The sequence below is a fragment of the Ornithodoros turicata genome, chromosome 4 (genome assembly GCF_037126465.1).
Source record: "Ornithodoros turicata isolate Travis chromosome 4, ASM3712646v1, whole genome shotgun sequence".
NCBI lineage: Eukaryota > Metazoa > Arthropoda > Arachnida > Ixodida > Argasidae > Ornithodoros > Ornithodoros turicata.
In genome coordinates this window covers 45350626-45422525 of record NC_088204.1, presented here as the reverse complement: position 1 = coordinate 45422525, position 71900 = coordinate 45350626, and the positions used below count along the sequence as shown (strand labels likewise).

At 45.5% G+C, this 71900-nt stretch overlaps 2 protein-coding genes and 2 long non-coding RNA genes across 5 annotated transcripts; 3 read left to right on the top strand and 1 right to left on the bottom strand.

Annotated features, from left to right (window-relative positions):
• The first annotated feature begins 944 nt into the window (after positions 1–944).
• Positions 945–4598, top strand: LOC135392397 (forkhead box protein J1.2-like). Its single transcript, XM_064623112.1, has 3 exons — positions 945–1093; positions 1590–1779; positions 3815–4598. The coding sequence occupies exons 1-3, from the start codon at positions 945–947 to the stop codon at positions 4544–4546; spliced, it is 1071 nt and encodes a 356-aa protein (XP_064479182.1). The 3' UTR covers positions 4547–4598.
• A 7824-nt stretch (positions 4599–12422) lies between these two features.
• LOC135393084 (thioredoxin, mitochondrial-like) lies at positions 12423–31171 on the bottom strand. The gene is made up of 3 exons (XM_064623645.1): positions 30945–31171; positions 26575–26698; positions 12423–12626 (listed from the first exon to the last, which is right to left on the bottom strand). The coding sequence occupies exons 1-3, from the start codon at positions 31166–31168 to the stop codon at positions 12510–12512; spliced, it is 465 nt and encodes a 154-aa protein (XP_064479715.1). The 5' UTR covers positions 31169–31171; the 3' UTR covers positions 12423–12509.
• A 5623-nt stretch (positions 31172–36794) lies between these two features.
• On the top strand, positions 36795–38476 carry LOC135393083 (uncharacterized). Its single transcript, XR_010422439.1, has 3 exons — positions 36795–36928; positions 37493–37553; positions 37957–38476. It is a non-coding gene; the product is annotated as an uncharacterized LOC135393083 (long non-coding RNA).
• Positions 38477–39591: 1115 nt separating this feature from the next.
• Positions 39592–42057, top strand: LOC135393082 (uncharacterized). 2 transcript variants are annotated; one of them, XR_010422438.1, is made up of 5 exons: positions 39592–40439; positions 40503–40628; positions 40704–40796; positions 41082–41242; positions 41301–42057. It is a non-coding gene; the product is annotated as an uncharacterized LOC135393082 (long non-coding RNA). The 2 variants fall into 2 exon arrangements; XR_010422437.1 differs by having other exon boundaries at positions 41082–42057.
• The last annotated feature ends 29843 nt before the right edge of the window (positions 42058–71900 follow it).

The window sequence follows — 71900 nt, the reverse complement described above, 5'->3', positions numbered from 1 at the left end:
AACTCATAAAGAACTACGGTAAGGCATAAAATGCCATTCGTTTTATTTATTTAGAAATACTGCTCGTGCCGAAATTCGTTGTTGTAGAAATTGGATGAACCGACGTTCCTCGCCAGCTACTACTCCGTGCTTTGAAGATGGCTATAGTGCAGGGTAAAAACATAAAGATATGCCCAGCTACGCTAAAGGGTACACCACCAGGGGCGGATCCAGGGTTTTTCTTAAGGGGGGAGGGGGTTGCACAGTATTCTACATGCATCACCTAGAGCCAATTGAAGCACTATGTGACGATAGAGATTGAAAGGGGGTGAGGACATCCCCCACGTTCCGCGCCTGGACACTACTACCATGACCTACGGGACTGTGACACTTTCATGACATCTACTGCATGCCACGATACTGAAGAAAGAATTATTTTATCTGCGTATCGTAGCATACTCGCAGGTGACTTAGGCGTCGAGCTCTGACAGCAGAGAAGTGAGAGCCATTCCTATGGTTCACTTAAGACTGCCCCCGAATACTGTTGTTACACCCCTTTAAAAAGTTGTCACCCACAACTGTGGCATCACCCTTGAAGGCAATGCATGCACTCTTAAACGCAACTTCACCACATAACACATGGAGGACCGTTGCACACAGCGATACAGTCTTCACATCTGGGACGACTGAAGCGTACTCTTTTCGGTGAGAATCACAGGATATGCGAAGTGTCACGGAAAGTTGTAATTTCTTTAACAAATCAGGAGCGAGAGCAACGTCATCCAAAATGTCTATGAGCGTGTTATTTAGAATGTGTAGCATCCACTCATATTTGCAATGTGCGATACCATGTCTGCAGGGAGCATAATTAACCCATCATGTCGGTCGGCGGACAGCTGACAAAGGAAGAAGCAGCTTGTCAACTGGCTCGCAACTGGAAGCAGAAGGGCTGCTCAGTGTCTGCTATGGGGGATGTAGACGACGCTCTGACTAGCCTACATTGGCTGCAGAATCTGAACCTGATGAATCGCATTGGCGCACCGACACCACCGACGCCTCCCGCAAGTCCTCCTCCAACGCATAGTAGCGATTCACCCAAAGGAACTGCCATAAGGTAAGAAGGAGAATATCTTAAAGTTTAGGTGCAGCTTCTACGAAAACCATCACGCGAGCTCATAATGGCGTATTTGTTGTTAATCAGCAAATCAGTTGTCCATCAGCAAAGAGCATATCGAATTCTCTTGTCCTCCTCAGTCGGTAACGTGTTGGCTTGTTGAGCTCAAGATCGCGGGCTCAAACCCGGCCGACGACAGTGGCAACGTGGGGGAGGTAAACTTTGTTTCCAGCACCGTGTGTCGGAGATTTCCGGCAAAAGAATCCTAGGTGGTCGAAATTATCCGCAGTCTTACCCTGCGGCACGTGCAACATCTCGCCATACCATAGACAGAGAAACCTTACGTGTAACATCGCGGCACCATTATTATTATGTCGAATCGGCTTAATTAATCGTAAGCTTCAATATTCCAGCGCTTCAAGTTTTGCGTGGTGTCATTAATTCATTGAGACAGTGTAGTGAGTTGGAGTAACTATTGCAATGTCTCTTTATGCAGATGCTGCTCTGAACCTGCGGAAGAAGCCGTTGATTACCGAAGCAGTAGCAGCAGCAAACCTCCTTACTCGTATGCTACGCTCATCTGCATGGCCATGAAAGCTAACAAAAATAAAATGACCCTCAGTGCCATTTACAAGTGGATACGGGAAAATTTTCTCTACTACCGGAACGCAGATCCAAGTTGGCAGGTAATACACGGTTTCACTTATAGCGGGAATAGATGTGCATGAAATAAAACGCAGGACGAGTCTCTCGGAATTCCGCTATGCTATTCGTTTCGTTCTTGTAGTCCTCCTCTGAAACGTTATTTGTGAAGCACTCCGCCTGCCGCTGACCCGTGTTTCCAGTGTTGTGCTAGAGTTTTCCTAGTAGTTTAGTTTGCCATTACCATTCGTCATGTGCAGTGCCGGATTTAGAGGAGGGCAGACGGGGCACTTGCCCCCGGGCCCCCACCACAAAGGGGCCCCCACCAGTAAAGGTATTGTCCAAGGGAAATCTGTTTTGCATGCCTGAAACGCATCCCTGAAACGGAAACTTGGTAAAAATCTGTCCTCCTTCCACGCATATCGACCCCGAATAACACACTGGATAGACATGAACAGAATATTTATTTCACTTGTCTACGAAATGTTCAAAATATGACAAAACCTGACAGCTGAAAAATGTGCCATACGGCCGCCGTCCTTTAGAAACAAAACGATGTCATTTATAGACATATAATACACGAATACATAGAATAATACATAGAATACACGAGGGAGCCCCAATAGCACAGTGCCCCGGGGCCCCACCATTGTAAATCCGGCACTGGTCATGTGCACTGAGCTTCCACGAGAACGCCTTCACTTTTAACGTGGTGTTCTTATGTTCGCGGTACCAGCGTCCGAGCGTGCGTTACTTGTGGGATGCTGAAGATACGGGTGTTCTGAATGGGCGTTGATGACAAGGGTTTCACAGCTGACATCTTACCTCAGGGCTACGCAGGTTGGTCCTGCGATTATTGTGAACACACCACATTGTATGTAACAGTACCTAGCAAAATATATGTCATCCCTGTGCGAATCACCATGAAAATTTCAAATGATCCATTATAAAACATTGAAATAAGGCATTTCTTGCTGCCACTATGGAAGAGGACTAGAGAAATGTTGAAGCGTGTGGTATACGCGCTTTTCTCGTGCAGAAAAACACCATGTGCCTCTTTGATGTGGAACATCGAGCTCGCAGCTTATTTTAGGCTTTAGGTGAACAGACTTTTCTGCACAGATTTATAATGACGTTGCCTTTCACATATTCGATAGCCATTAGTCTGCTCCAATTAACGTCGACAGAATCACTGGCATCCCGCCTTGGGTTCACAACGCTGGGAATCTCACGACAGACAACTTATTCATTTAATAATCGTTATTGAGGACATTAATACATGCTACCGATCCAACTGGAAAATTGGTCATACTGACAGATCCCCAAAAACGCTTGTATTGCCAACTGTAGGAAGGGACAAGCGCAATGCCTGCCCACATCACATCTAAACAAAATAGTACTGCTCTCGCCCTAGCAACGAAGAGCAGGCATCCACTACTTTGTCTCCCTCCCCGGCGAATATTAGAACGCCGATTTCAAGGGCGACGGCCGTTTCGTCCTATAGGTTGAACTCGTCGGCGCGGCACAGGCAATCATGCTGTGGCGAATCAGTATTAAGGAATCAGTCTTCGTCACGATCACGCGCTATAACGATACAGAGTTTTAGTACATCGTATGCTATCGCCTTTGCGTACGTAAGGGATAGCATTGATGGTTCTGCGCACGCCCATAACAGAAAGAGAGCTTCGCGCAGTGCGCAGAACCACCAACGGTATCCCTTACGTACGCAAAGGCGATACCGTACGATGTACTAAAACTCTGCGATATCGGAACAATACCCGAAGGCATCAGTCGTTCATCGGGAGTATTTTCTTGTTGTATATACGTTGCGGCGTACAGGGTTCCGTAAATGGAACACTGGAATTCCATTCTGCCACCGAGCGAATGCTCTGAGCACAGAGGACCTTTCTCCATTTCCGTAAAGCGGTAAAGGAATGGATGAATGAACGGCCAGGCTGATTCATCCACAAGTTTCCTAGCAAAGTCGGTCGCGGACATTTCAGTTCATTCGTGTTCGGATGTGACACATGTCTTACGCGCGATAGTTAAATATGCGCAGTTACCTAAAAATGTTTACATTTACTTTCGCAGAACTCCATCAGACACAACCTTTCTTTGAACAAATGCTTCGTGAAAGTTCCACGAAGCAAAGACGAGCCGGGGAAAGGTGGATTTTGGCGTCTGGACCCGGTGTACGCCGACTCCCTCATCGATGGAGTGTTCAAGAAACGTCGCAGTGCCACCAGTCGCTCCACAGTTCCACCAAAGCGTGCTCGGCGTGCACAGCAGCCTGCACTCCAAAGCTCGACCCAGGGAAGCAGCCCAGCTGTGATCGTGGAACATGTGGACCCTGCAGCAGTTGTCGTCATGGATTCCTCCATGGTAACTGCAGCACAGACCATAGACGATGTGTGTGACTTGAGCGATCCTCTGAAGGCAGACCTGTCGTGGATTTTGACTGAGAACGACCTGGACCTCGATCAGTTAAGAACGGAAACGGCCGTTTTACAACTCGAGGAAGATTTGTTTGGGACGGACAACCTCGCTGTGTCCTCTAGTGCGGATTGGTGGACGGGCTTTGGGCAAAATGAAGCCGTCTGCGTGACACCACAAGCGACCACGCAGCAAGGCTTTGGACTTTTGGGTTCGGAACCTGAAAGCCCGACAACTGCGTTTGAGCAACAAGGTGTTGCGTCCTATGGCGAAGTCTCAGTGTCCACTGCACCGTGGGCTGACTGCAAAGCTGCCTTGGAAGCTGCTGCGCTAGAACTTGAAACTTATGCAGAGATGGACCCGGTGCCCACGTACTGATTATTTTTCTTATGGCCTTCCTGTCAGAGAAATTATACTGAAAGTAACTGCGTGGTCATTGGTATTACAAGCTGCAGATGTTTCACTGCATGTAGCGGATTTCCGCTTGCTCCGCAAAATCTTGCTCCATCTTCTCCAATTACTCCATTAGCTGCTACCATTTGACATTAGCTGGTCGACACTGTACGATTGTAGACTGCATGTCCACAATCGCGTGCTGGCTTCGGGAAATCTTGGTTTGTCACAACATGAGCACACAACAGGCTCATGTTTGATTGTGGTACACTCAGCGACTGTGCTCAGCGCAGAATGAATCAGAATTGTATCTCGCACGGCGGCAAGCGGGAGATCCTTACAATGAGGAGTCCTGTCTCACAGTAGGGTGATTTCATGCCGAATCAGGCAGGGTAGTCCGGTCGACATCTCATATTTTTTCTTTCAAACATATATCAAAGCCTAGACCATAGGAAGCATATATTTAGGAGTGAAACTATTTGAAAATAACTGCTAGTTATTTTTCATTCAGATGCGGACGTTTCGACCACAGCGCTTCCTTGTTTGACGCCAGTATTTTCATAACTATTCAACATCCAGTTGATTATATATATTGAAAAGTTAAAGTTGTGGTCGGATGGCTATGTAATTATAGTGAACGTTGAGATAAATGGGAGACAGAAGACAAAAGTAGGGGAAGTAACAAAAGAAGGTCTATTAAAATTTAAGTCATAAAAGCTAGAAGCGACGTCCACGTTGCGGCGGAAGCTCCTCCTTCGTCAGGACGAAATAGCTAAATGTGGCCACGAGGATGATAAAGGGCTTTACAATGAGGTATATACAGGGTGTCCCAGCTAAATGCGAACATATAACAAAAATAAATATAAAATATATATATAACTTTTTCCGAGATGAAACAAATTAACTTAATTAACTTTCAATAATTAACCTTTTAATTATAAAACCAACGAAGTTGTCCCAATGACAACATCATGTACCTTCGGTCACCTGATACCGGAGCAGTTTTCAGAAATCCGTTCGATACCGCAAAAAATTCGTGAAGGAACACCATTTTTTCCTTTATTTTGTTCATTGCGCATCTTCGGAGACGCGTCTTTCCATCTCCCCCAATGCAATGCGACCGACTACAGACAGTAAGTGAAAAAAAAAAAAAAAAAAAAAAGGAACCACTGAATTTGATGGACGGGAACCCCGAGACAAGGGAAGACGTACACAGAATAACAAACTATTGTTCGAATTTCTGAATTTGTTGTCCTGTGTACGTCTTGTACACGTACGTGTATTCATTGTCTCAGGCTTCCCTTCCATCATGTACAAACAGCTAGCTTGCACCTTATCTCTCCTTCACCTTATATTGAATCGTTATGAAGATAGATGCATCAAATTTCATTGGAAGCGCTGTGGTCGAAACGTCTGCATCTGAATGATAATTAATTCAAAAATAACCACCAATTATTTTCAACTTTCACTGCCAATAAGCTTCCTAGGGACTAGGCTTTGATATATGTTTTAAAGAAAAAAATCAGAGAGGTCGACCAGACCGCCCTGCCTGATTTTGTGTTGTCGCCTAGTATTTATAATGACAGAGTAGACCTATATGTAAGGTAGAGCTGGTCGGATCATTTCGAAAACCTGGGGATAGGACACGCGCCTGAAATCTGTGACACGGTGCTGGATCCAATGTGTACGATGGCCACTCAAAGCAATTTCCTATTTCTTACATACAGACCTGGAAAGATTCGCTTTGATTCTTTGGGCATAGCATGCGGTCCTTTCCAGCTCACTGACAAATTATTTTTCAACGTGCTCTTCACACTACATTGTGAATGCTTCTAATTCAAATCAAATGCTCAAGCGTACAAACCGCGTGTGTTTTGCAACTGGTACCCATCATTGTGTGCGATACAAAGTGCATGCCGGGAATATTTTTGTCAACACCATCACCTCGTAGGAAAACAGTGCTCTTTCAAACGATTTGGCCTAGCCTTCTACTTAGTGATGTAAGGCAAGCATGCTAGTCATTGTGTGTCTCTGTACAGAACAGCCTTGTGCAACCTTATATACTCTAAGTGTTCCTGATGTAGTGTCGACGGTTGGACCTGTACATAATATACTATAATACTCGGAGTCCAAAGTGTATGTATCTGCCGTATCCTATCTTTTGGTGGTAACAATGGTTAGGTCTTAGTTGCTGCATGTAAAATGTAGGCGTGAGATTGAAGGACGAAGGGTAATGGCATGAGTCAATCAAAAGATGGACGGAAGAGAAGGAATTCCTATTGTGTACCATTTTTGGTCCTATGCGCTATACGCATATGCGTTGCCAGGATAACATTCGTGAAGAGTATTCTTGTCCATTTGGTTTCCAAGGGCTGTGAACAACATGTGCTGACACTGTAGAACAGTTTGCCCTGAAACTCGACATTTCTCTCGCCTGCTGCATATACTACTGTACAAGGGCTTCTTTTCCCTGTAAAACTATTTTTCGTGTGAAAATTTAACGCGAGAATGGCCGTTGATATGGCACGTAACACATTCGATTTTGCGTACTAAAGATGAACACTCGTTTGGGCATTCGTTTGGTTGGGACCACCATTCTGCAAGTCGGCTTCACCTCTCACTTCCTGCAACGCCGCGTTAGTTCTAGTTAGGTTAGTTCTGGTTAATTTAGTAAGGCAGGTTAGGTTTGTGCACTTCATTAGGGGTCCCCATGCACCTCCCTAGGCGATGTCGGCATCAACTGTGACAGTGAGGAGAAGAAGACTTGCATAATGGTGACGCACCAACCAAACAAGTGCCCTTTTTTTCTGGTGCGTTTAGTACGTCCTCCGCAACGCTTTCCACAGGACGGAAGTAACATCATGTAAATGCTGAATTAATACAGCTGAATTGAGAACTGTGCTCACACACTCGCAGTTATAAACGTACAAATTTATTCGGAACTCCGTATGGTAATACAGTCTGGATGTTGCAAGCCAGTCTCCTGATGCCCTTCTTGGCCGGAGAGTCACACCCGACTATGACTGAAACCCCTCAAGTGAATGAACTTAAAGCCAAACAGTGCCTCCAGTGCGAACAGTGTATCGAGCACCTTATGCGAATGTAATTTTGTGCGAATCACCTTACCGGGCAATTCTACACAAAAACGCGAAAACATTTTCCACATGAAAAAGCAAAAGTACTTCAACAGTAATTGCAGCAATTACTACCTTCTACTCTATTCATACAATTAGATTCACAAGCCAGTGAGTTCCAGGAAATTGCTACTAATTGTTCACTCCCATTTTTTTCTGCAAAGTGCAAATTTCGATGAAACCGTTTGAGGACCTTGTGACAAAGTCTCACACACGAAAAAGTGGTATTTTTCTGTAAGGTGCGTTTCTCGCTGGAATCAACTCTGAGATCCCAAAGTGAAAGCATTTCTCTAAGAGGTGTGAAAGTTGCAAGACAGAAAGGCTTCATATGTTTACTCTTCTTCTGAATGTCTATGAGCATGAGCATGATTGTTTATTATTGTCTGCCCCATGTATGACGCTCTATGTACGGTTGGCACTGCTCCACATTCACTTGTACAATTATGCACGACACATTGCTGCACTAATACATGCGCTGTACTGTAAGCCAGTCAACACAAGTGTTATGAAACCTTCAAAGAGAACTTGTTACAACATCAACCAAAGCCGCAACAAAAACACAATCCTACAGTGCAGGTGCAACTCATACAGCGGTGCGATTATGCATATACAGTTATTTTTAAGCACACATTTTCTTATAAAAAGTTTTGAGAGCAGGACAGACATCATTTTACTGTCCTGCAGGTGGGTTACTTGGCCAGGGGGTAGAAGAATTGGAGGCAGTCGGTGTTTAAAGACAGCCCACTGTTTAAGAACCCTGAAATGAGCACATACCTTGAAGCATTCATCGCTATATATTTTGTCACGCAAATCTCGGAAATCGAAAACATGCGCATCGCAACCTTTGCTTGTGAATTTTAGACAAATAGTCATCTAGTAGTAGTTGCCTACTCTTCCACAAAATGTCTGCCTGGCTGTATAATTCACCTCCAAAAACGGCACAGGTGATGCTCTCGTAGTTTTTTTTAATAAGAATTCTGATTCCACTACAAAGAGAACCCTGTGTAATGGTCTGTGGATGACGTGAAGCACCCCACACTTAATGTAAATGTGGTGCGCATAACATATTCGTTATGCACGACTGGAATTGTCATGTGAAGGCGTAAGAGCCAACACCGAACCAGTGCCGTGTATGCCAAAGGGAGTCCTGCCATTAGGAGGAGCCTACAAGAGAGGCTCAACCTGCCAATCAAACTTAGGCGCATTTCATTGGTTACTGTTTTCCATGGGAGCTGCCATGACACCAAATTTTCTCGATCATGGAGGATGGTGCTTGGAACGGAAAAGCAGATATTTCGTGACAAAAAAATTTTCAGACTACTGTAGTATTTTCACTACTTTACTACTTTTCATACTGTGAACATATATCCTCATGTACGCATCTGCAAAATCAGCTTCAACCTTCGCTTCGCCATCATTATTTACGCGAAAATGGGGTGTTTCTTCACTAAAGTTAGGCCTAGGTAAGACCATGATGCCAAGAAAATAGCAAGGACGACCCCTATACGTAGGATTTTGCATTATATAATTGCATTTTATTTATACACACATCTTTGCTCATTTTTGATTCGATCTACTTACATTACGCGATTTAAAACTTCATACCAGCAGTCGTTTGCTACGAAGAAGCGGTTGTACCGCTCTCCTGGCCAATCACTTCTGCCAGCAACCATTTCTGCAATTCTGAGCCTTCTGAACATGCCTCTCTCCATGCAGATGGCGTTGAAAAAAGTGGGCACCAAATCCGTCGTTTTGGTCCGTCACCAGTGATATCCGTTTCAATCCGAATCAATCGAGTTTCTCCAAAATGGTGGCACGCAGTAAAGAAGGTTGAGGTACAACTATTCGGTGGATGTAATAATAGACAACTGTATTTCGACCTGTGATTGGCTAGGTACCTAAAAAAGTGGGTGGAGCCTCAGGTATAGGCAGGTCCCATTAATGGCCAGACTCCCTTTGGCATACACGGCACTGCACCGAACCATACTGAATGCTTGTGTAAGAACAGTTGTGTGTTTAGTTGAAAATGGCCTTCGCCAATTATGTATCTGTCGAAAGGAGCAGAAATGTCTGTTATGATCGGCTGCTTTTAACGTACATAACGCAGGCAATGAACCGACGATGGCGAGTCACTCAATACAGTGGGTTAGTGTTAGTAACTTATTAAAGAAGCACGTTCAGACATGCTTGCATTCGTAACCAGTCTTACACTTGGTGGAGCATTGTTGCATTTATGCATGAGTCACTCGAACGGGTCACTCCACTAATGAACATCAAATTTAATACTGTTGCACAAACTCAATTTGCTTTGGCACGTTCTAACCTCTTAGTTGATGTGAAGTTGAATGCTGGTATGTTGTACGTATTGAAAAAGAAAAAAGAAAAAGCCTGGTATTGGATACACCACCTCCAACACTAATTGCAATGATTATGTTTCCCCCGTTTCTATAGAGTTGCCTCAATGATTGCATTGATGTCATGAATCATATATCCTTAATCGCTCTAAGTCACCAAGGAATAGCTTAAATGAATCTCATTAGATGGCAAAACAAGATGACAGAAGTTACACTAGTCAGAACTGTTTCATTCTCATATTTGTTTCATACAATGTCTTAACAGTTATGTTCCAATCTGTGGAAGGTGTTCTTTCTTTGAATGAACTATAATGCTTCCAATGAGAGGTGCCAAAGCAACGTTCAAATGAAACGTGTAACGAATGCTTGGCTAGCAGGGCATGATGGGATGTGCAATGCTGATTTCCTATGCGTTTGTTCAGACCGTTTCTTCCTACTGCACGTTCTTTCATTTAGTAGTGATGCAGTTTCAAGATAAATGTGTGTTCGTTGTAGATCATAGTACCCTTCCCTTTCCCTATACAGAACAGCTGCATTTCAAACTGAAATCTTCCAACAGCCAACAGTGTATTGCTTAGTTGCAGAGCCGGTAGTCCATTGAATAAAGCTCCTCATGTATTATATGAAGAAATGTTTGTGTTGGTATCTGTGTCACCCTTCATTATCTGCAGCATACATATCTGGAGACAGAATTTCCATTGTCACGTAGACGTGGCTGTCACAAAGGAGCTGTCAGAACACGGCTCGTTTTGCTTTTGATGCCTACCAGTTTGTGTACAGAAGGTTGTCTCAAGTATAGTTAACTCACTCACTGTACACTAAAAGTGCTCTGAGGCCAAGATACAATCATGACCAACACCATTCATCTATGAGGATCATAATGGAAACAGCTGAGATACAGAACCATACAATACACATGTTGTACTGCATGCCAAAATGCCAAAAAAAAAAACAAAAAACAATGTTGCCTTTAAAGACGGATAACTGGATTTCATCTTTAGGAGGTAAGTAAGATTTCATTGGCTGCAGTATGGGAGAGCATAATCAGCGCAGAAATCAAGAGGAAGAAAATGGTATACATGGTGGTCGAATGGTGTACCGCGCTACTCAGAGGTAGGTAAGTCGAAGATAACTGCTCTCAAATGTGGCAGCTCCAAACAGGTTGCAAACATTCTCGTTATTTGATTTTGTCAACTGCAGCCTCTCAAATCTTGCTTACCTCCTGAAGACAAAATGTGTCCTGGGGCTTTGATGAGATATACCATCTTCACTGCACTGCATAAATGACAGATTACATCAGAGGCACATAAGCCTCAATCAACTAGTTCTCACAAGCGTTTTGCGAGAAATCAGCTATCTGAACAGCAGCAGGCTGTGGTGTCACGGAAGCATGCCTTAACTATGCGTCTTGGTGTTTACACACTCCCTTTGTGCACAAAGAGCATTAGTACCGATGCACCCTTGTGTCACCTGTCACGCTAGCCAAAATCAGCCAGACATGCTCCAACAATGTTGTTTTATAATTTAAGTCGCTGGTAATGAAGGTTTCAGGAAAAATGTTTTGCATTCCATGTACAGGCATCCATTTCATTCAGTTGATGTAGTTTTGAGTTGAGGGTACCTCACTGCTCTTTTAGGATTCTGTTTGCTCACTACATGACTCGTTTCTGCAATTGTTACATCTGCGGAACGTTGTGGAACACTCGCAGAAAGATGGAGGTCCAGTTGCCACTGACAGCAGACATTAGAAAATCCGCTCTAATGGACAATTTTCCCATGGGCACAAGGCATGATGCAATGTGAATTATTATCCCTTTTAAAGTAGCTCTAGAGTCGAATGCTCAGTGAGAACCCATGCTATGATGCAGCTCACAGGAACACACCCATCATGTAGGCGTTAAACTCAATGGAATAAAGTATATGGTGGCAGTCATCACTGTTCACAATGACTAGTAATTTGTCATAAATGCATTATTCGGCCCAGATCTCACCGCCAGGTCATGAAATTGCCTGGTTGTCCTCAATGTACTGCTGCCACTGGCTTGGGTTCACTTGAAGCACCATGAAAAGAACAAAAAATTATAGCATGGGGGTTTGCGCCACACCTATGATTATGAGCGATGCCACAGTGGTCGGCCTATGAATTAATTTTGCAAAAGCTCTGACAGTGGCAGAAAAATCTAAGAGCACTTGACTATTCAGTATCTGTCTGCAGTACAGGGCATGTTTCTTGATGGTGTTTACTTCAGGACGTGTTATACACATCTGATGCCTGTACTGAATGTGCAGGTGATTACCCAGGGCACAGGTCAGTACTATAGTGTGCAGGTAATTTCCGGCACAGAATGCACTTTTAGAAGTCGTACTTAGAAGTTATAACAAAGCAAGATAATTTATTCTTTCAATTAAGAAGCAGCAACTAAATAATATATGAACAACTATAGCAGTTGGGAAACTTTATCAACTAGCGACTACTTTTGCCAGGAAACTCTTAATCTGATCATCATCTTTGAGCCCAACAAAGCGGTCTGTCACTTTTCCATTCTGAATCATCACCACTGAAGGCACAGCTTCCACCTGTATGAGGAAGAAACAGAAGATAATGGGTAAGATAATAATGTACACACAATTTGATATGACTAGGCATAAGATGTTGAGGAAACACACAACCAACTCCCACTTTTTCTGTAATTTTCTAGTATTTACGGAGCTCTCCCCGTCTGAGCTTATCCCCAGAGCAACACTGAGCAGGAAAAGTAGCTTCATCCAGGGGCAACACATTCAGTCTCCAAATGGCAAAGAATCAGCAAAATCCACAATGATGTATTGTAAAGGCAGCACTGACAGCAAATCGAGAAGATCGAAAGCTTATTTCTTGGTGGTTAGCATACTAGCTTTTTGTAAGCTACCGGAGTCTACGCGTGTAGTGGTGACGACCACTGAGGCATCAGCTGGAGGCTCTCGCACATCTGACCATCAGCTGACCGAGCTAATCATACCAGAGTAAAGCGCTGCTCCCACACGAACCCTCGTGTATTGTGTTTATTTCCTAGCTGTAGCATCACGGCTGTTACAGTGGTGACGAGGATGTGTGGCCTCTGTGACGTTCACAGACAACTACTTATGCTCCTCTGTACCAAAAGTAGATTTCACGAAAGTGATCCACACTTAAGAATGAGCTTCAATTATGTGTGTTTCGTTCAAACTTTATTGAAGCTTAATGAGACTGAGGTAATACAGTATCAGTTTCCATCCTTCACTGAAGCTCACGTACTCATTAGTTCCTATACGATAATCTCTGTCCTAAACTGACTGCAACATGGGGTAAAGGCCAGTTCCCACACACAGCGCTTCGCTTTATAGCACTAAAAATAGCCCTAAAAATCTGGCGCTGTTTTTCTGCTTACCGTTCTCACATACAACCGAGTACACAGCGCTATCCTGCTCAGGTTTCGGGAAAGGTCATTGCGACTTGATGCACCGGTACTACCGTGATTGTTTGTATTTGACTGATTAGATGAGTCACAGAATTAGTGAGCCCATCTTTCTTATCATTTTAGCCTACCATTCCCCATCATCCGTGCCAGGTACTCTCAGCACCATGGCGGGTGACACTTTCGATGCTGTGGCCACGATACCAAATAGCCATGCACTGGCAGAAGAATCTTGTGGCCACTTTCACGTTGTTGTCGTCATTCCGAAAAATGACATTTGACAACACTGTCAGACGGCAGCGTAAGGGCCCTTTTTAAAAATTGCCCTTAATGCCGAATGGCCTTTACGAATCAAAACAGAGTACTCTCGACAACAGTATCCGACCACATTGCTTCTGACAATGCTCAAGTGATTGATGAAACATTAAACAATAAGAGTCCAGATCCAGATTATTACCAAGTTGGCAATGTTTGGTAGGATGTCAACCTTAGCACAGGGGTACAAAATGAAACGGAAACGAACCAGCTGATGCAAGGAAGTTAGCAAGAAGAGGTCCCTTTACAGCTCACCTGACTGTGGCTGCTCCATATAGGCAATTTCAAAATCGAAAGGCCCTTTATGTTAACTGCCATTTAGAATACTGTCTGACAAAGGTATAAGACTCTTAAGTTATTGGCACACTACTGCAACATACTTGAGAAATGAGTATGGCCCATTACTGTTTTAGCCCACCTTACACCAACAGAAGAACTGGTAAGTTAGGCAGCACAAAAAAGGTACACATCTGCCGCATAAATCCCTCTATCGCTACTACCAAACACATAAGAAATGTCTACAATCCTTGCCATTACATTATGTCATGCACCAGCTTGTCAGCACCATAACACTTTTGTTGACCTCTACATTGTATTTAGCACCATTGTTGTTACACACTACTGTGCACTATTATGAGTCACTGGAATGGACTAGGTGGAATACTATGGGAAAGAGCGAACGAGTGGTTCCCACTTTTGCATAGTACTCCATGGCCTGCCGTGAATTCTCAAAGGCCTTGCTATTCTATGCCCGAGCTGAGCTCTGGGGCGCCCATCAGTACACTTCAAATCATTGATTGGGAATGAACACATCTTTTCAATTTGAGATACATCTTTTTGGAATATATTTCAGAATCTTGTGAAAAGTCAGTCCTTTTCTGCTCTAGATCTTTCATTGCCAAGCCCATTACTGCTCAAAGGCGCAGAACGGGCAGTGCACGAGAACTACTTCCCAGCTATATGTAAAAATTTCCACATCCCATTAAAGGAGCTCTGAAAGCCATCTAAAACATTTTCAGTTCCGAACACATTGTGAAAGCAGGTCAGTTAAATTTTCTCTGTACACAATATTTTTCATATAAAAAAGACACTTGAACAGTGCTGCGCACGTTCCCGCTCAGCTCGCTCCTCAAGGTGAAACGAAGAAGAGAAGGAAAAAAACGTCATCAGTCATCAAACGGTCAGTGCTGCCTTTTTCCCCCCTTGCTTTCTCCCTGTCAAGTGGTGATAAGGGAGCACCTCGATATTAGTCGTGAAATCTCCAATCTCGAAGTTAACGTTTCCACTAAACCATTAAAATTCATGTGTTTTCGATGTCTGTCCAGGTCGTATTAGCAATGAAAGCCACATTTTGGCAGCCGTAAGGCTAAGCAGGACAGACATAACAGTGTGCATCATGTTGGTTAGTTTATTATTAGGTCAGGTAGTCCGTTGTTTGCATTGTTTTATCCAGGTTAGTCAAAGTTCGCCATTGGTAGTTTCCTGCAAGCAACTGTGCATTTTATAGTCAGATAACATTTATTTACAGTAGTTCATTTTGCAACTGGGATATTGATCACTTTATTTCGAATTACACCCGGGAGGGACTTCGAAGTGCCTCCGAAATATCGACACGTGTTGCCAGTTTCAGTGCACGTTGATATGTCGGCGGGCGCAAACTTAATCGGCGTTGTCAGTTACTATGTGGTAACCAAACAAAAGGCGCAGAGAAAGCACAGATGAATTCAACCTTGCGTGTTTATGTCATTCACGTTTGTAGCCTGCATCGGCTAATTCTCGTTTAGCTCGATGATTGGTAAGTTGACCATAAATTGTGGTGGTTTTATGACATTGCTTGGCTCCGTTGGTCTGTGCAACAGCCCATGGATGTTCAACGCCTGATGCCGCGACGGCATATTGTGATAGACTTTGCTGGATTGTGTCTGACAGTCCTCCACCTGAATAATACATTAACTGAATGACTAGCAAAGGTGCTCGTCGAAGTGACAGGTAAATTAGTGATCATAGCAATGCAGAAATCATTTTGAAGCATGAACTAAAGCCGAGCTTAGTGCTGCCCTATGTTTATACTTATTGCTGCCAACAACAGGGCAACAGTAACAATCATCACGATGAGGGACGACATATAAAACACAGACACGGACAGAACAGCGTTCAACTGGCACCTCAAGTTTATTTTTATAATCCACCTACCCCGGAAGGTCGCAGGAGAGAAAGCGAGCTCAAGCGGCGACAGGTTGACCGATTTTTGAGTAACGTTGTTCGTGGAGTTCAATGAGGATGGCCTCCACAATCTCACGGGGGTAGTTTCATTTTGAATCGAACAACGTGTGAAAGTCGTATTTTTTAATTCGCCTAGAAAAAATATATGTTAGATGACAGCTCAAACAACGCATATCACGCCACGTGCGACGCTCGTGCGTGGGGTAGTTTCCGCGAGGAAGAGGAGGAAAGTCTGAGGCTGCTTGAGCGCGCTTTCTTCTGGACCGACTTTGACGGGATCTAGCACCGCTAATTTTATGCCTAGGAACTGGAGGTTTTTTTGTGATTATAGGCTGCACCATAGACACTGTCGACAGCCATCCACAGAACTCTGAGGGCCATAGATTTTCTGTTAAAAAATGCCGAGCTTGGCGTAAACGTTCAAGAAGGCCAAACTTTGTCACCAATTTGCTTCATGACGGAACGTCTGAGGACATTGAGCTTAGTGCCATACGATAGGACATTGAAAGAACTTTCGTGCTGTATAAAGTTCATTTTTCTCAGTCCAGTGCTTTTTGTGTTATTAGCTTGAGAATTGCTCATGGTAGGCAAAAATTGCTAACGTTGCACCTCAATTTTCTCAAAAATGCCATCTTCGATTTCCTTGATTATTTTTGAAAAGGTGGCGTCATGTCTCTACTTTAGACCACAAGTGAGACAATCTTTTATTTTTACCTCAGAGATGTGCAGCGATTTTTTTGGTCAGGCATGGTTCACGAGACTGCAGCCTTGCGTGCCCTACCCACGAGCACGCGACCTTCAACCTCTTCTTTGCTACAGGTCTCCCGCTGACGGAGTAATCAATGACCGCACTGCGTGAGCTTGTTGCAGTATCCCCTTAGCATTACTTTACGTTTACCCAATGGTCTCCCAGTTCCGTCAGGCTCATTCAAACCGTGGGAGCGTACATGAGTTGCCTGTGTACCCTTGATGAGAAGCCCCAGTCCGCGAACATACTGACAAAGTAGTGAGAAGAAAAGAAACATCTAAAGCATAAAGTATGACGAAGCATTCGTAAAGATCTTTATCCAGTGGGAACATCGTAGCTTTTGTTTCAGGTTGCCGCCAGTCCCACAGGCAGTGTGAAAGTCACATCCTTTTCATTGGTAAAAGAACGTTGTGGAAGTTTCGAAAAGCATAAAATGTGCCCATTGCGAAACCCCTGTAGATGATGGCTGCCACCATTAAACTAGTATCATCCGAAAGCTTTACAGGACCTTTCACATGAGATAAAGTGACTGGGTTCAAGCGCATTTTTCGTCCGCCTAGTATCGCAAAACCATGAGTGGTACGCGAAAATTTTGCATGTTCGATCTTAATTATTTCTAAAACGCCAGAATATTTTTCACGATTTATTCCACAGGGGCAGAATTGTGCCTGTACTTTGCGCTGCTGGTAAGGTAGGTACCTTTTCTCTTTTTGATTGAGACGCTGGGCTACCTTTCCGTGGAGCGATATTTCCACACAAAGGCGCTCCTCGTATGTTTACGAGCGCGCTTTGCTTCGTAGTCTTTGCTTTGTAATTTATTGCCCAGATGTTGCATTCTGTACTTATTTTGCACTTATGGTACGTATGTTTATTTTTGCCTTTGGAGACGCAGGGCAATACTTTCGTGGGCGCCTTGAACTTGCTATTATGCACACGCACGACGTGTGCGTATGCACGTACGCATATTCACTATTCTCCCGCACATGTGCTTGAGGCAATGTACATACGCACGCCATGAGGCTGTCGTGCGAGTTAATATTAGGAAGGCAGAACTACGGCCTCAGGGGACAGAAAGTTATAACACGTGAGAATACAAAGTTGTGGCCGCCTGGTTGCAGCCGTCTCTTAGCTTGGGAGCAATAAGTGATAGTTCCGAAGCTGTGCATGCTACCTTTAATTAGTTTTATGCCCTGTAGCGTTATTTCGGAACCAAGACGAGTACTCTATACAAAGCCCGTAAGACTGCTATGATGACAGCATGTTGCTGCTCTCAAGTATAACACGTTCGCCCTCCACGAGCTGTGCCAGTGCCACCGTGGGAATCAAAATTTCCAACAGAACAACGCACAACTAAAATCCCTCATTTCCGGTAGCCGTAGGTACCTTAAACCCTCAGTGCGGTCTTCAGTAATCGTTTTGGCATCCATGCGCTTGAACCCAGTCACTTTATATCATGTGAAAGTTCATATCTAAGCCTATCGGATGATGCTAATCCAATGGTTGCATCCATCACCTGCAGGGGTCTCGCAATGGGCACATTTTACGTTTTGCGAAACTTCCACAACGTTCTTTTACCAATGAAAAGGATGTGACTTTCACACTGCCTGGGGGACTGGTCGCAACCTGAAACAAAAGCTACGATGTTACCACTGGATAAAGATCTTTACGAAGCACTTCGTTTCTTCTCACTACTTTGTCGGTATGTTCGAGGACTGGGGCTTCTCGTCAAGGGCGCACAGGCAACACGTGTACTCTCCCACGGTTTGAATGAGCCTGACGGAACTGGGAGACCATTGGGTAAATGTAAAATGATGCTCTGGGGACACTACAACAAGCTCACGCAGTGTGGTCATTCATTTTTCCGTCAGCAGGAGACCTGTAGCAAAGAAGAGGTTGAAGGTCGCGTGCTCGTAGGTGGGGCGCGCAAGGCCGCAGCCTCGTGGACCCTGCCTGACAAAAAAAATCGCTGCTCGTCTCTCGGGTAAAAATAAAAGATTGTCTCACTTGGTGTCTAAAGTAAAGGCATGACACCACCTTTTCAAAAATAATCAAGGAAATCAAAGATGGCATTTTTGAGAAAATTGAGATGCAACATTGGCAATTTTCGCCTACCATGTGCGATTCTCAAGCTAATAACACAGAAAGCACTGGACTGAGAAAAATTAACTTTATACAACACGAAAGTTCTTTCAACGTCCTATCGAATGGCACTAAGCTTGATGTCCTCATACGTTCCGTCATGAAGCAAATTGGGAACAAAGTTTGGCCTCTTTGAACGTTTACGCCAAGTTTGGCATTTTTTAACAGAAAATCTATGGCCCTCAGAGTTCTGTGGGTGGCTGTCGACAGTGTCTATGGTGCAGCCTATAATCACAAAAAACCTCCAGTTCCTAGGCATAAAATCAGCTGTGCTAGATCCCGTTAAAGTCGGTCCAGAAGAAAGCGCGCTCAAGCAGCCTCAGTCTTTCCTCCTCTTCCTCGCGGAAACTACCCCACGCACGAGCGTCGCACGTGGTGCAATTTGCTTCGTTTGAGCTGTCCTCTAACATATACTTTTTCTGGGCGAATTAAAAAATACGACTTTCATCCGTTGTTCAATTTAAAATGAAACTACCCACGGCCTAACCTTGAACTATGCCTTGAATGGTGTCTGTAGAGCCATGTTCATAGACCAAAGTGAAAAGAGACTACTTCCACCGCTCTGGCTTACGGTGTGGTTCAGAGTGAAAAATAGCAGATGACGTTCCTGTTTACCAACCTGCGGCTCCCCTTTCCTGAAATCAAGATGACGTGGGAGTCTTGTCAGCTCGTTCCAGGCTTTGCCACCGCTGCGCACGGTTGCTTTTTTCAAAATTGAATTCTGTGCATCTGCTGATTGAATTACCGGTGCATTTTAATAGGCAGGATAACAGCTTGGTTTTAAAAAATGGTAGTGCTTTAAGTGCTTTCCGATCTCCTTTAAAAGATAAGGACACAACCACAACAGTGGAAAGTGCTAGAAGCAAATTGGAGTATATTTGGGGAACAAATAGATATCCCACAAATTTGGACGAAGATGAGTGCAAAAATTGATAACCAAGGAGGGGGGCAGACACAGAGTAGCACTCACAATCTACAACTTTATTACAGACTAATACTATTGTTTAAATCAGAGAGTCGAACCGAAACATTTAACGGTCCGGTTCGGGTTTAGGTTCGACGATAAGGGTGCGGTTCCGGTGCAGCTCCAGAAAGCAATTATAATGGTTCAAGCCGGTTCTTTCCAAACGGTTCGGTTCCCGAACCGGTTCAGGGGCGACGGGTGCGAATGAAGCACAACATGCAAGTTAAAACAAGCTTCCGTGTGTGTGTTACGGTGCTTGAAGTGGGCAGGAAAGCGTCAGTAGTCATTCAGGATTTTGAAAGAGTTTGTGCAATATAAAAGACAAGATTAGTAGCGGTTACAAGAGGAGCATAGCCATGAATTACTCGTTTGGGTTGACTTTCCCCGCCCGTAGCTCAGGTCGGGGAGGTTAACTCACCCACTGGATTGTTCGCAGAATCTCACCAGGAATAACAGTCAACCAAGCCTCCTACCTTGGCCTAAGTCATTTAAGTAATTGAAATTATTCGTTACGAGTCAGAACCGCGATTACACGTTAATCAGATAACGACGCTTCATGGTATGTAATTGGATTGGAATGGTGCGATCCTGAGCTCTGGGACATTACGTGTACTAAAGGGCACGTTATTGTGTTTGCATTGACCGCCGCCGTGCTCGGCGTTAGAGTGAAGTGTCTGTGGAACAAAGACAAAGCAAGTGCAAACAGACAGTTCGACTCATTTCAGACCCACTGATGATTTTTAGATACTGTGTCACTATGGTCGGTTTTGCTTCTTTTATTTTAAATCCACAAAGAAAGCCAACTTGGCATGTTCTTTTCATTCTGACCAGCATGAGTGTGGCCGGTGCTTTACTTTCTAGTACCCTAGGCACGGCCGGGCAAACTTAATAAACGAAACGACAGTAACTTCACCTCCTGACCAACCATCATCCCGAATGACACAGTTTTTTCAACGCGCCCCTGCTTTCAACAAACCAGGAGAGAACGACCCCACACAAGATGATAGTTGGTGAGGAGGTAAACTTGCCGGCATTCCGTTTCATTAAGTTTGCAGTGTGGCTAGCGTATAAGGAGCTTATGTAAGTTCACACGCGCACACGTTGGGAATTATGCTGCAGCATTGTACATACGAATACGTGCCAGAACTGAGCTCAGATAGTTTGCTTTCGCAATGCACTACGTACAAGAGAACGGAAGAAGAAAAAGAAAAACGAAGAGAAGAATATTTGAATGACCGAAGGTCGCACAGCCGACGACATACGTCGGTTGGTCCGCGTATTCGCATTTATCAGGATGCCTGCGATAACGGTAGAAATGATCTCGAAGACATAGCGCTGTCAAAGAAAAACTGACAGGTTTGTGTTACAAACGGAGTGATCCTGAAGTGCGGTGCCTGTTTCTGACGCAAACGTCATAGGAGAGTGTCAGTTTCCCATTGACGGTGCAATGTACCAGCGATCATTTCTGCTGCTAGGGTGGACACCCTGTGTATAGCTGACTCTGATTAGTATATTATAATATGTCACTTATTGACTACTATCCAAAACTGTCCCTCATTTCCTGTTGATCCCTAATTGATATATTTATGTGTATGTCTTAGATGTTAGTAGTCCAAGCAGTTTTAAGTTACTATCTGTTGCTATTTCGTGACTCGAGAAGATCCAGATCATTGTTGGGAGGGCACGACATTTTTGCAAGCAAGAGGATGTCTACAAAGCTAATAAATGAAGAAAAAATACGAAAAATAGTTTTTGTGTTGGTGCACAACATCCAAAGTCTCGCATTTAATTCCGTGTGAACCGTTATTTGAACCAGAAACCGGTATTTTTTTTACCGGTTTAGTTCCGGTTCAGCTCCAAGATGGTGTCGACTCTTTCGGTTCGGTTCAGTTCCGGTTTGGCCAAAAATAACGGTTAATAACGGTTTTCGGTTCGGGTTCGGTTCGACTCTCTGGTTTAAATAAACACGAAAATAACAACGTTGAGATGCAGCCAAAAGACACAGACAGAGTTTAGAAAAGTAACGTAGAGGACACTTCAGCAAACTCGCAACTGAGCACTTAGAGGGGCTCTAAAGGGGTTGGTGTTTGTGCGTCTCATAGGCTACTGGAAGCAGGTATATTCTGTACTCAATGCGCATTATTTCAAGTACCCTCCCAATGCAACATAGGAAGACTAACAAGTGCGCGCTATATCGCGATGAGTGCTGGTTGTGAGGTGTATGTAATGAGGAGTTTCACATCAAAATGACGAATGGACACGTCGTAATGACAAAATGTCCCATCTGCCACTTCGAGACCGCGTTAGCATGTGCAACTCGGTGGCTCCACCCACAAGCAACGTTAAGGCAATTGGAGAATGTGGGTTCGAATCCAACCAATGGTGTCTTTTCTTTAGCTGCTGTTTACCAAATCTTAGTCAGTTTGTGGCGGCCCGTGTGTGATGACGAAGACGTGCCTCTGCTGCCACGCGCTACGGCTCTGGCACGGCAGTTCTACCGGCACCGTCCTAGCGTGAGGCCACGACCATCTGCCCGCTGGGACATTCCATCATCGCCGGTCAGGACTCATGTAGAGGGACACCACCTCCTCTACATTTGGTGACCCGAACTATGAACACCATGTTCGGCGTAATTCGGCCCAATACCATCCGAAATTCCTGCAAGCCCACCTCTGAAGTCATCTCTGAAGGTGCGGTGCATCGTTCAACCGAGGAACCGCTAGGCGACGACGCCAATCCACCGCGGCTCTACTCATCGCAACGCCCGGCCGCGAAACACCGTGGTTGTACCCATCTACCCAGCTCACGTCACAATGGTCCCACACTCCACGTCACGTCGCCACACGCTTCGTGATGGCACTCCTCGGGCTTCCACCAGCGGCACCTTCCCGAGCTTCACGCTCCTGTACCGGTCGCGGTACGCCGCTGTCGACCGCCCCACACGCATCTGCTACGCTTGCGGTCCAAGAACCCTGCCCGCCTCACCTTCCCACCAGGCTTCCATACAAGACACTGGCAGCTCGTCCAGATGCGGTCAAGGGGCACCGGGACCAACGTTCCACCGGGGTCACGCACGGAGGCCACAGTGAGTTTTACTCCCGGTCTCCCCGTGCTTCACGATGGTCCTCCCCGCAGTCTCCTTGGCGACAACACTACGAGCCCAGCGCTCACGAACCGGTCGCGGTTCTGTCGCCCCTCTCTGAATTACTTCGGCATACCTGCCCTCACACCGCCCCTGGAACCCGCCCGGTCAGCGCTTGCCCGCACCAACCATTCTGCTGCTACTGCGATTTCTGAACAAGTCGTCCCTGTTCCACGTGTCGCCCGTCTTCCTCCTCTTCATGTATCGACGCGGACCCCAACCGCTAGCTCTACACCGCTCCGCATCTGAGGGGGGGAGTGATGTGGCGGCCCGTGTGTGATGACGAAGACGTGCCTCTGCTGCCACGCGCTACGGCTCTGGCACGGCAGTTCTACCGGCACCGTCCTAGCGTGAGGCCACGACCATCTGCCCGCTGGGACATTCCATCATCGCCGGTCAGGACTCATGTAGAGGGACACCACCTCCTCTACAAGTTTATTATGCCTGTGAGGCACTAGTAAAAAAATTAAAATACCTCTCAGCCGACCCTGCATGATTTGAACCCACGAACGAAATCACATCATGCCACCGGGAGTCACGTGGCAATTGATCAATACTTCACCCGGGGTGCGATGCCCAGCAACTTGGGTTGCTGGTTGTTCCTGGTTTCGGCACTGACAGCACAGTTGCTGAAAAAAGTTGCCTGTATGAACGCTGTCTAATTCTGTGCCTGTTACCTTGTTGTGTGGCAGTATTAGCGAAAGCTTCCGCTACTACAGGTGCGCCCTGGCGAGGTGTGTAGTGTGTGTCACAGCCAAGTCAGAGATTCCCTCGCACCACGTCGATTGGACAAAGAAATGTGGGAACAGGCAGTTCTCGCAATATGTTTGCTTTGATAACTGGATATGCTGGTGGTGACGTTCTGTGCAGATTTGGAGGAAGGAAAGAGGAACCTCCAAATTGGCACCTTTATTCATATTTTAATTACAAACGGCGCAATTGGTGAACCTAGTTCCTTTTGCATTATTCATATCTCAAAGAGATATTTTTTCAGTTTAGTACCCCTCTAATGTGTGATAACATGGAATATATACACTTGGTCACCCCCTTTCTGCATCTCAACATTATAATCCACCATCAAGTACGGTGTCTTGCTCACCTTTCGAAAATAATACTCACACAAAACTAATTCCCAACTTGCCTGATGTGCTGAGGCATGCTCAGATAACCCCCAACATGTTGCAGATATCAGACTACAATGTTTGCAATTTTAGTTATTTTTCTGAAAATGAAACAGGAGCCAAACTGTTTCATTTTACCAACTCAGGAAAAACCGGCTCTTGAAGTAGGCCAAGAAACACAACCCCGATACCTGGAGTGCCTATTGCTCTTGCGTCTTTCAGTATAAATCTGCCCTAAAGCTTGCTGAATAGTCAATAACCCCAGGAAATTTTGGAAGGTCATATCTCCCAAGTCGAGTGACCTCATTCGTCTCAACAACAACGAGATGAACGGGGAGTTTCATCGCACCAAGCTCATTGGGACCAAGCAATTTTGATAGAGAGAAGGGGCAAGACCACGCATCCATCGTTCGTCTCGCTGACCCAGTGGGTAATCTAATTCCAGTTTCTAACACTGCGTCTGTGTTTGCTTCGTATTTCTCGTCGTTTTTTTCTGCTCATACTGTGTGTCCTGTCATTTATGCCTCGCAGTGTGGATAACATTCTGATCACATCCCAGGACATAAGCAAAATCATCAAATTTTTGAAACCATCCACCAGGCCCTGATGATATTTATGAAAAAACTCTAAACATAAACTGAAAAACTGAATGAAAAATATGAATGTGTATATGAAAAACCTCTAAACATATATCCAGCTTCATCTTGACGTACACGTATATCCTCACAGTCACTTAAGGAAGTGGTTCTGCCTGCCACCTGGAAAGTGGGGAAAGTTGTCCCTATTTTCAAGACAGGTAGTAGCAAACTGGCAGCTAACTACAATCTCTCTTACCAGCAATAAGATTCTTGAACATATTATTTATTCTCATGTTGTTAAATTCCTGGAACAAAACAGTTTTTTCTACCCTGTACAACACGGTTTTCATCTGAACTATTCTTGCAAAACACAACTCACCGGCTTCTTACACAACATTTTTTCTAGTCTAGACTCTTTACACCAGACAGACGCGTTTTTAGGCTTCCGAAAGGCCCTTGACAAGGTCTCCCACAAGTATCTCATCCAAAAGCTGTCAACAGAAAACGTTGACCTATCCATTTTCCGCTGGGTATGTGAGTTTCTTTCCTACAGGTCTTTGTTTGTCATGTGTAATAATAATCTATCCAACTCTGTGGCTGTAACTTCCGGAATCCCACAGGGTTCTGTACTAGGTCCTGTTCTATTTCTAATCTATATTAACAACCCCCCATGCCTTTCCTCAACTGTGTGCCTCTTTGCCGATGACTGCGTTATTTACCGCAGGGTTTCTTTTGTCTGTGATCAACTTCTTTACTTTCGAGATACTATCTAATTTGCTAACAAACAGATACAAACAAAGAGAAGACAAAAATGGATGTCGTTCGGATACTCTCGTTTTCCCGCGATATCTTTGTGGTACATGCTCAATACATGGTAGCCGATGCTGCACTCAGAAGAGCCACAAAAAATGAATGTAAACGTGGAAACCATCTTGAACTACACCTATTGTTTTAATCAACCGTTCATTTTAAGCATTAACACTTGTAACTATCCTTGCTCGATATTACTCCGTGAAACACAGACCTTGTGTTTCACCAACATGCCCTTCAGCAACAGCCCACTTTTGCAGGCACACCACAGAATGCACCCTGGAATATCTCAGATTAAATGTATGTACATGTAAGCAGCATTCCTGTCTAAAAAGAAAGGGGAGTATCTTAGGAACATCTTAGGAGATAAGTATAAGTTACTGCCAAAAAGTATTTCAGTTAAGGTACTAAACACTGAGTATTAAAAGTGTATTTGTAATATACCAAGCTACTCCCACAAGTACTTAAGGTAGAGTACTTAAGTGACGTACAAGTCACTTGAATTGAGTTTTAGGCCATGTATATCCATTTCATCTTTTCTGTCACAATGAAGCACCACATTCATCATAATTCAAATAAAGTTTTGCTGTGACCTTCTCTGGTGGTCATCCTAATCTTACAAGTTGTTTCGCTCTCCCGCCCATCGCTGCTTTGCACATGCCCTTGCACCATAAAAGCTCCAGTCATCGTCACCATTGAAAATGCTCTTAAATGTTTGCACTTGCCAGACAGAATATTGATTATGCTTGCTTGATTAACCATGACGAACCTGAACTGAGCAGGGCATACCTCACAACTCACTCATAAAACGTTCCTGAAGGTGTTATGCCTCATAAAGACACTGAAAGGGACGGTTGAGCGGTCAGATTTGGCCATGCCAGCTATTTCGGCATTGAACACAAAATGATAGCTATCTTATGCAGGTATGTCCTTTCATGATAGGTACATGTTATCCGTGGCTTTCGTGAAGCCACATTGTAGAAAACACATGTATGTTTTCTTTTCAGTTAAAACTGAAACCACACAAGTCCAGATAATTTTATAACCTCACCTCATATTGCATTGCCAAATCCGCCTGTTCATCGATGTCCACTTTAGCCAGGTCAACTTTGTCGCCTATAGCATCGACAGCCGCTTCCAGCCTCGGTGTCAACATTTTGCAGGGTCCGCACCAACTACAGAGAATAAAGGTCCATTGCAGGCATGCTTTATATGAGGTAGGCCAGTTGGTACGTCTTATGTAGCAAAGCAGTGACAACGAAGGGTGACAAAAGGCACACAAGACACGACGCACAATTTCCTTTTAAAATTCTTTGTTATGGGTGTGGACACACAGGACAGAAGAAAGGAGTGGGGTTAGTATGTGTCCCAGGCTGACTTCGGGCAAGTGTACCAACATATGTCTGGAAAGTCTTCAGAAAACCCAGGGAAACCCTCGGACAGCACAGCAGGTGGTAGGATTCGAACCCACCACCACCGGGTCTTCAGCACGAACTTGGCTACCACTAACAAACGAGATGCCTTAGCCCGCTTGGCCATGCCACTGGTCACACAATTTTAAACCACCTTACAGAAAACACACACATGAAATGACACAAACCACTCTTTCTTCCCACACACACAAAAAACACAAAACATGTTCTGTTCTATACATGTTCTATACATGTATATGTTCTATATATGTTCTATACATGTTCTATACATAACCCAAATGCAAATATAAGCATTATGACTATCAAAGGCTTATCGAATATTCATAGGAATGTTCAATAAGTAACATTCCACAATTCATCAGGTGTGTATGTTGTTTATGAAGCCTTACCAATCTTGGCAACAGCTGTAATTTTTGCCCACCCTTCGAAGGGCACTTCATGAATATTACCCGAAGAATGGACATCTCCCATTGACAGTAACTTCATACCTTCCTGTTCCTGGATAGTTAATTCCACAGTAATTCTACTTGTCTAATCTTTTGCCAGCTTTAGTGGTTACCCATAACAACTACTTTGCTGCCACATTTTGTATTTTGTAGCCATGATGCAAACCTACTAGAAATGTATTTTTGATTATTACAAATACCGTTGCCACGACTGGCTGCGTGAAGGGTGATAAAGTTGAGAGGCAGTGAATCAATGACCAATGGTAACTCGATCCTTTTTTTATGTTATGCACTACCATGAGTCCACAACAGACAATTGAGCAGGGGAATATGCACTTATTCGAAGAAAAAGAGCAAGGGTCAGTCAAACGGTAGGTGAGCTTATTCTAATGGGAAAAGGAGGAGAAACAAAAATAATGGAAAAGATGGAAGATGGACAAAAAGGAGTATGCAAAGAATATGCACGCTGCTTTTTTGGCAAATTCCCTGATAATCCCCTGACTTTTCCAGTCGCATCAAAATTCCCCAATAATTCCCTGTTTTTAAGGTTTACCAGGTTGGTAGACACCCTATCTCGCTGACTTCTATGGTGTGGTAGCTTGCTCACTAACATCCCAATCAGGACCCTCTGCCAAACGTTCAAGCTGCCTGAACAAGCTTTCCTGTATGCTATGTTGGTAGCTCTTTCCAGCTGAGGAACAAACTATTGGGGACAGGATTCCCATTTTCACAATCTTGCAGAAGTTGGAATGGGAGGACCGGTTTCTTCAATGTGAGGATGAATGCCCAGCAGAGATATGCACAAGATGCTCTGTTCTGAAGGAATTCCCTCGTGAGCAACAACCAAAAGGGGTTGCCAACGAAAACCTGAACCACTGACTCACAATTAACATCTTCTGTCCCCATTACTAAAAAATAGTCTACATGCATAAGTGTGTGAACCTGAAAAAATGCACCAGCTAGTCTTTCATCATTGACCCACCTGTCAAGTGCTGGCATAAATATAGCCAACGATAAGTGCCGCAGGTGAACTGACATACACTCTTGCCTTCCGTCCTTACACGCAGGGTTGTTAAAGTTACTGGTCAAAAGAAACTAAGTTACAGTTACAGATACTCAGCTTCAAAAGTAATTAAGTTACAGTTAGAGTTACTGACAGGAAAAAATACCGAGATACAGTTACAAATACCTTGGAAAAGTATCAGAGTATGAGTAGAGTTACTTCCTGCAATTCTGTACGCAGACCATATCTTTCGCCTTTGGCTTATATTAGGTGTCACTCTAGAGCCACAGAGACATCCCTTCATGGGTAATCGTACGTAATTGCAGGCAAAACATTTAAAGGAACGCCTAAACTGGGGGTAACCGAGACAAGGATAGGTGAGACGCTTAGAAACTTCGTCTTCGGCTCACAGCGCAGACATTTCAGCTCAAGATTCCTGTTCTCCTTCGTTCTGATGATTTTAAAGTGCTCTCAATATTGTGGCCACGGTACCTCTGACAGAACGCAGGCAACTGTGCTCGGGCTGCTCGTAGTTACAGCCTCACAGATGGCGTCCGCGCCCGAGGTGGCGTCGACGCCTTCAAACTCGGCCATTCTCTTCACTACCGCCAAGGCCGCCAGAGAGTGGCGAGGAACAAGGAATGTCACGTGCAAGTGCACATGCAGCAAGGGAGAGGAGGAGTGGAGCTCGTGCCTGGTGTCGGCTAGGGAGCCTCGACGGTTTGCTGCAGCTTCTCACGCACATGGAGGTTGGAAGATCCCTAGTGTCGGCGCGCCCTTCACGCCACTTCCTGCTCGGCGACAGTGTTTCGTCGTTTTTACTAAAAAAATACTCAAAAAGACAGATACAAGTTACTGAAAAAAGTAATTAAGTTACAGTTAGAAGTGTGTGTTTAAAAATGTATAAACCAGGGGGCCCTCTTTATGAATCTTCCCTGAGAAAATGTCCAGGAGTCTTGCAGAATTCACCTATGATGCCACCTTCTGCAACCCAGTGTGTTCTATCCATTGTACCACTTCTGTCTTGTGTTTGTATGGACTATCCTCCGGACTTCTTCCAGGTTATTTTAGACAGCCTATTGTGTCTTAGTTGAGAACGTCCCCATGTGTAGGACCACAAATTTGCACTCCTCATCTGCCTGCTAAAATCTCTGGATGAAACTTCCTCAATGACATTCTTTTGGTTAAAGGTACTGTAAAGCAGTAGACAAGCATGATATGCCGGTGATGTGACTAGAGACTTTGTTGCTTCTAAATACCATATGCGGAACTATACGACCGACAACAAGCTATAAATATTTTTAATTTGCCATGAAAGATGCGGCGTAGTGGAGCGGTGCGACGCCTGGTGTCAAACAACCCCCTGTACAGCGGGCAACACTGAAAATTGGTATTACACACTATGACATCGGAACTTCGTTATTTTAGTAACCATATTATTAGTTTTCCTGTTTACCTATGCATTCTGAAACCCCTGTTAACAGTTTAACCTGTTAACCCCTGTTTTTTGCGAAGTAACCCAGTGCTGGCCGCTGTTCGATGGGGGCTCTCCCTACTTCTCTGCTGCGCCTGCGCGCCTCTTTTGTTCGCGGCCTCTTTCGAACGAACAAACTCTCTCTGTGAACCTCTGTGAACAAACAAGTCCCGACGCTGTCTGGCTTCTTGGACGTCTGACACATTTCTTTTTCAACGGCTCAGCATTTCATTTCAGTTCGCTTATCCCTTTATCCTCAGATGTGGATCGTTGTGTGGATTGCAGGGGCGGATTTTATGGTGGATTGTTATGTCGGGCCCAGTGTTATACGCATGCAATGTGGTTGCCGCCGTATGTGTCAGAAGTACAGATTCATTTCGAATACCTAGTACAGTGTTGCCCGTAATCTTTAATTGTAATTTTCTAATTAACTGTACTGTCGATTGGAATGAAACTTGCAGTTTTTGTCCTGGTGGCTTGGACTATCGAATAGCCACACTAAATGACATTTCATCGGTGCTGCTTTACAGTACCTTTAACACTCCGACCACTACTCTGTGGCCGTCGGAGACACACCACAACCTCAATGCATTCATCTGTGATAGCTACTTATTGATCAGGTGGGCAGCTGAGGACTCCCTTCCTGGGGAAAGCTACAGTTCCTCGGGCAGAACGCCTCCGCGAGTATTGCCCAAGTGCAAAAGCATGAACAGTAGCCTTGCCCAAGACAACACGCCGACGATTTGCGGTGGCAATGCAACGCATTGTTGTTTTTGCTTTCAGCGCCTTTGTTTCTCGTGTCTTGCCTTGCTACATAACAGTCGATCCCAATTAGTTCGCTACTCTTCTCTTATTACTCGTTTGTTTCATTAAAATCACCGATTTCTTGTTGCTTTGATATTCGTGCTTGTGGAACACACGCTGCTCGGTCGGTTGGAACGAGGACACGTACTCATACAGACACACAATTCAACACACACTGCTCTGTTGCGTTTACAGCACAGCTTTCACACACTGAACTTCTGAAAATAAATAGGCATTGTGCAAACATGGAGTGACGGTTACCTGGCTCGAAAGTTCACTACCACCGGCTTTTTACTTTCCAGGACTTTGGCTTTAAAATCTGCTTGGTCTTGAACTGTGTACTGGTCGTTCACAACAGAACTACATGAAATGTAACGGCGATTACACCGAACAGTCTGTTTAGATACGCGAAAAAACGATGAACGAAACGCCGCAATGTACGCCGCCATTTCTGCAGAAGCAAACTGTGCCAGCGTTGCCAACATGCACCTGCATTTGTTGCCCAGGGCGGGCACTGAAACTATGGTTTCTGAAACTTCCCTCGATTTCCCTAGACTGCGTCGCGAGTTCACTAAGGTTCGTCGGCTCTCAAATTTGCCACGTGTTGTAACAACTAACAGTGCACCACTCATGTGCAGAGGTGGGCAAATGTCCTCACTATTTTTGCCTTCACCTCAATTTCCGCCCAAAATATCTTTCTGCTCCCCTCACCTCACCGCAATTTTTTTATGGAAACTCTTCCTCACCTCACCTCATGCTTTCTGAAAATATTTGTCACATCTCACCACACCTCAACCTCTCTTCTGGTAATTTTTCCTCACGTCTGCTTCTCTTCAGGCAATTTTTCCTCGCCTCATCCTTTTCTGAAAAAAAAAAAAAAAAAATCTTCCTCGTCTCACTCTCACGTCACCCTCTCTTGATGTAATATACCTCTCCCTGTTTGTAAGCAAATGACGTCATAGTGTTCGACAGCGAGCTATAGGGGCCAACAAGGTCGCGCCCGAACGCCACGATCTGGAGGGGATTACGATGGTCCCTGAAAGGGACGCGACCTTCGGTCTTCTTTTTCTTTCAATAGCAAGCAGCGAACAAGTGTCCATTCGTGGAACTCAGCCCTCCCCTTCCGATTAGTTTCGGGTTTAGTCTGTCTATCAACGTCATGATGGCGTTTCTCGGGTAGAGGCCTATTTTACCTCACCCTGTTTTGAAGACATTTTCCTCTCCTCACCCTTTTGTGCAAATATCTTGTTCTCGCCTCACCTCAACTTTTTCTTCAAATGTTTTCGTCACATCACACATTCATCTCAACTTCTCAACTCTTTGAAATATTTCCTGACCCCACCCTTTCTTCTCGCCTCCCTTCTGTTCTCCATGCAGGCCTTCTAAATATTTACACATCTAAGGAATAATAAGAGCAGATATATCAATGATATGAATAAGACCTATCAAATTTGCAATTGATATCCTTGCTCCACGTTTCGAATTTATTTTTAATGTCATTTTCACAGGGAGGATTCCCGGTGAGAAAGGAGGAGACAAAAACAAATTAATAAATTACAGACCAATATCTGTGCTGTTTTCCCTAAGGGCTTGGAAAAGATAACAGAAACGCGACTATGTAAATTTTTGGCTAAACATTTCATTCTTGCGGATAATCAACATGGTTTCCGAAAGCGAAAGTCAACTGAAAGTGGGAAGCATCACCTTGAGGAAACAAAGTAGACAGGAGGCTCACGAACCGGCAAATGAGCGCTTTATTTACAAAACCAAAATCAGGTGGGGGTTAGAAGGTCGCAGAGGGAGGTGGAAAGGGAGGTGCAACCCAAGGTTGGCTTAGACAAAGGCTTTGTGAGGCGATTGTAGAAGCTTCGAGAATGATCCATGACGCGTTATCTTTAACTACGTAGAGTCATTCAGTTTTTGGAAACGTGGGAGCACAATCAATGCATGAAGCAACATGCTTGGCTATGAGAGAACTGATGTTCTGAGGCTGGAACAACATAGCTTGGCTAGTTCTGAAGAATTGTTATTGTTCGTAACCGAGCACACGTGTCGTTGGGTACGTTGGTTAATGCATCGACTGCTTTCCCAATATAGGGCATACAACAGCTCAGAGGGATTGAAAAACGACACCAGTGTCTTGCACGCTACAATTGAGATGAAGAAATGTGGTGAAGCTCCTAAGCTTATTTTGAACAGAATGGACGAGACGCGTACCATCCCAGCGGTGCAACCTCGTGAATCCTTCGAACAAACCCAGAACAGTTTCCTGGTTGTCGCGTGGCCCAAAATTTGTCATCAAATTCCCACCTTCCCGACAGCGTCGATGCTTCATACAACAACCTCCACCCTTTCACTTTGCAGCGAATCTCGGGATGGGCTCACGCAAAACAATGGGAGAGATGTCTTCCCTGTCCTTGTGTTTTCTCGAAGGTCGGAGCGGTCGGAGGATATGTCACGTGGGGCTCCGCTCACGGAGTGAAAAAAGCGAGCCCCCCGGAATACGGTAACAACGTTGCAAGGTGAGAGCTGGGCGCTCCGTCGGGGCTTGACGTCGCAGTTCTCAGAAATAAAAATAAATTTCTCCAACTTTCGTGTCACGTAGAGCCAAAATATTTTGCAGGAATGTCAAGTGAGACAAAAAGATTTGACAGTGCTTAACTGACAAGACACTTAAGTGACAGTGACAACTGATTAAGTGACAGTGACATAACTTTGGTAGGATGCTGAAGATATACGAGGGTTAGTCCGTAGTGGCAGTACCACGAAATAAAGTGTTCGAAATCCCCGTTGCAAAATAAACTAGTGTAAATAAATATTGTCACGTAGCGAAATGGGTCGGCGAGTCGTCGAATAAACAGCGAACGGTTTATTAGACTACTTGGTAGCAAAACACAAGAGTGATAGCTTTCTGAACACAACTGAGTCCAAAGAATGAATGCTCCAGCTTGGAGCGCACAAGCATTTAAGCGTCGCGCCGAGAAGTCTAGAAACAGCACGTGCGTTTGCCAGAGAGCAGGCGATGTGTCTAGAAGCTTCCTGCTTCTTCTGCGGCATGCGCCGGGATGAGATGTACCGTTTCGTGCCTGCCCTGGAAGTTTCGCGATGATGATTCGTGGCAATATTATCTGACTATAAAATGCACAGTCGCGCGCGGGAAACTGCCAACGGCGAATGACTAACCTGGACATAAAAATGCAAACACCAAACTGTCTAACCTGATAATAATATAACCAACATACTGCACTCCGTCGTGTCCGCCGTGATGAGCCTAACAGCTGCAAAAAAGAGCCTTTCGCTCGGTAATACGGCTTGGACAGACACCCAAAACCAGTGAATTTTAGTGGTTGAATAGTGATGTTATGTTCTTAAACACGGCATATCATCCTACGAAGCAGTCAAGCATATTCCTTGATTTTCCTTGTTTCGAGAACGTGAATTTCGAGACCGGGAATTTCGCGACTGGGAATATCGAGGTCCTTCCTTCCCAGCAAACCACCGACGTCCTAAGGACATCCTCGCATGATCCATAGGTCCTGGTTCCTCATGGATGTCCTAAAAATGTGTTTAAGATATATTTAAAAATGTCCTAAATTTATCCAGTGAGGTGTCCGTATGGTATGTCACTGGGACTTCCTGACAACATCCTACCTGGATGTCAAATTTAAAGTGGAATGCATGCATATTTCTGTGCGGAAACTATTGCAGCTTCATTATACACAACACCGTTTTGAGCAGTATGTTGGAAAGGCAGGGCCATAGTGATTTTGAACATCGACCAAAAAGTATGAAATCATTATTGAAGCGCATCTGGCAGGTAACGCAACAAACAACCAATATTCCATGAAACTTGTTCCCCATATCATTGTTCATATATCACCTGTCCACGAAACCAACATTGCAATGCATGGCCCAAGCTTACCTGAATTGAATGAGAGCGAATTACTTTTGGAATGTAGAAACACACATATTTCATGCTTCACTACACAAAAATGTCTCGTACTCTGATAAAGTGCACCTATATAGGTCAAGTAAACAGATGTCCCTATTTACGCGATAACGTCCCCGACTTTTTGTCTATTGTTTCTGTGTCCGAAGTTTGCAATGATCTGCTTGTTGATCTAACAAAAATACAGGGCGTTTATTTTTATCCTTTACAGAGTTTTCTAAAAAGGCTATGAGAGCAGCACAGATGCCGTTTTTGCAATTGAGTTATACGGCCATGCGGACATCCTCTGGAAGAGAGTATTTAAGTACAAGTTGACTAATTACCTAAAATATATTAATTAACTCTTTAATTAGGAAATTTTAGACAAAAGCGAGATAGCAGAATGGGAGACAATCCTCTTTCAAAGCCATTTTATCTTTTAAAAGTCCAGAAAAGAGCGCGTGCCGTGAAATATTGATCACTGGATTTTAGTATGCAAATGAGCAAAAACGAAGAACCGAGCCTCAAGAGTGCATCATCTACGCGGACGCAGGCTTATCAGGGCCAGAAAGCGGTTTATCTGGCCAGCATATCGGCCTACTCAAATCGTCTCCATCCTCCAAATCACGTGGCCCCTGACATGCAATGAGCGCTGTGTTCCCTGCGTTCCCAGTCGCTGCGGTTTCCTCTCAAAATTCAGGGATGGATATTTTAACGCACGTGCGTGTTTCAGGATTAGCTAGACGCAGAATTGCTTTCAACAAGTATAATCTCTCATTCTGCTACCGCGCTTTTTTCCAGATTCCCCTAATTAAAGAGTTAATTAATGAATTTAGTGTAATTAGCCAACTTGTAGTTTCGTACATTCTTCGAGAGGACCTCCGCCTCGCCCTATAATTCGATTGCAAAAATGACATCTGTGCTGCCCTCATAGCTTTTTTATAAATATTCTGCAAAGCATCAGAATAAACACTCTATAGTACTTGGACTTGTTGGAAATGATATCACGCTAGAACTCTGGTAATCAATCTCACGAAGCTTGTCTCCCTCCAGCTCGGGAGTGATTACGTAGTATATGGGCTGTAGTTCCACAATCTGTGATAGCAATTAATGAGAATGTTGAAATGCCTTGCGCTGAGTTGAGGGAAGTATTTTGGCTGTGAAACTACCTGCGTGGCAAATGCTTCAAAGATAGCGCAAGCTTGAAACGGTGGACCAGCACAAATCCCGCTTACTAAAATTATGTGTTCGGTGTTGTACATAGCGGTACAGCCCTGCCAGGTCGCACAAAAACGGTGAAAACATATTGAAAGAGGCACAGTAAAAATATATGAACGACCTTAAAGATCACAATGGTGGTTACGACGGTGATCCCCCCCCCCCCTCTCCTCCCCAAGGTGAAAATCTGAACTGGAATGCGAAGGGTTCCATTTGTATGCCAAAGTGGTTTGAAGAGGAATAAACCGTTTCTGGTTCAGAGGGAAGTGCTTCCACTTGATTGCCAAGTGGTTTCCAACTGTTTTTTGGGTCGCGCAGAGTACTGAAATCGAACAAGAGATAAACTGATGTTCTGAGGCTGGAACAACATAGAGGGGACAGATACACACAAAGCCTCAAATTGCCTAAGAAATCAACGATGAAAGATGAAAGTCACTGAAAAGGTTAGCCAGCTGTAGGGATCGAACCCACATCTTTCATCGTTGATTTCTTAGGCAATTTGAGGCTTTGTGTGTATCTGTCCCCTCTATGTTGTTCCAGCCTCAGAACATCAGTTTATCTCTTGTTCAACAGGTGCCGCTTGCGTCGATTCCCGTCGTATGAATGTGTGTATGAGTGAGCAAAAATGTAAGAGTGAAAGGAGGGTGAGTGAGAGTGAGTGGCTGGTTTGTCGTCCCTTCAGATGACGCACCCCGAAAGTCGCTGGAGAGGCGTGTTAGCTTAGCTCAATTGGTAGAGCCCTCGACCGGCAATCCAGAAGATGTGGGTTCGATCCCTACAGCTGGCTAACCTTTTCAGTGACTTTCATCTTTCATCGCTGAAATCGAACTTTGCGCAATATTCAGTTGAGTTTGAAACCGAAACTTTAATGGTCTCGTCGTCGACACGAGAAGCAAGACCGAGCGCCATCTGCATCAGTACAGTACGTGCACTGATCTCGATTGTAAAAGGCTGGATCGCGGATAGGGAGCGCGAGCGTGAAGAAACCGGCCGCCATCTTACGGTGCCCACAAAAGTCGCCGCAGCGATCATGGCAACTTCTTGCAATTACGGTCGTACCAACCGTACTGGCAATGTTACAGGGCCTAAATTTATACAGGTGAGTCACTCTTCATCAAGGAATAAATAGGCGTCCATTCTGTATATTTAGTTGACCATTATGAAGTGTTTTTTTTTGCCCAAAACGAGCACTGGATGCAGGTTGCTTGATCGCTCTTCCGACGTTCAATCGAGCACACTTGCATTTTACCCGGCGGCAAATACAGTTTGAGTGCATAATATGCTTGAAAGAACACGTTACACTACACAGGTAGTGTTGTCATCAATATATGTGCGAGCACTCGAGCGGTTTTTTGCATGCATTGCTAGCATGGTACACGGTGTTCTCTGCGGAAGCAAGTGCCACATTCATTTCTTTGAATTACCTTCACGCACAAGTTCGGTATTACGTCATAATGAGACCACGATTGTCACCTTTTTTCATGTATTGGTATTGTTTTGTGCCTTGGTTTGATTTGTGACAAAGAATCCTACGTAACGGTGGTGTGGCGCGACTTGAATAACGCCTTTGAGCTGTATCGTCAGCTTGTTACGATAGTAATAATGTGTAGCGTGTCGTGCTATTTGAAGCAGTTTTTAAGGCAAAAGTGGTCTCTCAATACAGGTTTCGTCATGAGGGCTACCCAGTGAATAATCTGTGTAGTGTGATACGGCTGGCTGTACAGGTAAGTATCACGTTCCTCATCCACTGGTTTCTACTTTACCGGAAGGAACAACCTCAGTGCACGCACTGTGGTTAGCCTCTCTCAGTTTTGGGTATTTTCTTACATGTTCACATCAGAAACACACCTTACACTTTAGGCTCGTTCACCCAGCAATATAATAATTAGAGATTATAATTCTTTTTAGAAGAGTTCCCCATATTCTTTTTAGAATAGTTTTTCATCTTTTTAATTTTTAGAAGATACAGGGATTGTAAACCATGTTTTAAACTGATGTTTTAACATTTGTCCAATGCATTTATTAAACAACATATTCATTTTTAACTGGTTGCACCCAAACCAATGATGTATTATTTCCTTTGTTGTCGATGCACCATAAAAATTGGAATAATCATCATCAATGCAGGTTACTTCACAGCTGCCTCGACATACTCAAGAAATGGGTGCAGAACATGCGTAATGCCCACAAACTTTGATTACCACAGCACCTCCAGAAAGTATGTGTCACATGGGATTTTTAAATGTATTCACAGTATATAATACCTTGTATTAACTGTTGTAGATCTAAGCCGTCTCTACAGTACACTCTCAGAAATTAAAACCGTGAGAACCGTGATAATTGTTTCAGTTAATAGGCATGCACGTATATGCATATTATTTCTTGAGAATGCACTTCTCTGGCTACTGGTGTTGTTTACATCTACTGTTGATCACATTCATTTATCACATATTATATTCTTATATATATTATTATATTAACACATATTTGATCACATTAAATTCAAAATTCATCATATATAAGAAAATACCAGGAGGGAAGTTGTTATTCATTGCTCATTCTAACCTAAAATTGAGTGCTACAAATTTAGAGAGAGTACCTGTCCATTGTCATTCCTAAAATATATATTGTCATTGTAGCAAGGTCATAAAACAATAAATGTAGTCTTTTGTGACCTCCCTGCACGTTCCTTGTATCCTGAAACGCATAAGTGCAAGAAATAACTTGAATAAACTTGATGTTGTATAAACTTGATATAAAATGTTGAATAATAAACTTGAACTTATATATTCTCTTTACTCACCATCAGTGACCTTCTTTACAAAAGCATATCGTGTTAGATTTTTTTTGTTTACGTTTCACAGACGGGGTACACGAGGGCCAAAATGACAAAATCACAACTGTTTCAAGCTCCAAATCGTCCTGCTGCAATTATCCTGTTGCAGACCATACGTGTGTAGTGCAAGAAGGCCCTTGCACATCAAAATGTAAGATGGGAGTCACAGTTAATGCAAACTGGTTCCTATCAGAGACTTCGAAGCTGAACAAAATTGTGCAAACTGCGGAAGGTGCCATAGAATATATTCAGTAAGCGTGTCTGGTCTCACAACGGTGCTGCGACGCTCTTTTAGATGACGATGATACTCATTGGAGTTTCAGATGTGCAGCTGCATTTTTTCGAACGTGCTCCACATAACAAGCATGACAAAGTCAGCACTGGATAGCAGGCCCCCGTTCCTAAGCAGCTTTGCTCACGCTGCAGTTGTATTCAGCAAAAGCATGTGAGTACTCGAGAAGGACATTCAGTTTGGCACAACCGCGCCTGCAAATAATAAGAACAAATGAAGGAAGAAACAAACAAACATAGAAGGGCTGTACTTCAAAAAGAGGTAAATCTTGTGTCTCAAGGAGGTGTTACCACTTTTAAGTAACTTAATTGATTAAGCTTACATCACTACCTGATTAACTGTCCTAACGAGCGTGTTCTAATTGCGTGAAGCAATTATATCACGCTCACAACGTATTTGGGCTGCTTCGGTGTGTCCATATTTGCGAGGCAAAGCACCGCAGTCGTTCACTAAAAGACACTTTCTGCAGCGGTGCTTGATATAAATCATACGAAACCGATACACGGCTAAAACAACGGCTGTGATTCTACAGAACGATCTCTTTCTGCCATGCGAGTATATCCTTTCCCGGACCGTTCTTTATGGAACAATTTTTGTCCAGAACGCAGCACGGGATATTACATACATGGTGGTTGTTAACCTCACATCGTTTCTTGTTGAAATATTGGCTGGGAAACGTACTGTAGTACAATCCCCAGCGCTGCACTGCTGTGACGGTCTAGTTTCGGAATGCAAAACATAACGTAATTAAGAATCGAACGGCAGGACACCTGTGAAACACTGTTAGGATACATCAGTATACTGGCACCTTATCACCAATCTCCGTTGCCTCCCATTGTTTTCTATGGGCGCACACTGCGCTTTAGGGCCTCCCAACATGGCGGCCCGAATGCACGCCTCTCCCTCGCGAGCCCCTCTCCCATGCGCCATCCAGCCTTTATAGATAGAGATCAGTGAGTACGTGTTTTGAAATGTCGTTGCGGTTGGTCGTCGGGCTCGTCGGGTCGCAGTTTCCGTCTTTCAACTCTTCAAAACGGGCAAAAACGTGAACATTTGGAATCTCTGTCGCCAGGCGCTGCATTATGTACAACTTCTTGTGTTACAACTTCTTGTGTTACAACTTGTGCACCAGCTCAATCGGAAGAAACTACAAGCGAGGCAGGACTGCAATTACGCTGGTAAGTAGTAGTGACTTGATATTTATGTACATTTATTTCAATGTGTGGTTCTACTCCCTGTTATTACTATTGTTTAAAATATCGTGCAAAATAAGTGCAGGCTACCTGTTGGGTAAACTCCATGACCTCCTGCTCGGCTTCTTTACCATGGTTCCTATTATTTATCTGAACTTCGTGTAGCCTGCTAGTGCATGAACTGGCTTTGTTATGAATAGTCTTCTAGCTGGCAGTTTGTCATACAAATGGAGGAGACTTGCAGGATGCTTATGAATCACACAGAACAAGGGCCAACGACTGAAGTGAGGTATGGGGCATGATTGTTGCAGGAAAACATTTACGTGTACTTTTGCGAAATGTTTTTCTACAGGTTTTCCCAATTAAACTGAATTCCCAGTTTACCACTTCAATATGCACCACGTTTATGTAATTTTGTCCTCGGATGAGGCAAGAATGGATGCAGTCTCATCTGCCACGAGGAGTGCTTCAGAATCAGGTAGGAACAACAGCACTTCTTACTGGCTATCAGGCTGATATAAATGTCGTAAACTGTACTTTTTGCACGAAACAGGATTGCAGATACTAAAGTAGCAACGTGGGTAGTTGGTGCTGACGGCTCATCTCAAAGCAGAAACACAGGACTAGGACGACGTGTGAAAAAGCAGTAAGTTCTGTTTACTCGTCGTTTCTGTCATGTGTTACAGCTTCGCTATGAACAGGACTGCCGACTGTTGGTGAGACCAAGTTATCTTCACGTAAAGCAGCGTTGCCACTGGTGTTCATTTCTTCTTTTCGGTGATAACAATATGTTCGGGTGCAAGTGTCGTAGTACAGTCGGCTTGCGCTTTTTCGATCACTGCCTCCAGATATCTGGCATCACTTATGCCCGATTAACTAGCATACACAGGAGTGTTATGAGAAAGGATCTGAAAGTTGCCATGTTTTACAGATGCGGAGAAAGATCACTTGCGCCACTCTGATGCACTGCCGAATTTTATGGCAAGTCGAGTCTTTTCTTTCCAGTTATGCGGCTGTCATAATGAACGCCACTTTGGCAGTGCTTAAGTTTTTTCAGTAAGCAAAGCATGTCGTCAGTTGTGACTTGGGTAGGTGAGCATGCGAATCTGACTAGTTCTAGCAGAGGGTATTATAGTTGTTGGCATTTCAGTATTGTGAACTCCTTGGCTCGGCCTCTACATATGCAGTGCTGTCCTGTGAGGCCCGAAACGTAGCCAGTACTCAACGTGTTCTTTGCGTGGATCATGGTCGTCGCATAAGAGGAAGTAGAATTTTGAAGTAGCCCGTGTGTATGTTTAATATGAATCAGGTTCAAACTTGGGCAGGTTGGTGTGACATACTAAAAGCGTATGTTTCATGCCAGGGAAATCCTGGGCGCTGAGGAGCGCGACGTTGCGGGCAACGAGCACGAGCTGTGCAATGACTGTGCAACGAGCTTTATGTGTGGTCTCATCTTGCATCTTACCCAATATGCCATTAAGCGAAACAGACAACTTCGTGGCACTATTATGTTTGAAGTGGACACTGCGATAAAAAGGCGGCTACGCCGCGGGAAGGAACGTGCATCAAAAGAATCAAGAGCCGAAGATTCATCTCGCCATTAAATCGAGAACCAGGGAACTGTGTGTGACAGTGCGACTAAGTCAAGTCAAGAGAGAAACATTTTAAAGTGCAATATCAAGAAGTGCCGAAAATGTGTTCCAACATCAACCAGGTAAATGGGTTTGACAGTGCGACTAAGTCAAGTCAAGAGTGAAAAATTTTCTGCAAATAATCTGCATCAAAAGAATCGAGAGCTGAAGATGTGTCTCAACATTAAATCAAGAGAACCAGGCAACTGTGTGTGACTAAGTCAAATCAACAGTGAAACATTTTTATGTACAATATCAAGAGTGAAAGTGTTTTCGTATTGCAGCATAAAATAAATAACTTTTGGAGTCTTGTTATGTGATGCTGTTTACCTCTGCTGCAGATAGGCACTGATGTGCAAACAGTGTTGAGTAGAACAAACCGATGAACTGACATAGAGGCAAGCTAGTGGACAATCTATGATAAACACACCTGAGCAGTGGGTGAACACTGAAGACTGCACAGTTCAGCTGTCTTGTGTAGTCTCCAGTGTTTACCCATTGCACATGCTTTAACATTTCAGCAAGTCTGTCCACCAGTATGCCTGTATCTCTGTCATTTTATGAGCATTCGGGGCACGCCATAAAAGAAAACACAGTATGGAAGAAAGATCCATTACAGGTCCGTGAAATGTAGTTTGGAACGTTATAAGGACGTTTTGAGGAGATCCTGGGATGTGACTTTGGCACTTTACCGGTAGTCCCACAAACGTCCAAGGGATGATAAAGGATGTCCGAAGGACGTTTCTATTGTTTGGAGCTGAACGTTCTGGGGACGTCCACAAGTCATTGTTGGTTTGCTGGGTTATTGCGATATCTCGTTGCGTCTCTGACAGATTTTCACATTGCTGTTCCAGACAACATGACAAACAATAAAGCTGCAAAACACAGTTTGAAATGTTTTATCAACACGCTGACACTAGTCTTGGAACTTATCGTATGACGGAAAGTATAGCATCTTTTTGTAACAATTAACATTTCTGCATAAGAGTCACAAAAAGGCGTACGCCTCCCGTTTTCAACAAATCAGGGGAGAGAAAGATGTCATTCCGGATGATAGTTGGTTAGGAGCATACTATGCGGTAAAGTTCATTTCTGACGTTGGCGGTGGTGGCAGAGGCTGTTCTTTTGTTGAGCCTTTTGTTTTGTTTTGCGACTTGCAGCTTGCAAATCACGCTTTACTTCTCCATTACCATAGGCATCAGCCTTGACTGCTCTCATGGCGGCCACAGCTGCCACAAAGGCCAGCTAAAACAAGGCAAGCCCGAAAGACCACAGTCCCACCACCAGCAGAGAAGCCTCCACCACCTCCAAGTGTGTGGTCTACCGAAGAGTCTGCCGAAGCGTTACAAGCCTACCCCGCCACCAGTGCCACCAAGGAAACTCATCCCTCGACCAGACGGAAGGGTTCCACCCACAACAAAAGTCTCCTTTGGCTATTGTTCTCCAAGGGCTATTGTTGTGTCTCTCCGACAAGCCCCACAACTTCCCGAGGTAAAGCAGGCTCTAGCCTTCAAACCTGAGCTGTTGAGGATCACTATGCAAGCCAGTCACGGATAAAATCTAAAACAGTGCAACGATTATGCAGTGGAAGTGCAATGGACTTCAGGGACGAATCAGTGACGCGAGAAACTTTTTGTTACGTTATCCTATCCCAGTGCATGCTAGCGTACATAGAAACTGCGATCAGCAGTATTTTCAGGATCTCAAACTATGTTTGTTACATATGTGCCCGGTACACAAGAGCCGTGTACTGTTAGCAATCCGGAGAGATATTCCGTCGGTTTTTGTGCAGTCATCTAGTGTCGGCTCTGTGGAATATATTTTTGCAAAAGCACGCCTATCTACAAAGACAGTTACCATTGTTGCAGCATATATACCTCCGAAGAATGTAGTTGATACTATGCAATTACGGACATTTATCTCCTTGCTACCATAACCCGCAATAATATGTGCTGATGTAAATGATCATTCACCTCTATGGGAAAGCAAGAAAACGGACGCAAGAGGACGACAGCTAGAGAACCTGGTTATGGGTCTTGATCTTACAGTTCTACACGATGGCTCTCCAACGTTTTTACGCGGCCCAACCTACAGCAGCTGCATTGATGTCACACTGTGCACAAATGATATTGCATAATACCTTACATGGGATGTGGATCTTGATACAAGAGGAAGTGACCACATTCCAATCTATATTATTGAAGAAAGCTGCAGGCAACAAAAACTCAGAAGGTCCCTTAGAGTCTACAACTGGCATGATTTCCGGCATAAAAGCACAGCATCCCTCTCTGGCTGTGGATCTCCGAGAGTCTTTGCAGCAAAAATACAAGAAAAAACCTTCGGGAAGCAAGCAAGACAGTTACAGTACCTCGTGCATATATAAATATTGATGCTATGTTCCAGCAACTCAGGGTCCAGCGTAGAAGGGCTGAACTTCGATTCAGACGATCAGGGGACCTAAGACATTGGAAGGGGGCCACTGCACTCAAAGAAAAAATCAAGAGACATCTCAAACAATTAGCCATCAAAAAATGGACCGTGACATGTGCCTCATTAGGTCCATCAACAAGTAGCACCAAGACATGGCGCATCATAAAGAGCTTGAAATCACTTCCCAAGCAAAACATCCCTTTCCGTGCCATTGCTCTGAAAACTGGGATCTCGGAAAAAATGATTGCTGAAGAATTCCTTTACGACATTAACAAGACCGTCTGAGGCCTCTTCAAGCCCCATGCATACACAATCAGCCCGAACTGCCTACGTAAATGTACTCGTGTCCAAACATAAAGGAACACCAGAAATGGATTCAAAATTTACCACATGTGCGTCAGGGACTTTTAAACGCTGACATCGGAGGCCGTGCATACGACTGGATATATGACTACCTCACTGAAAGGACTATAGAAATGGTTACAACAGAAGGAAAAACAAGTGTGATTACAATAAGTCATGGAGTACCACAAGCAGGTGTCATCAGCCCCACTCTCTTCAACCTCGTCATGTATGAGTTTGTAAAGCTTCTTCCTAAACGTGTTAAAATCACCATGTATGCAGATGATCTAAGGTCTCAGGACGGTACATCAGTTACATCAAGACAACACTCGAACATGCTTTGGAAACTATCGTTTGTTTCCTAGAAGAACATGCAATGGACCTCTGCCCAGAAAAGACAGTTTACATTGCCTTCACCCGTAAGAAACTAAAAGACTTCAGTCTAGAAATAAGACGCGAACAAATCAAGAGGACACGTAGCCACAGATTTCTGGGAATATAGTCGTACATCAGAACCTCTCTTCGACCGCAGAAATAAATAAACTACAACGAAATACTAAGACCTAGTCAAATGTCATGAGGATGCTGGCTGGCATGAAACGAGGAAACGGAAAAGCCATCCGAAACGTTCATCAGGCCGTGATAAAAGAAAGACTTGCCTTCAGCATCCCGCATCTTCATGGCATAACTCCTAAACAAGAAACTAAGCTTAACAACTTGCTGTCAAAAAGTCTCAGGATTTGTCTCGGGCTACCAAGAACAGCCCGAACGCCAATAGTCCTGGTAGAAGCACGCGAAACTTCAGTTGAAGCTCTACGGCATCAAGAGACACGACGGCACATTATCCGGCTACTCACGAGGCACACGGATCATCAACTACCTAAAAAAATACAAGCCCGTTATAAAAGCCAAACAGCAAAGACACTTCTGGAGTTAAACACTACCCTCCACAAGAAGAGAGTTCACACTCTGCGACAAGAACACCCACCATGGCTCCTCTTGGAACCGAAAATCTGCACATGCCAGGAATAACTACAAAGGCGGAAACAGATGCCTCTGTGTTAAGAACACTCTCCGTCGCCCACCGGCAAGACAACTTCCCTATACGGAGACAGTGTTCTACACTGATGGCTCAATTGCTGCAGGAAAATCAGCAAGTGCCTTCATCGCTGAAAACACAGCCAAATGATACAGGCTCTCACTACGACACATCCTCCAACACAGCGGAGCTTCACGGCATACTGAAGGCACTCCGTTTTATCAAGAGATCCGTACATAAAAGTTGGCTAATATGCACCGACTCCAAATCAGCCCTACAGGCCATCACCAAACAGTGTGACAACAACTTTTTGGTTTATAAAATTCTTGTCACCATCCAAGATGTCATACAAAATAGACATAATGTAACTCTACAGTGGATCCCCTCCCACTGCGGAATTCAAGGCAACAAGGCTGCCGACAAGGCAGCAAAAGCAGCAGTGCAGAAGACCAAGCTTAGTGCCATACCCTTCTCAAAGGCCGACAGCAAAATCCACCTGAAGGACACAATTCAAAAACTCACTAGAAACCTCTGGAAGGCATCTCTACGGCCCGCAAATTACCTCTCTACAATAGATCCCGGTCTGATAAGAAATATCCCTGTCAGCATAGACGCAACTATTCAAACAGCTATTCACAGGACCAGACGGGACAACCATGTACAAGAAAAACACTTCACAAAATGAAGCTAGCAAACTCGTCACTCTGCAGAACTTGCAACGTCCCTGAAGAAACGCATCACGTCATAATGTTTGAGAGACATAGAAGAAAACTTCAAACGACACTGGAAAAACTTGACAACCGTCCATTCAGCTTCTACAATTTTCTTGTATCTTGGCCCAGCCCTCAACAACAAGACGAGACCATGAAAGCATTATGTGCATTCTTGAAGAATAGCGGCATATCGAGCCGCTACTAAAAAACAAGTGTAAACAAAACACAAAAGTACATGTGATGCTCACTAGAGTGTCACGTATGACAGTCACTGCCATATTGGCGAAACTCACAAGAAATGGAGCTGCAGGCGCGCCCTCTTGGGCAGCCACCAAGTTGCAACTCCCGCTCAGTTAGTGAAGAAGAAGTTCATATCTAAAAGTGTAGGCACCGATGAAGCTCACCCGCATTACACGGATATGCTTCGGACGGACTACACTCTTAAAACAAAGCTTATAACCACACAGCACGCTGAAGCACAAATCAGAGGACAGAACGATGTCATTCGGGATGATGGTTGGCTAGGAGCCGGCTATGCTTGCTATGCGGTGAAGTATATTTCTAAGAGTGTATGCACCGATGAAGCTCACCAGCGTTACATGGATGAAACGGTCTACACTCTTAAAACAAAGCTTCACCACACAGCTCGCTGAAGCCCAAATCGGGGAGAGAACGATGTCATTCGGGATCATGGTTGGCTAGGAGCTTGCTATGCGGTGAAGTATATTTGTAAGAGTGTAGGCATGGATGAAGCTCACCCGCATTACACGGATGCTTCAAACGAACCCCAGGCAAAAATCTGGAGTGGGACCACTTCGAAGTGGATTATCGGACAGGAACCACTTGGAATGTGGAACCATTCTCTGGCTGGGACCAGTTAAAAGTGGAACCAGTTTCACGGTGGTGCCACTTGAGGTGGAACCAATGGAATTTATCCAGTGGTCCCCTCTGCTATGTGGTCTCGGATCCGACCACTTAGCAGATGGGACCACTATAAATGCATGACCGAAAGTAATGCGTAGAAAAGCACATACAGTTCAAGTAACTATTGTTTATTCTGCTATGAGCATACACTAAGGATAAAGAAATAATCGATACATCTCTCACGCACTTAGTCGCACACGGGTAATCACTCACTGCGTTCAGACGAGGCATGTGCTTGTGTTGAATTTGCGATGCACTCACGGACAACATGAACAACAGGGAACACGGCGTTTTGTTGACCACCTGACACCTGTATTTTCTCAGAGAAGATGACACCTCCGTCCATGTAGGTCGCGGCATGTACCATTTTCCTCTTCATCAAACGATCCTAATCTCTATACTCGTCCTAACCATGTTTCTCAGGTTCCTCTAGCTCCTGAAATAAAACATATAATCAGTAGCAGTCGAAGCACCACGGTAAGCACTTATACCTCTTAACATCGGAAGAAGCATTCTGTGCAGTCCGTTTGGCGTTTCATCGTCCGGTTCTTCTGAGGACGCCGTGTCTTCCTAGCGTCGAAACTTCTCCGAGATATCGCCAGTATATTTCACATGAATCATTGTGATCACGTTGTCTTAGAAAACGCACTAAAACCACGTAAATAGTGCACAGGAGATGCCCGATCTCTGCCACGGCAACCGAAGAGAAAAAAATGACCTCGCAACGACGCGTCAAAGTTCAAACTGACGCTGACGCCTGCGCACTGCGCTCGCTTTGCTCCCTCTCGCCTCTCGCGGCCCGCCGTTAGAATTTGAATTGAAAGCCTCCCGCCGCACCGAAGCGCCCTCATAATTATTGCATCTGCTTTGGGTCACCCTGTGCAATTACCTGTTTGTTTTTAGTTCTTCTAATTATTTGGCGGAGTGTGTCATCTTTTGATTGTGCCTTTTGACATTTTGGTGGTACATTTTATGACATTTGCCTTTAGATGAGAATATGAGCACGAATTGAAGTTACAGCATATATTTTATCGAAGACGTAAACGGATAAAAAACAAGAAATATAGATCATACGTGTGCTAAAATACATCAAAATAATGACTAAAAAAGCAAAAAACAAAAACAAAAAAGAAACAGAAGGGTATATGGCAAGAGTGGACTCTTCTTCCCCTAACGGATCTCAAAGGGGGAAGCTGCCCAGCTTGGAACCTCAAGTGGTCCAATTGACCATTGTGGGAACAAAATGGTACCTGTGAGGCTCCCACTGTAAGTTCTGGAACCATTTGAGGCCAGAGTGGTACCACTGATTTCACCAATGTGGAACCAGCCACCCCACTTGCGAATCCAGCTGGGACCATCAAGATTCAACTGGAACCATTCCGGGACCATCGACATTCAAATGGAACCAGTCCAGATTCAAATGGAACCATTCTGGAACCAGTCCAGATTTTTGCCTGGGCTACACTCTTAAAACAAAGCTTCACCACACAGCTCTCTGAAGCCCAAATCGGGGAGAGAACGATGTGATTCGGGATCATGGTTGGCTAGGAGCTTGCTGTGCTTGCTATGCGGTGAAGTATATTTGTAAGAGTGTAGGCACGGATGAAGCTCAGCCGCATTACACGGATGCTTCAAACGGACTGCACTTTTAAAACAAAGCTTCACCCAACAGCACGCTGAAGCCCAAATCGGGGAGAGAACGATGTGATTCGGGATCATGGTTGGCTAGGAGCTTGCTATGCTTGTTATGCGGTGAAGTATATTTGTAAGAGTGTAGGCACGGATGGAGCTCACCCGCATTACACGGATGCTTCAAACGGACTACACTCTTAAAACAAAGCTTAACCACACAGCACGCTGAAGCACAGATCGGGGAGAGAACGATGTGATTCGGGATCATGGTTGCCAGGAGCTTGCTATGCCTGCTATGCGGTGAAGTATATTTGTAAGAGTGTAGGAGCTTGCTATGCTTGCTATGCAGTGAAGCAAATTTCTAAGAGTGTAGGCACAGATGGAGCTCACCCGCATTACACGTAAGTCTTCAAACAGAGTACACTCTTAAAACAAAGCTTCACCACACAGCACGCTGAAGCACAAATCAAGGGAGAGAACGATGTCATTCGGGATTAGGGTTGGCTAGGAGCTTGTTATGCTTGCTATGTGGTGAAGTATATTTCTGAGAGTGTAGGCACGAATTGAGATCACCCACATAACACGGATGCTTTGTCCGTTTGAAGCATCCGTGTAATGAGGATGAGCTCCGTCCGTGCCTACACTCTCAGAAATATACTTCACCGCATAGCAAGCATAGCAAGCTCCTAGCCAACCGTAATCCCGAATGACATCGTTCTCTCGCCTGATTTGTGCTTCAGCGTGCTGTGTGGTGAAGCTTTGTTTTAAGAGTGTAATGCGGGTGAACTCCATCTGTGCCTACACTCTTAGAAATGAACTTCACCGCATAGCAAGCATAACAAGCTCCTACCCAACCATCATCCCGAACAACATCGTTCTCTCCCCTGCTTTGTGCTTCAGCGTGCTGTATGGTGAAGCTTTGTTTTAATAATGTACTCCGTTTGAAGACTTCCGTGTAATGCGGGTGGGCTCCATCTGTGCCTACAATCTTAGAAATGAACTTCACCGCCTAGCAAGCATAGCAAGCTCCTACCCAACCATCATCCCGAATGACATCGTTCTCTCCCCTGATTTTTGCTTCAGCGTGCTGTACGGTGCAGCTTTGCTTTAAGAGTGTACTCTGTTTGAAGACTTCCGTGTAATGCGGGTGAGCTCCATCTGTGCCTACAATCGTAGAAATGAACTTCACCGCATAGCAAGCTCCTACCCAACCATCATCCAATATGAAATCGTTCTCTCCCCTGATTTGTGCTTCAGCGTGCTGTGTGGTGAAGCTTTGTTTTAGAAGTGTACTCTGTTTGAACACTTCAGTGTAATACGAGTGGGCTCCATCTGTGCCTACACTCTTAAAAATGAGATTCACCGCATAGCAAGCTCCTCCCCAACCATCATCCCGAATGACATCGTTCTCTCCCATGGATTGTGCTTCAGCGTGCCGTGTGGTGAAGCTTTGTTTTAAGAGTGTACTCTGTGTGAAGACTTTCCTGTAATGCGAGTGGGCTCCATTTGTGCCTACACTCTGAGAAATGAACTTCACCGCATAGCAAGCTCCTACCCAACCATCATCCAATATGAAATCGTTCTCTCCCCTGATTTGTGCTTCAGCGTGCTGTGTGGTGAAGCTTTGTTTTAGAAGTGTACTCTGTTTGAACACTTCAGTGTAATACGAGTGGGCTCCATCTGTGCCTACACTCTTAAAAATGAGATTCACCGCATAGCAAGCTCCTCCCCAACCATCATCCCGAATGACATCGTTCTCTCCCATGGATTGTGCTTCAGCGTGCCGTGTGGTGAAGCTTTGTTTTAAGAGTGTACTCTGTGTGAAGACTTTCCTGTAATGCGAGTGGGCTCCATTTGTGCCTACACTCTGAGAAATGAACTTCACCGCATAGCAAGCTCCTACCCAACCATCATCCAATATGAAATCGTTCTCTCCCCTGATTTGTGCTTCAGCGTGCTGTGTGGTGAAGCTTTGTTTTAGAAGTGTACTCTGTTTGAACACTTCAGTGTAATACGAGTGGGCTCCATCTGTGCCTACACTCTTAAAAATGAGATTCACCGCATAGCAAGCTCCTCCCCAACCATCATCCCGAATGACATCGTTCTCTCCCATGGATTGTGCTTCAGCGTGCCGTGTGGTGAAGCTTTGTTTTAAGAGTGTACTCTGTGTGAAGACTTTCCTGTAATGCGAGTGGGCTCCATTTGTGCCTACACTCTGAGAAATGAACTTCACCGCATAGCAAGCTCCTACCCAACCATCATCCAATATGAAATCGTTCTCTCCCCTCATTTGTGCTTCAGCGTGCTGTGTGGTGAAGCTTTGTTTTAGAAGTGTACTCTGTTTGAACACTTCAGTGTAATACGAGTGGGCTCCATCTGTGCCTACACTCTTAAAAATGAGATTCACCGCATAGCAAGCTCCTCCCCAACCATCATCCCGAATGACATCGTTCTCTCCCATGGATTGTGCTTCAGCGTGCCGTGTGGTGAAGCTTTGTTTTAAGAGTGTACTCTGTGTGAAGACTTTCCTGTAATGCGAGTGGGCTCCATTTGTGCCTACACTCTGAGAAATGAACTTCACCGCATAGCAAGCTCCTACCCAACCATCATCCAATATGAAATCGTTCTCTCCCCTGATTTGTGCTTCAGCGTGCTGTGTGGTGAAGCTTTCTTTTAAAAGTGTACTCTGTTTGAAGACTTCCGTGTATGCGGGTGGGCTCCGTCTGTGTCTACACTCTTAGAAATGAACTTCACCGCATAGCAAGCTCCTATCCAACTATCATCCCGAATGACATCGTTATCTCCCCTGATTTGTGCTTAAGCGTGCTGTGTGGTGAAGCTTTGTTTTAAAAGTGTACTCTGCTTGAAGACTTTCCTGTTGTGCGAGTGGGCTCCATCTGTGCCTACACTCTTAGAAATGAGCTTCACCGCATAGCAAGCTCCTACCCATCTATCATCACGAATGACATCGTTATCTCCCCTGATTTGTGCTTAAGCGTGCTGTGTGGTGAAGCTTTGTTTTAAAAGTTACTCTGTTTGCAGACTTTCCTGTAATGAGAGTGGGCTCCATCTGAGCCTACACTCCTAAAAATGAGCTTCATCGCATAGCAAGCTCCTAGCCAACCATCATCCCGAATGACATCGTTCACTCCCCTGATTTCTGCTTCAGCGTGCTGTGTGGTGAAGCTTTGTTTTAAAAGTGTACTCTGTTTGAAGACTTCTGTGTAATGCGGGTGAGCTCCATCTGTGCCTACAATCTTAGAAATGAACTTCACCGCATAGCAAGCATAGCAAGCTCCTACCCAACCATCATCCCGAATGACATCGTTCTCTCCCCTGATTTTTGCTTCAGCGTGCTGTACGTGCAGCTTTGTTTTAAGAGTGTACTCTGTTTGAAGACTTCCGTGTAATGCGGGTGAACTCCATCTGTGCCTACACTCTTAGAAATGAACTTCACCGCATAGCAAGCATAGCAAGCTCCTACCCAACCATCATCCCGAATGACATCGTTCTCTCCCCTGATTTTTGCTTCAGCGTGCTGTACGGTGTAGCTTTGTTTTAAGAGTGTACTCTGAAGACTTCCGTGTAATGCGGGTGGGTTCCGTCTGTGCCTACACTCTTAGAAATGAACTTCACCGCATAGCAAGCATAGCAAGCTCCTACCCAATCATCATCCCGAATGACATCGTTCTCTCCCCTGATTTTTGCTTCAGCGTGCTGTACGTGCAGCTTTGTTTTAAGAGTGTACTCTGTTTGAAGACTTCCGTGTAATGCGGGTGAACTCCATCTGTGTCTACACTCTTAGAAATGAACTTCACCGCATAGCAAGCATAGCAAGCTCCTACCCAACCATCATCCCGAATGACATCGTTCTCTCCCCTGATTTTTGCTTCAGCGTGCTGTACGGTGTAGCTTTGTTTTAAGAGTGTACTCTGAAGACTTCCGTGTAATGCGGGTGGGTTCCGTCTGTGCCTACACTCTTAGAAATGAACTTCACCGCATAGCAAGCATAGCAAGCTCCTACCCAATCATCATCCCGAATGACATCGTTCTCTCCCCTGATTTTTGCTTCAGCGTGCTGTACGTGCAGCTTTGTTTTAAGAGTGTACTCTGTTTGAAGACTTCCGTGTAATGCGGGTGAACTCCATCTGTGCCTACACTCTTAGAAATGAACTTCACCGCATAGCAAGCATAGCAAGCTCCTACCCAACCATCATCCCGAATGACATCGTTCTCTCCCCTGATTTTTGCTTCAGCGTGCTGTACGGTGTAGCTTTGTTTTAAGAGTGTACTCTGAAGACTTCCGTGTAATGCGGGTGGGTTCCGTCTGTGCCTACACTCTTAGAAATGAACTTCACCGCATAGCAAGCATAGCAAGCTCCTACCCAACCATCATCCCGAATGACATCGTTCTCTCCCCTGATTTGTGCTTCAGTGTGCTGTGTGGTGAAGCTTTGTTTTAAAAGTGTACTCTGTTTGAAGACTTCCCTGTAATGAGAGTGGGTCCATCTGTGCCTTCACTCCTAAAAATGACCTTCACCGCATAGCAAGCTCCTAGCCAACCATCATCCCGAATGACGTCGTTCACTCCCCTGATTTCTGCTTCAGCGTGCTGTGTGGTGAAGCTTTGTTTTAAAAGTCTACTCTGTTTGAAGACTTCAGTGTAATACGAGTGGGCTCCATCTGTGCCTACACTCTTAAAAATGAGCTTCACCGCATAGCAAGCTCCTACCCAACCATCATCCCGAATGACATCGTTCTCTCCCCTGGATTGTGCTTTAGCGTGCCGTGTGGTGAAGCTTTGTTTTAAGAGAGTACTCTGTTTGAAGACTTTCCTGTAATGCGAGTGGGCTCCATTTGTGCCTACACTCTTAGAAGTGAACTTCACCGCATAGCAAGCTCCTACCCAACCATCAGCCAATATGAAATCGTTCTCTCCCCTGATTTGTGCTTCAGCGTGCTGTGTGGTGAAGCTTTGTTTTAAAAGTGTACTCTGTTTGAAGACTTCCGTGAAATGCGGGTGGGCTCCATCTGTGCCTACACTCGTAGCAATGAACTTCACCGCATAGCAAGCTCCTACCCAACCATCGTCCCGCATGACATCGTTATCTCCCCTGATTTGTGCTTCAGAGTGCTGTGTGGTGAAGCCTTGTTTTAAGAGTGTAGTCCGTTTGAGGACTTCCGTGTAATGCGGGTGGACTCCATGTGTGCCTACAGTCTTAGAAATGAATTTCACCACATAGCAAGCATAGCAACCTCCTAGGCAACCATAATCCCGAATGACATCGTTGTCTCCCATGATTTGTGCTTCAGCGTGCTGTATGGTGAGGCTTTGTTTTACGAGTGTACTTATTTTGAAGGCTTCCGTGTAATGCGGGTGGGCTCAATCTGTTCTGTGCCTACACTCTTAGAAATGAATTTCACCACATAGAAAGCATAGCACGCTCCTAGCCAACCATAATCCCGAATGACATCGTTCTCTTCCCTGATTTGTGCTTCAGCGTGCTGAGTGGTGGAGCTTTGCTTTAAGAGTGTACTCTGTTTGAAGACTTCCGTGTATGCGGGTGGGCTCTGTCTGTGTCTACACTCTTCGAAATGAACTTCACCGCATAGCAAGCTCCTATCCAACCATCATCCCGAATGACATCGTTATCTCCCCTGATTTGTGCTTCAGAGTGCTGTGTGGCAAAGCTTTGTTTTAAGAGTGTACTCTGTTTCAAGATTTCCTTGTAATGCGAGTGGGCTCCATCTGTGCCTACACTCTTAGAAATGAGCTCCACCGCATAGCAAGCTCCTACCCAACCATCATCCCGAATGACATCGTTCTCTCCCCTGTTTTGTGCTCCAGCGTGCTGTGTGGTGAAGCTTTGTTTTAAGAGTGTACTCTGTTTAAAGACTGCCGTGTAATGTGAGTGGGCTCCATCTGTGCCTACACTCTTACAAATAAACTTCACCGCATAGCAAGCTCCTACCCAACCATCATCCCGAATGACATCGTTCTCTCCCCTGATTTGTGCTTCAGCGTGCTGTGTGGTGAAGCTTTGTTTTAAGAGTGTACTCCGTTTGAATACTTCTGTGTAATGCGGGTGGGCTCCATCTGTGCCTACACTCCTAAAAATGAGCTTCACCGCATAGCAAGCTCCTAGTCAACCATCATCCCGAATGACATCGTTCTCTCCCCTGATTTGTGCTTCAGCGTGCTGTGTGGTGAAGCTTTGTTTTAAAAGTGTACTCTGTTTGCAGACTTTCCTGTAATGAGAGTGGGCTCCATCTGTGCCTACACTCCTAAAAATGAGCTTCACCGCATAGCAAGCTCCTAGTCAACCATCATCCCGAATGACATCGTTCACTCCCCTGATTTCTGCTTCAGCGTGCTGTGTGGTGAAGCTTTGTTTTAAAAGTGTACTCTGTTTGAAGACTTCAGTGTAATGCGGGTGAGCTCCATCTGTGCCTACAATCTTAGAAATGAACTTCACCGCATAGCAAGCATAGCAAGCTCCTACCCAACCATCATCCCGAATGACATCGTTCTCTCCCCTGATTTTTGCTTCAGCGTGCTGTACGTGCAGCTTTGTTTTAAGAGTGTACTCTGTTTGAACACTTCCGTGTAATGCGGGTGAACTCCATCTGTGCCTACACTCTTAGAAATGAACTTCACCGCATAGCAAGCATAGCAAGCTCCTACCCAACCATCATACCGAATGACATCGTTCTCTCCCCTGATTTTTGCTTCAGCGTGCTGTACGGTGTAGCTTTGTTTTAAGAGTGTACTCTGTTTGAAGACTTCCGTGTAATGCGGGTGGGTTCCGTCTGTGCCTACACTCTTAGAAATGAACTTCACCGCATAGCAAGCTCCTACCCAACCATCATCCCGAATGACATCGTTCACTCCCCTAATTTCTGCTTCAGCGTGCTGTGTGGTGAAGCTTTGTTTTAAAAGTGTACTCTGTTTGAAGACTTCAGTGTAATACGAGTGGGCTCCATCTGTGCCTACACTCTTAAAAATGAGCTTCACCGCATAGCAAGCTCCTACCCAACAATCATCCCGAATGACATCGTTTTCTCCCCTGGATTGTGCTTTAGCGTGCCGTGTGGTGAAGTTTTGTTTTAAAGGAGTACTCTGTTTGAAGACTTTCCTGTAATGCGAGTGGGCTCCATTTGTGCCTACAGTCTTAGAAATAAACTTCACCGCATAGCAAGCTCCTACCCAACCATCATCCCGAATGACATCGTTCTCTCCCCTGATTTGTGCTTCAGCGTGCTGTGTGGTGAAGCTTTGTTTTAAGAGTGTACTTCGTTTGAATACTTCTGTGTAATGCGGGTGGGCTCCATCTGTGCCTACAGTCTTAGAAATGAACTTCGCAGAATAGCAAACTCCTACCCAACCATCATCCCGAATGACATCGTTCTCTCCTCTGATTTGTGCTTCAGCGTGCTGTGTGGTGAAGCTTTGTTTTAAAAGTGTACTCTGTTTGAAGACTTCCGTGAAATGCGGGTGGGCTCCATCTCTGCCTACACTCGTAGCAATGAACATCACCGCATAGCAAGCTCCTATCCAACCATCATCCCGAATGACATCCTTATCTCCCCTGATTTGTGCTTCAAAGTGCTGTGTGGTGAAGCTTTGTTTTAAGAGTGTACTCTCTTTGAAGATTTCCCTGTAATGCGAGTGGGCTCCATCTGTGCCTACACTCTTAGAAATGAGCTTCACCGCATAGCAAGCTCCTACCCAACCATCATCCCGAATGACATCGTTCTCTCCCCTGTTTTGTGCTCCAGCGTGCTGTGTGGTGAAGCTTTGTTTTAAGAGTGTACTCTGTTTAAAGGCTGCCGTGTAATGTGAGTGGGCTCCATCTGTGCCTACACTCTTAGAAATAAACTTCACCGCATAGCAAGCTCCTACCCAACCATCATCCCGAATGACATCGTTCTCTCCCCTGTTTTGTGCTCCAGCGTGCTGTGTGGTGAAGCTTTGTTTTAAGAGTGTACTCTGTTTAAAGGCTGCCGTGTAATGTGAGTGGGCTCCATCTGTGCCTACAGTCTTAGAAATGAACTTCGCAGAATAGGAAACTCCTACCCAACCATCATCCCGAATGACATCGTTCTCTCCTCTGATTTGTGCTTCAGCGTGCTGTGTGGTGAAGCTTTGTTTTAAGGGTGTACTCTGTTTGAAGACTTCCGTGTAATGCGGGTGGGCTCCATGTGTGCCTACAGTCTTAGAAATGAACTTCACAGAATAGCAAACTCCTACCCAACCATCATCCCGAATGACATCGTTCTCTCCCCTGATTTGTGCTTCAGCGTGCTGTGTGATGAAGCTTTGTTTTAAGAGTGTACTCTGTTTGAATACTTCTGTGTCATGCGGGTAGGCTCCATCTATGCCTACAGTCTTAGAAATGAACTTCACAGAATAGCAAACTCCTACCCAACCATCATCCCGAATGACATCGTTCTCTCCCCTGATTTGTGCTTCAGCGTGCTGTGTGGTGAAGCTTTGTTTTAAGAGTGTACTCTGTTTGAATACTTCTGTGTAATGCGGGTAGGCTCCATCTATGCCTACAGTCTTAGAAATGAACTTCACAGAATAGCAAACTCCTACCCAACCATCATCCCGAATGACATCGTTCTCTCCCCTGATTTGTGCTTCAGCGTGCTGTGTGATGAAGCTTTGTTTTAAGAGTGTACTCTGTTTGAAGACTTCCGTGTAATGCGGGTGGGCTCCATGTGTGCCTACACTCTTAGAAATGAATTTCACCACATAGCAAGCATAGCAAGCTCCTAGCCAACCATAATCCCGAATGAGATCGTTCTCTCCCATGATTTGTGCTTCAGCGTGCCGTATGGTGCAGCTTTATTTTAAGAGTGTACTCTGTTTGAAGACTTCCGTGTAATGCGGGTGGGCTCCATCTGTGCCTACAATCTTAGAAATGAACTTCACCGCATAGCAAGCTCCTACCCAACCATCATCCCGAATGACATCGTTCTCTCCCCTGATTTGCGCTTGAGCGTGCTGTGTGGTGAAGCTTTGTTTTAGGAGTGTACTCTGTTTGAAGACTTTCGTGTAATGCGGGTGGGCTCCATCTGTGCCTACACTCTTAGAAATGAAATTCACCGCATAGCAAGCATAACAAGCTCCTACCCAACCATCATCCCGAACAACATCGTTCTCTCCCCTGCTTTGTGCTTCAGCGTGCTGTATGGTGAAGCTTTGTTTTAATAATGTACTCCGTTTGAAGACTTCCGTGTAATGCGGGTGGGCTCCATCTGTGCCTACACTTTTAGAAACGAACTTCACCGCATAGCAAGCATAGCAAGCTCCTACCCAACCATCATCCCGAATAACATCGTTCTCTCCCTGATTTTTGCTTCAGCGTGCTGTACGGTGCAGCTTTGTTTTCAGAGTGTATTCTGTTTGAAGACTTCCGTGTATAATGCGGGTGAGCTCCATCTGTGCCTACAATCTTAGAAATGAACTTCACCGCATAGCAAGCATAGCAAGCTCCTAGCCAACCATCATCCCGAATGACATCGTTCTCTCCCCTGATTTGTGCTTCAGCGTGCTGTGTGGTTAAGCTTCGTTTTAAAAGTGTACTCTGAAGACTTCCCCCTAATGCGAGTGAGCTACATCTGTGCCTACACTCTTAGAAATGAGCTTCACTGCATAGCAAGCTCCTACCCAACCATAATCCCGAATGACATCGTTCTCTCCCCTGATTTGTGCTTCAGCGTGCTGTGTGGTCAAGCTTTGTTTTAAAAGTGTACTCTGAAGACTTCCCTGTAATGCAAGTGAGCTATATCTGTGCCTTCACTCTTAGAAATGAGCTTCACTGCATAGCAAGCTCCTACCCAACCATAATCCCGAATGACATCGTTCTCTCCCCTGATTTTTGCTTCAGCGTGCTGTGTGGTGAAGCTTTGTTTTAAAAGTGTACTCTGAAGACTTCCCTGTAATGCAAGTGAGCTATATCTGTGCCTTCACTCTTAGAAATGAGCTTCACTGCATAGCAAGCTCCTACCCAACCATAATCCCGAATGACATCGTTCTCTCCCCTGATTTGTGCTTCAGCGTGCTGTGTGGTGAAGCTTTGTTTTAAAAGTGTACTCTGAAGACTTCCCTGTAATGCAAGTGAGCTACATCTGTGCCTACACTCTTAGAAATGAGCTTCACTGCATAGCAAGCTCCTACCCAACCATAATCCCGAATGACATCGTTCTCTCCCCTGATTTTTGCTTCAGCGTGCCGTACGGTGCAGCTTTATTTTCAGAGTGTACTCTGTTTGAAGACTTCCGTGTAATGCGGGTGGGCTCCATCTGTGCCTACAATCTTAGAAATGAACTTCACCGCATAGCAAGCATAGCAAGCTCCTACCCAACCATCATCCCGAATGACATTGTTCTCTCCCCTGATTTTTGCTTCAGCGTGCTGTACGTGCAGCTTTGTTTTAAGAGTGTACTCTGTTTGAAGACTTCCGTGTAATGCGGGTGAACTCCATCTGTGCCTACACTCTTAGAAATGAACTTCACCGCATAGCAAGCATAGCAAGCTCCTACCCAACCATCATCCCGAATGACATCGTTCTCTCCCCTGATTTTTGCTTTTGCGTACTGTACGGTGTAGCTTTGTTTTAAGAGTGTACTCTGTTTGAAGACTTCCGTGTAATGCGGGTGGGTTCCGTCTGTGCCTACACTCTTTGAAATGAACTTCACCGCATAGCAAGCTCCTACCCAACCATCATCCCGATTACATCGTTCTCTCCCCTGATTTGTGCTTGAGCGTGCTGTGTGGTGAAGCTTTGTTTTAGGAGTGTACTCTGTTTGAAGACTTCCGTGTAATGCGGGTGGGCTCCATCTGTGCCTACACTCTTAGAAACGAACTTCACCGCATAGCAAAAATAACAAGCTCCTACCCAACCATCATCCCGAATGACATCGTTCTCTCCCCTATTTTTGCTTCAGCGTGCTGTACGGTGCAGCTTTGTTTTAAGAGTGTACTCTGATTGAAGACTTCCGTGTAATGCGGGCGAGCTCCATCTGTGCCTTCAATCTTAGAAATGAACTTCACCGCATAGCAAGCATAGCAAGCTCCTAGCCAACCATCATCCCGAATGACATCGTTCTCTCCCCTGATTTGTGCTTCAGCGTACTGTGTGGTTAAGCTTCGTTTTAAAAGTGTACTCTGAAGACTTCCCTGTAATACGAGTGAGCTACATCTGTGCCTACACTCTTAGAAATGAGCTTCACTGCATAGCAAGCTCCTACCCAACCATAATCCCGAATTGCATCGTTCTCTCCCCTGATTTGTGCTTCAGCGTGCTGTGTGGTGAAGCTTTGTTTTAAAAGTGTACTCTGAAGACTTCCCTGTAGTGCGAGCGAGCTACATCTGTGCCTACACTCTTAGAAATGAGCTTCACTGCATAGCAAGCTCCTACCCAACCATAATCCCGAATGACATCGTTCTCTCCCGATTTGTGCTTCAGCGTGCTGTGTGGTGAAGCATTGTTTTAAAAGTGTACTCTGAAGACTTCCCTGTAATGCGAGTGAGCTACATCTGTGCCTTCACTCTTAGAAATGAGCTTCACTGCATAGCAAGCTCCTACCCAACCATAATCCCGAATGACATCGTTCTCTCCCCTGATTTGTGCTTCAGCGTGCTGTGTGGTTAAGCTTCGTTTTAAAAGTGTACTCTGAAGACTTCCCTGTAATGCGAGTGAGCTACATCTGTGCCTACACTCTTAGAAATGAGCTTCACTGCATAGCAAGCTGCTACCCAACCATAATCCCGAATGACATCGTTCTCTCCCCTGATTTGTGCTTCAGCGTGCTGTGTGGTTAAGCTTCGTTTTAAAAGTGTACTCTGAAGACTTCCCTGTAATGCGAGTGAGCTACATCTGTGCCTACACTCTTAGAAATGAGCTTCACTGCATAGCAAGCTCCTACCCAACCATAATCCCGAATGACATCGTTCTCTCCCCTGATTTGTGCTTCAGCGTGCTGTGTGGTGAAGCTTTATTTTAAAAGTGTACTCTGAAGACTTCGCTATAATGCGAGTGAGCTACATCTGTGCCTACACTTTTAGAAACGAACTTCACCGCATAGCAAGAATAGCAAGCTCCTACCCAACCATCATCCCGAATGACATCGTTCTCTCCCCTGATTTTTGCTTCAGATTGCTGTACGGTGCAGCTTTGTTTTAAGAGTGTACTCTGTTTGAAGACTTCCGTGTAATGCGGGTGGGCTCCGTCTGTGCCTACACTCTTAGAAATGAACTTCACCGCATAGCAAGCATAGAAAGCTCCTACCCAACCATCATCCCGAACAACATCGTTCTCTCCCCTGCTTTGTGCTTCAGCGTGCTGTATTGTGAAGCTTTGTTTTAATAATGTACTCCGTTTGAAGATTTCCGTGTAATGCGGGTAGGCTCCATCTGTGCCTACACTTTTAGAAACGAACTTCCCCGCATAGCAAGCATAGCAAGCTCCTACCCAACCATCATCCCGAATGACATCGTTCTCTCCCCTGATTTTTGCTTCAGATTGCTGTACGGTGCAGCTTTGTTTTAAGAGTGTACTCTGTTTGAAGACTTCCGTGTAATGCGGGTGGGCTCCGTCTGTGCCTACACTCTTAGAAATGAACTTCACCGCATAGCAAGGATAGAAAGCTCCTACCCAACCATCATCCTGAATGACATCGTTCTCTCCCCTGATTTTTGCTTCAGCGTGCTGTACGGTGCAGCTTTGTTTTCAGAGTGTACTCTGTTTGAAGACTTCCGTGTATAATGCGGGTGAGCTCCATCTGTGCCTACAATCTTAGAAATGAACTCCACCGCATAGCAAGCATAGCAAGCTCCTAGCCCACCATCATCCCGAATGACATCGTTCTCTCCCCTGATTTGTGCTTCAGCGTGCTGTGTGGTTAAGCTTCGTTTTAAAAGTGTACTCTGAAGACTTCCCTGTAATGCGAGTGAGCTACATCTGTGCCTACACTCTTAGAAATGAGCTTCACTGCATAGCAAGCTCCTACCCAACGATAATCCCGAATGACATCGTTCTCTCCCCTGATTTGTGCTTCAGCGTGCTGTGTGGTGAAGCTTTGTTTTAAAAGTGTACTCTGAATTCAGAGTACACTTTTAAAACAAAGCTTCACCACACAGCACGCTGAAGCACAAATCTTGGGAGAGAACGATGTCATTCGGGATGATGGTTGGCTAGGAGCTTGCTATGCGGTGAAGCTCATTTCTAAGAGTGTAGGCACAGATGGAGCCCACTCTCATTACAGGGAAGTCTTCAGACAGAGTACACACTTAAAACAAAGCTTCACCATACAGCACGCTGAAGCACAAATCGGGAGAGAACGATGTCATTCGGGATTATGGTTCGGTAGGAGCTTGCTATGCAGTGAAGCTCATTTCTAAGAGTGTAGGCACAGATGTAGCTCGCTCGCACTACAGGGAAGTCTTCAGAGTACACTTTTAAAACAAAGCTCCACCACACAGCACGCTGAAGCACAAATCAGGGGAGAAAACGATGTCATTCGGGATTATGGTTGGGTAGGAGCTTGCTATGCAGTGAAGCTCATTTCTAAGAGTGTAGGCACAGATATAGCTCACTCGCATTACAGGGAAGTCTTCAGAGTACACTTTTAAAACAATGCTTCACCACACAGCACGCTGAAGCACAAATCGGGAGAGAACGATGTCATTCGGGATTATGGTTGGGTAGGAGCTTGCTATGCAGTGAAGCTCATTTCTAAGAGTGTAGGCACAGATGTAGCTCGCTCGCACTACAGGGAAGTCTTTAAGACTTCCCTGTAGTGCGAGCGAGCTACATCTGTGCCTACACTCTTAGAAATGAGCTTCACTGCATAGCAAGCTCCTACCCAACCATAATCCCGAATGACATCGTTCTCTCCCGATTTGTGCTTCAGCGTGCTGTGTGGTGAAGCATTGTTTTAAAAGTGTACTCTGAAGACTTCCCTGTAGTGCGAGCGAGCTACATCTGTGCCTACACTCTTAGAAATGAGCTTCACTGCATAGCAAGCTCCTACCGAACCATAATCCCGAATGACATCGTTCTCTCCCGATTTGTGCTTCAGCGTGCTGTGTGGTGAAGCATTGTTTTAAAAGTGTACTCTGAAGACTTCCCTGTAATGCGAGTGAGCTACACCTGTGCCTTCACTCTTAGAAATGAGCTTCACTGCATAGCAAGCTCCTACCCAACCTTAGTCCCGAATGACATCGTTCTCTCCCCTGATTTGTGCTTCAGCGTGCTGTGTGGTGAAGCTTCGTTTTAAAAGTGTACTCTGAAGATTTCCCTGTAATGCGAGTGAGCTACATCTGTGCCTACACTCTTAGAAATGAGCTTCACTGCATAGCAAGCTCCTACCCAACCATAATTCCGAATGACATCGTTCTCTCCCCTGATTTGTGCTTCAGCGTGCTGTGTGGTTAAGCTTCGTTTTAAAAGTGTACTCTGAAGACTTCCCTGTAATGCGAGTGAGCTACACCTGTGCCTACACTCTTAGAAATGAGCTTCACTGCATAGCAAGCTCCTACCCAACCTTAGTCCCGAATGACATCGTTCTCTCCCCTGATTTGTGCTTCAGCGTGCTGTGTGGTGAAGCATTGTTTTAAAAGTGTACTCTGAAGACTTCCCTGTAATGCGAGTGAGCTACACCTGTGCCTTCACTCTTAGAAATGAGCTTCACTGCATAGCAAGCTCCTACCCAACCTTAGTCCCGAATGACATCGTTCTCTCCCCTGATTTGTGCTTCAGCGTGCTGTGTGGTGAAGCTTCGTTTTAAAAGTGTACTCTGAAGATTTCCCTGTAATGCGAGTGAGCTACATCTGTGCCTACACTCTTAGAAATGAGCTTCACTGCATAGCAAGCTCCTACCCAACCATAATCCCGAATGACATCGTTCTCTCCCCTGATTTGTGCTTCAGCGTGCTGTGTGGTGAAGCTTTATTTTAAAAGTGTACTCTGAAGACTTCCCTGTAATGCGAGTGAGCTACATCTGTGCCTACACTCTTAGAAATGAGCTTCACTGCATAGGAAGCTCCTACCCAACCATAATCCCGAATGACATCGTTCTCTCCCCTGATTTGTGCTTCAGCGTGTTGTGTAGCGGACGACGACAACGACGACAACGATGGCCACGCGCGTGGAGCACCCGCTCTCAGTTCCACCGGCGCGGCCATGGAGACAGGCCATCGTCACCGCCTCTCCGTGGCATACCATCATCGCCGGTCGGGGCTCATGTAGAGGAAGACCACCGTCCTCTACATTTGGTGACCCGGACAAAGAACATCACGTCCGCAGCAATTCGGCCCTTCACCATCCCAAATTTCTGACCACGCCATCGAGCAGCACTACCTCCGGCACACACGGCCCACCTTCACTCCTACCGCACTCTTCGCTCTCTCTCACCTACGCTTCTCTCTTGGCTCAAGTCTTCTCATGCTTCTCACTGCCGGCCGCGACACTCTAGCCTTGCGCTCACCTGCCGGTTGCGGCAGTCGCGGCAGCCGACGCCTCGGCACACTTAAGCCCGTCTCGGCACCTCACTCACTCCACCTGGGACTATCGAGCTTCGGCTCCCGTGCCGGTCGCGGCACCCCAGGACCACGACACCGAGCGCCTCACTCTCTCTGCGACGGATCGCTGTTCCCGTCCACACCTACCACAAGGATAACTACCTACACACGGATCGCTGTTCCCGTCTTCATCCTCCCTGAAATGCCGCCAACGTGTGCCGTGCCCCTGTCGACCACACGTCACCACGTCTATACGCCTACCACGGTCGCCCGTTAACTCCAGCTCTTGCGATGCGTCCGCAACGCATCTGACGGCCGGGGGACCCCTGTAGCGGACGACGACAACGACGACACCGATGGCCACGCGCGTGGAGCACCCGCTCTCAGTTCCACCGGCGCGGCCATGGAGACAGGCCACCGTCACCGCCTCTCCGTGGCATACCATCATCGCCGGTCGGGGCTCATGTAGAGGAAGACCACCGTCCTCTACATGTTGTGTGGTTAACCTTCGTTTTAAAAGTGTACTCTGAAGACTTCTCTGTAATGCGAGTAAGCTACATCTGTGCCTACACTCTTAGAAATGAGCTTCACTGCATAGCAAGCTCCTACCCAACCATAATCCCGAATGACATCGTTGTCTCCCCTGATTTGTGCTTCAGCGTGCTGTGTGGTTAAGCTTCGTTTTAAAAGTGTACTCTGAAGACTTCCCTGTAACGCGAGTGAGCTACATCTGTGCCTACACTCTTAGAAATGAGCTTCACTGCATAGCAAGCTCCTACCCAACCATAATCCCGAATGACATCAGGGAATTCCAGGGGAACTCCCCAGAAATCAGGGGAACTCCCCTGATTTCTGCTTCAGCGTGCTGTATGGTGACGCTTTGTTTTAAAAGTGTACTCTGTTTGAAGACTTCAGTGTAATACGAGTGGGCTCCATCTGTGCCTACACTCTTAAAAATGAGCATCTCCGCATAGCAAGCTCCTACCCAACCATCATCCCGAATGACATCGTTCTCTCCCCTGGATTGTGCTTCAGCGTGCGGTGTTGTGAAGCTTTGTTTTAAGAGTGTACTCTGTGTGAAGACTTTCCTGTAATGCGAGTGGGCTCCATTTGTGCCTACACTCTTAGAAATGAACTTCACCGCATAGCAAGCTCCTACCCAACCATCATCCCGAATGAAATCGTTCTCTCCCCTGATTTGTGCGTCAGCGTGCTGTGTGGTGAAGCTTTGTTTTAAAAGTGTACTCTGTTTGAAGACTTCCGTGAAATGCGGGTGGGCTCCATCTGTGCCTACACTCGTAGCAATGAACTTCACTACATAGCAAGCTCCTACCCAACTATCATCGCGAATGACATCGTTATCTCCCCTGATTTGTGCTTCAGAGTGCTGTGTGGTGAAGCCTTGTTTTAAGAGTGTAGTCCGTTTGAGGACTTCCGTGTAATGCGGGTGGACTCCATGTGTGCCTACAGTCTTAGAAATGAATTTCACCACATAGCAAGCATAGCAACCTCCTAGGCAACCATAATCCCGAATGACATCGTTCTCTCCTATGATTTGTGCTTCAGCGTGCTGTATGGTGAGGCTTTGTTTTACGAGTGTACTTATTTTGAAGGCTTCCGTGTAATGCGGGTGGGCTCAATCAACAACAACAACAACTTTATTTTCGGCCTTGGAGAGTGGGGAGTTTCATCGCAACAGGCGATACTCTACCCCAGTGCTTGGTGGAATGGGGGAATAAAATAACGTGCCCCTTTACAATAATGATCGAAGTCCGATGGTGTCCAGAAATGTCAGAAGACCTTTGAGCGCAGAGCGTTGCTGGGCTGGATTGGGCCAGGGACCAAGCAATTTCGGTAGGGAGAAAGGGCGAGAGTCCAGCTGACGAAGAGACTCGGAGAGTGTGGTTCGGGAAGGTTCGTAGTGAGGGCAATGAAGAAGAATGTGCTCCAGATCCTCAAGAGCACCACAGTGGCAGCAGGTGGGAGAATCAATTTGTCTCAAGCGGTAGCGCCACTGAGCTGTAAAGGCCACATCGAGGCGCATGCGGTGGATTAATGCAGCATCCTGACGAGATGTGTTTCGTGGCATGCGGAAAGCGAGCGTGGGATCAACTCTGTTCAACATAGAGGGGGGAAGAATGTCGGTTGTCCGTTGGCGGGAAGCCAGGGGTGTCACTAGACGTCGCAGAATTGAACGGCGGTCTCCTCTGAGCAGAACAATACGGGTCCGGTTCCGAGACGAGAGTGCTGCTTCTGCGGCGCTGTCGGCCTGCTCGTTCCCCACGACACCACAATGGGCTGGAACCCACTGGAGAACTAGCCTGTGGCCTGCGGCGTAGATAGTGTGGTATGCCATTAACACGTCTGTGACTAGGGGTGCGGATGGGCCTCGTATGCCGGAAGTTTCAATTGCTTGAAGTGCAGATTTGGAGTCTGTAAAGACTGCCCATTCCCGGGGTGGAAAATCAGCGATGTGTTGTAGAAAGAAAAGGATGGCATAGAGTTCCGCAGCTGTGGAGGAGGTTGGATGTGAAAGGCGTCTTCCGTGCACGACGCCTTCGGATGGAATGACGAAGGCTGAGGCGGACTTGTTGTTTCGGGATGCGCCATCAGTATATGCTGCCGTAAACGTAGAAAACTTCTCGTCTACCAGAGCATGAAAATGGGCTCGGAGGACTTGAGGGGGGACCTGATCTCTTCTTTGCAGAAGGTTTGGGAGGCGTACAAAAGTGGGCGGTACCGGTAGAGACCAGGGGGCTTCCGGCGGTATAGTGTCCTTAGTTATGAAGCCAGTGAGAGTCTGGCGTGTCCTCTGCGCTACTCGATAGAAGTCGCTTCCAGGGCGGTATCGAATTTTCCTGAGTAGCGGGTGGCGGGGAATGTGAGCACGCAAACGGAGGTAGTGCCGAGCCGTTTCCCGTTCACGGAGAACTTCAATCGGGAGCTCACCAGCTTCAGCTAGTACTTGTCGTGTTTCAGCCATTCTTGGAACTCCGAGGCATCGACGAAGGCTTCGAGCAAACAGGGACCGAAGCGTATTTAATGAAGTTGTTGATATCCTGTGCAGAATATGAAGGCTGTAAAGCACAGTCGCCCTCACCAATGCCGCGTGAACCGCGAGCAGGGAACGCTGATCACAGCCCCATCCTGGGCCAGAAAGATGTTGGATTGCGGGGAGCCATCGCTGCACTTTAGCTTCAAGGTGTTTAATGTGCCGAGCCCAGCGCAAGTCCGAGTCGATTACCACGCCAAGGAAGCGGTGAAAGCGTACTGGTTCCAGCTTCTTTAAACCAAGCCAAAGTGGGAAATTGGCCATAGCTTTACGCGTGAAAGGGAGCTCGACACACTTTTCGGGTGAAAGGTCCATCCCGAGGTGCGTCGGGTACGTATGGATATTGTTTAAAGCGAGCTGCAGGCGGCGCTGGAGAGCCGGGCGTGATTTTCCTACTGTCCAAAGGGCGACGTCATCTGCATACACGGAGAACGACACTTTGCGAGGAATTACTGATTGTAGGCCGGCCATCACCACGTTAAAGAGTGTCGGGCTGAGAATGCTTCCTTGGGGGACTCCTTGGGGAACAGGATGCTGAGGGCTTTGGCCTTGGGACGTACGGACAGCGACAGTTCGGTCCGTAAGGAAGTCTTGGAGCCAGATGAAGAGCCGACCGGATACTCCAAACGAGCGCAAGGCATGCAGCACACAAATGTGCGAGACGGTATCATAGGCGCGCTTGATGTCGAGGAAGACCAATCGGACGATTCGTCGATGGGCTCGAGCATGTTGAACTGTAGAGACTAGGTCGAGAAGTGGATCCATGGAGCTTCGGTGGCGACGAAATCCAGCCATTTCGTGAGGGAACGCACGTCGTTTTTCGAGCCACCAGTCGAGGCGATGCAAAACCATTCTCTCCATCAGTTTCCCCACACAGCTTGTCAGGCTCACCGGGCGAAAGGAGGATAGGGCATTTGGGGGCTTGCCTGGTTTCAGGGTGGGCTCAATCTGTTCTGTGCCTACACTCTTAGAAATGAATTTCACCACATAGAAAGCATAGCAAGCTCCTAGCCAACCATAATCCCGAATGACATCGTTCTCTTCCCTGATTTGTGCTTCAGCGTGCTGTGTGGTGAAGCTTTGCTTTAAGAGTGTACTCTGTTGAAGACTTCCGTGTATGCGGGTGGGCCCCGTCTGTGTCTACACTCTTAGAAATGAACTTCACCGCATAGCAAGCTCCTATCCAACCATCATCCCGAATGACATCGTTATCTCCCCTGATTTGTGCTTAAGCGTGCTGTGTGGTGAAGCTTTGTTTTAAAAGTGTACTCTGTTTGAAGACTTTCCTGTTGTGCGAGTGGGCTCCATCTGTGCCTACACTCTTAGAAATGAGCTTCACCGCATAGCAAGCTCCTACCCAACCATCATCACGAATGACATCCTTCTCTCCCCTGATTTGTGCTTCAGCGTGCTGTGTGGTGAAGCTTTGTTTTAAAAGTGTACTCTGTTTGCAGACTTTCCTGTAATGAGAGTGGGCTCCATCTGTGCCTACACTCCTAAAAATGAGCTTCACCGCATAGCAAGCTCGTAGCCAACCATCATCCCGAATGACATCGTTCACTCCCCTGATTTCTGCTTCAGCGTGCTGTGTGGTGAAGCTTTGTTTTAAAAGTGTACTCTGTTTGAAGACTTCCGTGAAATGCGGGTGGGCTCCATCTGTGCCTACACTCGTAGCAATGAACTTCACCGCATAGCAAGCTCCTACCCAACCATCATCCCGCATGACATCGTTATCTCCCCTGATTTGTGCTTCAGTGTGCTGTGTGGTGAAGCCTTGTTTTAAGAGTGTAGTCCGTTTGAGGACTTCCGTGTAATGCGGGTGGACTCCATGTGTGCCTACAGTCTTAGAAATGAATTTCACCACATAGCAAGCATAGCAACCTCCTAGGCAACCATAATCCCGAATGACATCGTTGTCTCCCATGATTTGTGCTTCAGCGTGCTGTATGGTGAGGCTTTGTTTTACGAGTGTACTTATTTTGAAGGCTTCCGTGTAATGCGGGTGGGCTCAATCTGTTCTGTGCCTACACTCTTAGAAATGAATTTCACCACATAGAAAGCATAGCAAGCTCCTAGCCAACCATAATCCCGAATGACATCGTTCTCTTCCCTGATTTGTGCTTCAGCGTGCTGAGTGGTGGAGCTTTGCTTTAAGAGTGTACTCTGTTTGAAGACTTCCGTGTATGCGGGTGGGCTCCATCTGTGCCTACACTCTTAGAAATAAACTTCACCGCATAGCAAGCTCCTACCCAACCATCATCCCGAATGACATCGTTCTCTCCCCTGATTTGTGCTTCAGCGTGCTGTGTGGTGAAGCTTTGTTTTAAGAGTGTACTCCGTTTGAATACTTCTGTGTAATGCGGGAGGGCTCCATCTGTGCCTACAGTCTTAGAAACGAACTTCGCAGAATAGCAAACTCCTACCCAACCATCATCCTGAATGACATCGTTCTCTCCTCTGATTTGTGCTTCAGCGATCTGTGTGGTGAAGCTTTGTTTTAAGAGTGTAGTCTGTTTGAATACTTCTGTGTAATGCGGGTGGGCCCCATATGTGCCTACAGTCTTAGAAATGAACTTCACAGAATAGCAAACTCCTACCCAACCATCATCCCGAATGACATCGTTCTCTGCCCTGATTTGTGCTTCGGCGTGCTGTGTGGTGAAGCTTTGTTTTAAGAGTGTACTCTGTTTGAAGACTTCCGTGTAATGCGGGTGGGCTCCATGAGTGCCTACACTCCTAGAAATGAATTTCATCACATAGCAAGCATAGCAAGCTCCTAGCCAACCATAATCCCGAATGACATCGTTCTCTCCCATGATTTGTGCTTCAGCGTGCTGTATGGTGAAGGTTTGTTTTAAGAGTGTACTCTGTTTGAAGACTTCCGTGTAATGCGGGTGGCCTCCATCTGTTCTGTGCCTACACTCTTAGAAATGAACTTCACCGCATAGCAAGCATAGAAAGCTCCTACCCAACCATCATCCCGAATGACATCGTTCTCTCCCCCGATTTTTGCTTCAGCGTGCTGTACGGTGCAGCTTTGTTTTAAGAGTGCACTCTGTTTGAAGACTTCCGTGTAATGCGGGTGGGCTCCATGTGTGCCTACAATCTTAGAAATGAACCTCACCGCATAGCAAGCTCCTATCCAACCATCATCCCGAATGACATCGTTCTCTCCCCTGATTTGTGCTTGAGCGTGCTGTATGGTGAAGCTTTGTTTTAATAATGTACTCCGTTTGAAGACTTCCGTGTAATGCGGGTGGGCTCCATCTGTGCCTACACTTTTAGAAACAAACTTCACCGCATAGCAAGCATAGCAAGCTCCTACCCAACCATCATCCCGAATGGCATCGTTCTCTCCCCTGATTTTTGCTTCAGCGTGCTGTACGGTGCAGCTTTGTTTTAAGAGTGTACTCTGTTTGAAGACTTCCGTGTAATGCGGGTGGGCTCCGTCTGTGCCTACACTCTTAGAAATGAACTTCACCGCATAGCAAGCATAGAAAGCTCCTACCCAACCATCATCCCGAATGACATCGTTCTCTCCCCTGATTTTTGCTTCAGCGTGCTGTACGGTGCAGCTTTGTTTTCAGAGTGTACTCTGTTTGAAGACTTCCGTGTATAATGCGGGTGAGCTCCCTCTGTGCCTACAATCTTAGAAATGAACTTCACCGCATAGCAAGCATAGCAAGCTCCTAGCCAACCATCATCCCGAATGACATCGTTCTCTCCCCTGATTTGTGCTTCAGCGTGCTGTGTGGTTAAGCTTCGTTTTAAAAGTGTACTCTGAAGACTTCCCTGTAATGCGAGTGAGCTACATCTGTGCCTACACTCTTAGAAATGAGCTTCACTGCATAGCAAGCTCCTACCCAACCATAATCCCGAATGACATCGTTCTCTTCCCTGATTTGTGCTTCAGCGTGCTGTGTGGTGAAGCTTTGTTTTAAAAGTGTACTATGAAGACTTCCCTGTAATGCGAGTGAGCTACATCTGTGCCTTCACTCTTAGAAATGAGCTTCACTGCATAGCAAGCTCCTACCCAACCATAATCCCGAATGACATCGTTCTCTCCCCTGATTTTTGCTTCAGCGTGCTCTACGGTGCAGCTTTGTTTTAAGAGTGTACTCTGTTTGAAGACTTCCGTGTAATGCGGGCGGGCTCCATCTGTGCCTTCAATCTTAGAAATGAACTTCACCGCATAGCAAGCATAGCAAGCTCCTAGCCAACCATAATCCCGAATGACATCGTTCTCTTCCCTGATTTGTGCTTCAGCGTGCTGAGTGGTGGAGCTTTGCTTTAAGAGTGTACTCTGTTTGAAGACTTCCGTGTATGCGGGTGGGCTCCATCTGTGCCTACACTCTTAGAAATAAACTTCACCGCATAGCAAGCTCCTACCCAACCATCATCCCGAATGACATCGTTCTCTCCCCTGATTTGTGCTTCAGCGTGCTGTGTGGTGAA

Bases quoted from the DNA above. Each gene is read 5' to 3' on its own strand.
- LOC135392397 (XM_064623112.1), top strand. From the start codon at position 945: ATGGGGGATGTAGACGACGCTCTGACTAGCCTACATTGGCTGCAGAAT. The intron at 1,094-1,589 runs GTAAGAAGGAGA...CTCTTTATGCAG, and splicing joins CCCAAAGGAACTGCCATAAG to ATGCTGCTCTGAACCTGCGG. The intron at 1,780-3,814 runs GTAATACACGGT...AAATGTTTACAT, and splicing joins ACGCAGATCCAAGTTGGCAG to TTACTTTCGCAGAACTCCAT.
- LOC135393084 (XM_064623645.1), bottom strand. From the start codon at position 31,168: ATGTTGGCAACGCTGGCACAGTTTGCTTCTGCAGAAATGGCGGCGTAC. The intron at 26,699-30,944 runs GTAACCGTCACT...TATTCTCTGTAG, and splicing joins GTAGTGAACTTTCGAGCCAG to TTGGTGCGGACCCTGCAAAA. The intron at 12,627-26,574 runs GTGAGGTTATAA...TTCCTCATACAG, and splicing joins ATTTGGCAATGCAATATGAG to GTGGAAGCTGTGCCTTCAGT.